General features: G+C 50.1%; 2 long non-coding RNA genes across 2 annotated transcripts; both read left to right on the top strand.

Moving 5' to 3' along the window:
• Positions 1–11,631: 11,631 nt before the first annotated feature.
• LOC130146542 (uncharacterized) lies at positions 11,632–19,831 on the top strand. The gene is made up of 2 exons (XR_008820950.1): positions 11,632–11,940; positions 12,053–19,831. It is a non-coding gene; the product is annotated as an uncharacterized LOC130146542 (long non-coding RNA).
• Positions 19,832–37,270: 17,439 nt separating this feature from the next.
• On the top strand, positions 37,271–50,853 carry LOC130146543 (uncharacterized). The gene is made up of 2 exons (XR_008820951.1): positions 37,271–37,596; positions 45,345–50,853. It is a non-coding gene; the product is annotated as an uncharacterized LOC130146543 (long non-coding RNA).
• The last annotated feature ends 13,806 nt before the right edge of the window (positions 50,854–64,659 follow it).

Raw genomic sequence — 64,659 nt, 5'->3', positions numbered from 1 at the left:
AGCAAAGGCTGCGCATGCAAGCAAAGCAGAAGGAGTTCATCCACCGCTCCCCTGGGCAGGCGGCCGCTCGGCCATCCCCGGGAAAGCAGGGCTCCGTCACGCCCAACAGGCACTTGGGAACACGGAGACCATCACTGTGATCATTCCCCTTTCCTCCTTCTTCCCCCAGTTTGTACACTGGGCATGGCGTTCTGTGGTCTGGCATATCCCTCTGGGCAGTTGGGGCTGGCTGTCCCAGCTGTGCCCCCTCCCAGCTCCTTGTGCCCCCCCAGCCCTCCCGCTGGCAGGGCCTCAGAAACCCAGAAGTCCATGGCTTAGTATAAACATCACTTAGCAACAACCAAAACCTTCAGTGTGTTATCAAGGTGATTCTCACACCAAATCCAGCGCACACACTGAACCAGCTGCTGAGAAGAAAATTAACTCTCTCCCAGCTGGAACCAGGGCACCAAGGCAGCACGTGCTGGGTGTTGATGCTCTCAGCTGTGTGTGACGAAGCCTGCGCTGCCCTTGGGCACAGCACTGCGCTGGGACCAGCAACAGCCCTCCCTCCCAGGAGGTCACCCCACAGTCCTGTGCCTCAGTTTCTGTGTAAGGTGGAGTCAAGGAGTCCGAGCCTTTTGGGCCAGTCCTTTGATATCTACAACGAAAAGGGCGCTGGAGCTCTGCATTTTCATTACTGACTCTGCTGGTCACTTGTGAGCCCGTGTGTCCCTGCCTGGTGTCACAGCCAGAGGGGATTTTAGCCTCATGCATGAGACTGGCCGGCCGGGGCCGAACCTGCGCGGGCTGGTGTCCTCCTTTCCCTCATGTCCATTGGAGTGGGATCTCCTACAGAAAGCCACCCGGGGTCTGCCAAAACCAGCTGCTGTTCGAGGTGTGACCGGCACTGACCGAGCTGCCTGGGCAGCCTGGCGCAGGTGCGCTCTGCAGGCTCCCGTGTTTGCAGCAAGACTCATGCAGTTTTCATGCATGGTGAGGTTGCAGACCTAGAATGAGACATTTTCCTTCGAAAAAATGAAGTTTACTTCTTTGAGGGATGCTGTGCTGGTGAGAGCTTTGCTGGACTCCTTCTTTCTGAGGAGAGAAACCAGATGGACCATCTGAAGCCTATGGGGTGTCCCCAGCTCCCCCAGCGTTCTGGGTTTCCAGCTTGTGCATTCTGGAGAGGCAAGGCCAGCTGCTGCGCAGCCTGTTACGGAGGCGTGCAAGGGCGAGAGGCAAGACTGTCAAGAGCTTCATCTCTACCTGCACGACTGAGCAGAATTTAATTACGTCTGCTCCCAGAAGAGCTGGCCGGTCCTTGTACATGAACCACGCGATATAGGCTTCCCAACAATCCACAGCACTGTGACGGGTCTGCTAGTCCTCTGGCCCAGTAAGTTGCCTCTAGCAGTGAGCAGGGAAAGCTGGTACAAGGACTTTGTAGCGAATCGTTCAAGAAAAATAACAGTATAGGGAAAAGAGTCTTGCTACTCCCAGGCAACATGTTGGTTGGATTTTGCCCTGAATCCTCTGCTTTTAATGGTTTTAGTCTGTCATATTTCCACAGTGTCATTTACATCTGCCTCTAATTCTGTGAGCTTGACTATCCGAGGGATTCCCCCGATGCCTCCCAGGCCAGCACCCAGATCCTCCTGCACTCAGCTGGGTTTGTGTTTGCATGATGCACATTTATCTGCTGTCAGGTAACACCTTCTGTTCTTACTGACCAAAGTGAGTCATTGCTCCCTTTCCTCTTAGTAGCAACAGGTAGCGATGTAAAATTATCTCACGGAGCTGCTCATCAGACACGGTCGTGGTAATGAATGAAGTTTTGAAGAAGAGGTTTGGTACAGGGAGGTGAAAGGGCTGGGTGAGGTAAAAGACCTGCAGGAACACTGGTGGAGGGGACCTCACCCTGGGATGCCGGGTGTGCCAGCAGGTTCCATGGGCAGACACCAGCCATCCTTGCTACTTGTGCATTTGTCAGTCACACTTGTCTTGCCTTTGTGACAGAGGAAAGCTTGTCTGTCCAGGTGTTTGATAAATGGGCAGAATTTGCTGTGATGGGACTTTCTGCATGGGGACGAGAAGGTCGATGCTAGCCACAGAACATGGGGGCTCGGTGCCAAGCAAGACAGTGCAACTGCTCTCTGAAGGGTGGGATTCAGAAAGCCTGAAGCATGATATGTACAGAGCAGGGCAGGAACGCTCGGCAAAGCAGCGAGGTGCCAGGAGGCAAAACAGGTTTTGGTCCCATCATTTGCAACGTACAATACATAGAGTGTGACCCAGGTTTATGTCAATGCCTGCTGGTTGCGCTAGCCAGGCATGCCCAGGCGTGGGGAGGCTGTGGGGCACTGCGCAGGCACACCTTCGGGTCACCTCTCACCAAACAATTCATATCTGCAACAGAACAGCCAGAGAAAAAAATAAGTGTGGTTCTCTGTACCATTTTTCTTTGAATTAATATATACACCAGGCTCATTGTTCCCCCAGCAGCTTTTTGGCTACCGCCATGTCTAAACCTTGATTCAAGAGGGACGTTGCCAGTATAGGCTTGCAGAAAGCATGTTTGTCCATGCTTTGACCGGGCTGCCACAAGCAAAAGCCATCGCTGCTGTGGAATTAGGTGGGACCGGTTCATAGGAGGCTTGTGTGTCAGAGGAAACACCGCGAGGAAACACCAGAACCGCAGAGGAGGTTTGGAGATGTGAAATTACAATTCCCTAATTCAGGATGCTTTTGTGGATGTGCCAAAGACCAGAATTTTATTTAAGTACTGATTGTCCACCACATCACTGCGTAAGTGTCCCAGCAGCTCACCGACCGCAGGAAACAACCCATCCAGAGCTAACGTAAAGCTCTGTTTACACGCTCCCTTATTTCTGTACCTGTCTTTAAACGTATACTGACAATATTTGCGTTGTAATGACTGAACTCTGCTTTCACCTCAAAATTTGCCTGGTAGCAAAAGTGATTTCTGGATAACTGGAGAACACTGAGCCTTCCCATTCCTCTGGGAATGGTCTCGCCTCCATGCAGGATTCAGCTCTATCCAAGGCATAAGGGAGCTGCTTTTTCCCCAACAGTGCAGGGGAAGGTTCAGAGCTGCAAGCAGCTGCTGAGGTGCAAGAAATACCTTTCAGGGTCCAGCATCAGCCAGGCAGCTCTGGGAGAAAGCTGGGTTCTCCCACAAGTTTGTGGGTGCCTCTTTGAAGAGGATGGTGATCGAAGGATGAAGGCACTCGGTGTTTTTGCTGAAGGTCACATGAGACTTCTGGCAGAGTTAAGGGGTGAGATCGGGTCTCCATGTTTCACTCCACAACATAAATCCTACAAGATCGTTCTCTGGTGCAGAGAACAGGTGACACAGCTTCTCACCCAGGGGTCACTTTCCCTCAGGTTCTTTTGCCTGTAAAAAAGGAGCATCCTCCTTCCATTTCAGGAGCAGAGCACGTGTGATCACCAGCAAGAGGGAGCATACCACTAGCACAGCAATGTGTCTGAGCTGTGGGACCCGACCTTGGCTAGAGGACAGCGAAGCACATGCAGAAGGAGCAACGCTGACAAAGTGCAAAGCAAACAGAGGAACTGGTGTGAGCGGACACCTGCACGAGCAGAGGGTGTGAGGATCAAATGAGCACATGGGCAGGCAGAAGAGTTTTCAGGCCAGCATGGCTGGCTGAAAAATACCAGGTCCCATGGTGAGACTCCTGTGAGGTTCTTCCTGGCAAGCTGGGCACAGACTGGAGAGCCGTAACGGTTCCAGAGAGTGACAGAAATTCAGCTTGACACTGAACCCTGAGACATGAAGACTGTCCTGGGAGCATTCTTGGGTGGACTTTTAGCAGAGGTGAAGCTGGGCTGGCAAGGAAACCTCACAGAAGCAGCTGAGCTCATGTTCTGCCCAAATCATCTGCAGGTCTGCCATCCCACAGCGAGTGATGGCCACTCCGCAGGCACATCCATGGGGTCACTGCCAGGTCTGCTATTTTTGGTCAGTGCCCAAGTCAAAGAAATCAAACATAGGCTTTGCCTCTAACCACCAGCCTCTCTCTCTGCAACAGGTGTCAGCAGAACTGGTGTGGTCATTTCAGGAGCTGGATGGGCTTTAAGCCACCCCATCTAACTCCTTCTTCATAAAACCCTGAGTCTCTGCACAACATTTGGTTATGTGAACAGCAGGTGTAGTACAACACGCATTATGACCGAGTAGAAGCTCCGCATGAAGAGCTTGTCACCATCAGTGACATCCCTGTATCCACCCTGATAACAGATCCACAATGCAGTCATTTGAGGGACACCCACCAGTCTAAAATGTCTTTCATTCTCTCACACTGACTTTTTTGGACTCCTACATCTTGAGCCTGACTCTGCAGGTGGCCTCTTCCTCCTTCTCTGCCATTTAAAGAGGCAAAAAAGTTGAGGGATTTCAATTCCTTTCTGAAGGCATACGTGCTAGCTTTGTTGGTTGGTAATGAGTGTATCACATAAACAGTGTGGGATCTCTCAGAATGGACTGCATGGAAAAGGACAAATCACTCATAGTTCACACAGTCTTCAAGGCAGCAAACCCCTGCTGTAAGTACTCTTTAAATTCTTACGTGATTGGATTATTCACCTTTATGAAATGTGTGAGAAATACAGCGACTTTCGGTTAATTCCATTGCAGGATAATTTGAACTTCTATTTAATTCAATCAAAACCCCCAATATAAAACCATTAGCATTCTTGAAACAAAATCATTTGCACGCTATTTCTACCAGGCTGATGTAGCTGTAATGGGTTTTTCATTGAGAGGCCACTGCACAGCTCATTTTTATGCTGTTTTTGCTTAACTGTCAATGAAGAAATATTCGCACACTTGTGCTACTAATTTCTGCCTAAATTTATAACATTTCCCTGCACAAAGTGAGTCATTACAGAAGAAACCCTTAAGTGCAGTCAAAGGATTTTGGTGCGCTTTCCTGCTGGGCTACTGTCAAGCTACTGCTTGCAGCTCATTTTGTTAAACATTCCCGCAAACCCCGCTCCACGCCTGCGGACAAGACAGGCTGCTAAGTACGAGCAGGTTATACACTCGGATCCATGCTGAGAAGAGGCCAACACTGTGAAAGACATGAAAGAATAAAGAGCTCGCAGGGAAGGAAGGTGTGAAAGGACAGGCAGCACGAGTGTGTTGGGCTGCCCGCGCCTGCGGTGCACGGGCTGGGTGCGCAGGGGCAGCGAGGTTTGGTGGTTTCAGTCAGGAGAAGCAGAAGACACTGGGTCAGGAGATGAGGAGAGCTCTGCACAAGCAAGCTGAGTCATTTTCAGATAGACATGAATGCTGTTCATCGCCTTTGTTCCAGGAGAAGGGGAAGAGCAAGCGGTCCTGCCAACGGCCGGCCAGGCGACAGGAGCACCGGGAGGGTAAACCCAGCAGTATTCACCCCAGGGTGAAAGAGTTGGCATTTTGATTTGATCTCTCCCTCTCGATCTCTCCAGCATAAGGCTGAGCGTGGTCTTAAGTGTCCCGTAGTGAGAAGGAGGTGTGCCACAACAGCAGGTCAGAGAGGCTTTTGTCCCTGCCTTCACCCCAGGGCTGCGGTCCTGCTGCATTTGCAGAGGGGCAATCTGGATGGGCCAGAGGAATTTTAATCCTGAATGATTTCCACATTCCTTCCAGCCTGGCAAAGGATTCTGCTGAGGCATCAACTGCCTTGTCCAGCTCAGCCTGTCCCACATCTGATAAGTTAATTGAGGATTTAATTGAGGAATTAATTGAGGCATTCTGCTGGTTACCACAACATAATCAGTCAGCTTCCCAGAGTCAGAGCTTTCCAGTCCATTTGGATTCAGTCCTGTAAACAACTAAATACCACCAACCTCCTCCGAAGTCCCTGGAGCAGCAGCTGCTGGGAACTGCAGAGGCTGGTATCCTTTCTGCGGGCCTTGGTGGGCTTTCCTGCCCTGCAGCGCTTGCGGTGCTGCCCGCGGCTCCAGGGAGAGAGGTCCCTTCGGAAGCAGAACTGCTGAAAACCCCTTGTTCCCTCCGTGCACTGGTCCTGCAGCTGCAGCCGATTGTGCTGTTCATTAGATCCGATTCTGGCATGTATCTTAGCATCCCAGGAAGACGTTTAGCTGTTGTTCTCAAAATGATACAATACCCAGAGAGATTTCTATCTTCATTCAGTGCATTTGTGCAAATTGCAGCTGTAATATGTAATGCAGCTGCAAGGTAATAACTGCACTTTGATTAAATTTGAGTTCCTGAACTATAACATGTAGAACCAAAGACTTGAAGGGTTCCTACTCAAATTGGTGCGAATGGCGATAAGGTAATGGGATAGTCATGGGACAAGGGGGTAGAAGCAGGTCTGCACTTTCTTCTCTTTATTAGACTTGTGCAGCCAGCTGCAGAATTTCAAAACAATTTTTAATTATTTTCCTTTTCTTTCCTCATTCCTAAATTATAGTGTACTCCAAGGAACCTGAAACAAGGAGCAGGCACTTGGAACTTACCAGGTCTCTGCCATGGTAACATGCCTCTTTAAGGCCAAGATTTCTACGTGCTGACACCATGGATGTTTTGTTAGCATTAGCATTAAACCCATGTCCTTGTAGACAGTACATTATTTAAGCTGCTAACAAGCTTTTCCGTACCTAAGGCTGTGTTGTCCTTCTAGCAGCACAAAGGTCTTGCTGCTCCCGCCACAGGTTCGGACACCATCCCAGCTACATGCATTCGCCCTGGGGGCACACAGCCTGCCTCGTTGTGGGCTTCCCCATGGGCTGCCAGGGAATCTCACCAGCCAGCGCTTGGTCTGTTGCTGATGACTGTTAAGTCCAGTGGTCTGGCCAGTTTTCAGCCACCCAAGTGTAGCTGTGCCCAGTCCACACTGTTGTAGAAGGCAATGAAGTTGCAAGAGCATGATTTGTCTTCAGTAAACCCATTCTGGCTCTTTCTGGTTGCTTCCTCATCCTTCACAGGTTCGGATAAGGGTTCCAGAAGGACACGCTCCAGGACCTACCTAGGCACTGACATGAGAATGACTGGCCCATAGTTCCCAGTTGTCTTCTTGCCCCAGCTGATGCAAAATCATCAGGGATGTAAACCCCTGACTAGCTCTCTGTCCCTAGGTATTCCTTCTGGCTTCAAATGATTAAGTAATGCCACAGGTGAATACAGGCAGAGTATGGCCCCACATCTGCACAGCTCCTCTGGGTCGGAGGTGCTTTTCAAACAGTCCTGTTGTTCTCATCTCTCATTCTCTTCAGCTGAGCAGCTGCTTCAGCTGTGCTTGTTCCAGATTGCAGCATGATGTTAATTTTCTGTCTATCGAGGAGGATTTCATTTCAGTTGGCAAAAGACAATGCACTGAAACAGCTACAGCCGAGACAAAGATGGAAATTAACATTTGTAAAGGGAGGAGGGGACAAAAGAAATGTTGGTGACAAGGAAGAAAGTGAAACAAAAATGAAATCATTGTCATTATCTGACTACAAAGGGGAAGGATGCTATTCCAGAGATGAAGACTCCTGCCATGTCAGCCTGCCAGAAGCAGTGTGTCCACATCCATCTAGGAGCAGGACAGGTCTGTGAGCACAGAGGGCTGAGTCACCCACCATCAGTCCTGGGCAAGTGGTTGCTTAAACGGTCCTTTCCCAGGGTATTCACCATCAGAGCCGTGCATACCCATTCGTTAGGTAGGTTGTTTTAAAATGTTCCCCCAAGAAGAGGGAGGATCCCCCAAACGACTGACCAAGTTGGGCTGCAAACTCCTGGCTGGTCCTTAATCTTCACTTGTTGCTGGAAGGTGGTGAGTTAGTCAGGAGCAGTCCCAACGCAGTGGCTGGGAGAATGTTACTCCTGCCTTGCAGTGCTGTCTGGTGAAAACACACATTCTTCCTCCTTTTCTTTCCAGGAACTCTGAGAGGGGACCATGGTCCCAGCTGGCGTCCCTACAGTCATATCCATGGCAGCCAGCCATGATGGCACACACACAAGGCACTCTGTTTGTCCTGGCCTGATGGATGCTCTCTTGCAGGTTGGCAGTTATGGCCCTGGTACTGGTGCAGCTCTGCCTGAAATCAGAAAACAGTCAGTTTGGGCAAGTTTTGGCAAAAATGCAGGTACCAAGCCTGGGAGCATGTGAGTCCCTACATGTACAGCCATCAGCTTGAGTGAACCCTGACTGTGGGTTGACAGTGAGCTAACATGTTGTCCTGACTGTGAAAGCTGCAGACACACACAACATGCTGGCTGAACACCTGCCCTGAAATGCAAATGATTTTTTGGAAGGATTTGACTGCTTCCTAAATGCTTGCACGGCTCAATTCTCACCCTCCCAGGGCAGATGCTGTCCTGTCTGCACACTCCCAGTGCCTGGCTGGCTCGGCTGGTGCCCTGCTGGTGCTGGGCATGCCCCATGTTCACACCTTCTGTAGGGTCCATTTGTTTGTATGGACCTTCCGTGAGGTGATTTGCTTCGCATTTATGCCTCAGACTTCACCTCTGTGAAGACTGAGATTAGCCCAGGGAACCTGATCCAAGGGGTCCTGCTTTGTACTGGTTTGTGCCTTGTGTACGATCACTCTGCAGTGTTAAAAATTGCCGTAAGGAGCATGTGCTCCTTACCCTAACTGCCTCATTCTCCAGAAAATTAAACTGCGGCACTCTGAGGGGGGCAGGACACCAGCCACTGTCACAGCTGGAGGGGTTGGTCCCAACTGCAGCTCTTGTGCAGGCAGCATCCTCCCCGGGGAGCAGGGAGGGGGGGGCCTGGGACCGAGCCCTAGGGACCAGGAGCAGCAGTGGGCTGGGACCTGCCCACAGCCACACGGCTTCCCAGGACAGGAGCTTGGGGCACATGAGTAGGCTGTGCCTGTCCTGCCACGGACGAGTCACACAGATCCAGCTTTGCTGTCCTGGGTGGCTGGAGCTTGCTGTACACGCAGTTCTGGAGCAGCTGCTTCATCTGTTCCAGGAGAAACACTCTGAAATTCGGGGGTTTCATTGCAAACTGTAGCAAAATTCATTTTTCCAGTCTGGGATGGTCATTCTCTGTCCATCTCAGGTGATAACAAATAATTGCTTTAGTTCACAGGTGATGCTTAAGCAGCGATCTTAAATGAGTGTTCCCAGAGGCATGCTGAGGGTGTCCTTGGGAGCTGGTGGTGTTTTGGTCAAGGAGAACTGTTCTTCTGGGCCAGGATCCACACCAGACACCAGTGGACTGCTGTGGAGATCGCAGTGAAGGGCAATTGCACCATCTGACTATAAGTCTTATTCCCATGGTCCCTGTCTGGAGATGACTTGTGGCCCTGCCCTGGAGCTGTTGCACAGTGGGAAACTCCCTTCACAGTCCTGAAATCAATAGAAACTTCGGGACCTCAAAAAAAATTTTAATAAGTCTCTTTTTGAAGAAGATGAAACAGTTCTTCAAATTGCAGCTCCTACCTGCAACTCGGCGACAGCTTCGCCAGTAGCAGGCACACGCGTTAGCGGCCAAGGCTCAGCCAAAGGGCAGAGCTGAGGATTTTTGTGTAGCTGGGAATCAGCTTTGCCAGGGAACCGCAGGGACTCATTTACAAGTAATGAATCATGAAACAGCAGGAAGCTAGCTAGCCAAGAGAAAGTGTGAGCTCTGCAATTAACTACGGAGCACTTAGGTGAATAACAAAGGGATGTGATACCAAGGCAGAAAGCAGGTCTGAGCAGCCAGAGCTGGGAGCCAGAGCTGGGAGCGTTGCAAGACTAATTTCTATAAGCCACAGTTTTTCCAAACAACTTTCAGTCAAAGAAATTCCTACTTTGTCTTGAACTGAAACAAATCCCACGTGCATGTAATTATCAGGCAAAACAGCTGACGGCTTTTAGCTCGTGTTTAAATTTATGGGTGACCCAGATCAGCAAAAACTAGGAAACCAGCTCCTTGAGCAGAGGTCCGCTCACAACTCCTGCTGCTGAGCCACAAGGCAGCGGGTGTGGGGTAAGGCCAGCGGGCAGGTGAAGGGAGGGTTTCCACTAGTAAGAGAAGGTTGTTGTGGGTTATCAGTTTACAATGCAGACGAGAGTGGGACAATTAATTATCCCCTAGATATGGGGAGGGGTTGGAGGTTCAGGTGAGAAGGTGAGAGTCACTGCACCACAGCCAGGACGCGCAGCTGGTGCAGGGGTGGTGTTTGCTGTTCCCAGCTCGGTTATGGGCACATGAGGTTACATGCTGTTCTGGGAAATGACAACTGCCTTTGTACGGAGCATGGAGATAGAGACGAAACTGCTATTTCAGGACAACTATCTATTATTAATGTCACCCAAGTCCCAGTAAATGCATCCTCCTCTTTGTCTGAGGCAGCGTGCCAGGAGCAGCTGTGTCACAGCAGCCAGCTCCCCTGCAATCCCAGGTGTAGCCATGGGGAAGTGAGGAAACTTTGTCAGAAAACATTGACTTCAGCCGATAGGCCTAATTTTTGTATCCTTCTATTTAATGTAACCCCAGAATCACTGGTTAGTAAAAGCCAAGTTGATACCTGTCCTGGGCAGGGGACTCTGTTACAGCTCAGTTTTACCAAAACTGTCTCTGGGAGGAGACACCAGAAACCATCACTCTGGACAAAGGGATGGAGACCAGGTGGGACCACACAGCCTCACTGGATCCAGTGAAGATCCTGAAAGTGCACCCCTGCCACCAGTCCAGACATTTTACCTGCTGTCCCTCTCCTCCTGGTCTGTATTCGTGAAGTTTGGGTCACCCTGGCCCTTCATGTGTCCTGCTCACCCTTTGCTGGCAAACATCAGAGGAGATGCTCTCCTTTCTTCTGTGCCTCTCAAGTGCAAGAACTGGAGCAGAAGCAGGGAGAGCAGAGACTTTCTTTTTGTGCTCCTGATGCAATATCACCTTTGAGAGACATCAGTTCACATGCGCAGCTCTGATATTTGCCCAGGCACTGTGAATAACCACGAATGCCACTTTGCTACAATAATTGCTTCCAAGCTTGCAAAGAAAGGAAGGTGCAGCCAGAGGCATGGCTGAAAACTTGGTAGAAGTACGCATTCGAGGGACCTGAGTGGAAACTCCGAGTGGACTTGGCACTCGTGGCCTTGGCTGTATGGGGAAAGCAGAGTTGTCACACTGTGTTCATCATGTTGGCTCTTTCACGGTCTGTCTGCCCCCACACTCACCCCTGTGTCCGCACTCACTCCTGATCCAGTGACTGTAGCTGCTACTGGATGAGCGTGGGGGTGGGAGATGCCTCTTCTCTTTCCTCTGGTTTCGGATCACTTCCAAAGTGACATTTACAGAAAGCAGTCATGTCCCATGTCTGGCGTACAGAGACCCTCTTGTTCCTTTGTGTTTGTTTTCTCAGCCTGCTTCTTCTCTGACCTTTTTTTGTTCTCTTTGCACCCTTTGCTGGTTTCCCAGGCCCATGAGGTGAGCAGATCAAACGGATGGATGCTCTGGACTTGTCTCCTGAGGGCTGGGAAAGCTGAGTTAGGCAGAGCGGGGAAGGTAGTGCCTGTCAGGGTAAGTCACCAAACCTCTGTGCAGATGCTGTCACTGAGAGGTAAAGCAGCGCTTGCTCCCTGGAGCTTAATCCTCTGACCTCAGACCTGTATCACTCCAGCCGGAGGAGTAATTCTTAGTGTTTACATGGGTCAGCAGCTAGACAAGGACTTGACTTAGATTTTCCCAGCGGGTCACACAGCTATTTGCTAATCAGCAGTAGCATAAACACTGCCAGGATCCTTATGGGTCACTTGCTAGGGACAGGCTAAACAAACCATCACCAGATGAAAAGCAGCATGGGTGAGTGGATGAGATTTGAAACAACTATACTGGAGTCCCGAGTCTGTGCCTGGAGGGGTTTCAGGACTTGTGCGATGGAGAGGTAGTTAGCTGGGAGGCTTGGAGCTCAGCCTCCGTCCCCGCACAGATGGGAGTGCACATGGGATGGACCCCGTGCCAGCACGTGAGTTTGAGCCCGCTGGGGAGCTGGGGGGGGGGGGGGACGACGACGGGGGGACGGGGGGGGACGACAGGGGGGTGAGCCTACCTTCCCTCCGGCTCATTGTGTCTTGCAGTGGGCTGTGGAGGTGTGCGACAGCTTCATTCCAACAGCTGATCTGGTTTCCCCCCGCGGTGTGTATCTGTTTACCTGGAGATATGAGCCCTCCATAGAAGCCCCAGCTCCGCTGCCCCCGCAGCGGGCAGCAGCTGCAGCCGTACAAACCCCACACAAGCAGCTCAGAGGGGGCCTGACCTCAGGTAATGCTCCTGGTTCTCCATCTACTGCTTCCGTCCATGCCCTCCTCAGCTACGGCGCAGCTAGCTGCTGGGTTGATCTGGCATGGAGCCACCACGTTGTGCAGAAAGCGTGACAGCTGTGGGGACGGGGTGACCCGACTGACCCATCCACTCTCCTGGTGATGGGCAGGACGGAGGGTGCAGCCTGGGGCTGGGGGAGTGCAAGGCTTCTTGCTAAAGGAGCTGGAAAGGTGAGACACCAGCAAAGTTTGTGTTGTCCATTCCAGCATAACGTGAGCAAGACTTTTATGAAATCAAAGTTTAAAACCGTTATTTGCACTTACTAATCAGCAGGATGAGGGGCTCTGGCTCCGTTAGCAATGTTGCCTCACTCAGTCAGCAGCTGCTCCGCTTGGAGGCAGGCACGCATGCCTGTATTTCTTCCTGTGGGATTCCTGGGGAGAAGTACTCACGGACCAAAATGAGGAGGCTTGGCCCCAAACTGTCCACAGCAAGAGCTGTGTAACAGTGTAATTAGGATCTGTGTTCTCCATGCAGCTAGCATGCAAGTTTCCAAGGAGATTTAGGAATACTGAAATCTCCATGGCACAATAAAAATAATTTTTTGCAGTACAGACTAGAGCAACAGCATCTATATTTTAGACCAGGATTTATTTTTAATAATCCAGCTGCCAAAAGCAGTGGCATGATTCTTCCTCAATTTTTGAAGACACTTTGCCATCATATTAAGTCCAGCTTTTTTCAAAACAAAAATGCTCACCAAGCTGTGGTGATTACAGCTCATAGCCAGAGATGGAAGCTGATGGCAACCGGAGCCATGGCCCTCTCCAGCTCACGGGGAGCTGGAGTCAACCAGCTCATCTGTGTTGGTTGGTACCGGGGGATTCACGACCAGCACAGGCCAGTGGGGCTGGTGGGGTGCTGCAGGGCTCCTTGCTGGAAACATCAAGGCCAGACAGGCCAGTGCTGGAGGGATCGGCAACCAGCTCTTTAGGCTTCTGTCTCATCCCTGCTCCCTCTCCCGCCACGCCAGGGCAGGAGCCCAGAGGAGGGAAGGGTGGAGAGAAGGTGGCAAAGGATTTCTTGCAATAGGGAGGTAGAAGGGAAGAGGGATGCTCCCTGCAGGGTGACTCACTGGGTATTGCTGGAAGAGAGACCTGTGGGTCCTGCCTGGAGCAAAGAGGGGAGAGGGCATCAGCGCGAGGCCCCAGGGAGCCAGCCTTTCCCAGGGGCACCCTGCCTGACCAGGAGGGAACCAGACTTGGGGCAGGACAGGGCAGCAAAGCTCTGGCACTCTCCTCCCCCAGAGGCTGAGTCCTGTGGGCTGTCCTGCAGGCTCTCTGTGGGCAGGAGCAGGGCAGCAGGGCAGTGAGTGAGAAACCTGCCTTCCCATCACCAATCCCTGCTGCCAGCCCAGAAAGGAGGAAATTCAGGATTCAAAAGTCCAGAGAGAGAGGGAGTAAAGATGAAAACCCCAGTGAAGAAAGGGCTCTCTGGTGAAGGGTAAGTCCTGCCTTTCCTCTCTTGCCTCTCCCTTTTTTTGGAAGGGGTAAGATGCTGTTGCCATTAGCCCCGGGGCAATGTGCAGTGTGGCAGAAAGTGAAAAGCAGAACCATGCGTGAAATTGTCCTGGAGGGGAGGGGTGGCGGAGATGGCATTGCACTATGATGCCACCTGCCATCACTTCAGGGTGACAGAGATGACAAGAGGACATGTGCTCCTGCCCAAACAGCAGTCAGCCTGACTGTGGGGTGAGCGGACATGGCTGGGTCCAAAAGGCTCCTGCCTTGCCCCCCGCAAGCTTTGACAGCAGCACCTGTACTGTTTCTTACCAGTGGCCGACACAACCAAGCTGGCTGGGAAGAAAACCAGCTTCTGACTCCCAAAGCAAGCACCTTTGATCTGGAAAAGTCAAAGGGATGCTGCCAGCTTCCCAGGATGTCATTTGCATGAGGATGCTGTGATGGTACCCGGCAAACCGGTAAAGGAGTGAGCCTCTTGCAGGAATTAACCCCCATTACTCCCCAGGTTAGGTGCCACAGGGGCTGACCTGATAAAGCAGGAGGTAATGACGGCACTGCCCAAACATAGCATGGGAGATGCTGAAGGGCTGACGTGTCTCTGCAGGAATAGCTGTCACACAGGAGGACCTTTCTGGTGCCACAAGGTGACCCACTTTACCAGCATCTGCTGAAATGAGAGGAAAGGATGCGGGGGGTGCACGCAAGCACGTGTGTGTGTGAGAGGGGCACAGAGAGGAGGCAGACGACTGGGATTCAGTCTCCACAGTGATTTATCTGGGTGGTATCAGCATTCGCTTCCTTTTCCCCCCATGAAAGCAGGATTGTGCTGCACTTGCCCAAGGGGTTGTCACCTTCTGGGTCATATAACTTCCTAAATGGGACTGCTTGGAGCTGCCTGTCTGTCATGAACCTGTCCCTCACCAAAACAGATCTGGGAGCTGCTGCCATCCTAATCGTTTAATATGATGCTATTATCGATGTAGGAACCAACGGATTTTATCAAACCTGTGTGCAGTGACTGACCAGCTCTGCACTGTGATCCGGAGGAGCCAAAAAGGACTTCACGGTGGTCACCCATGTAATAATCCCTGTAAGAAAGAATTTCCTCTCTTCTTCCTGCAGCAAGCTGCTTCATACCTTGGTACCCAAGGATCTGGGGTTTATGTTTGTATATTACTGTTCAGGATATGTTAGTCATATCTTGATTTTATCTTTTTCTTTCTGCAGAAGTGCTGGGACTGCTGGTGATGGGTGGAGGAGGATCTTTTGGCTCTCTCTTCCATGCTGACCACTTTCTGGCCTGGTTTTGCTGCATTTCTTGTCACGTTACTTTACTCTGTAGCTCAGTGGTTTACAAATGAGAGCAAACGCAGAAGCAAAATGCCCCAAAAGTTCAGGCTTTTGGAGCTGATCCCTAAGAACTTTCCCAGAATATTTGTGCTATGAAAGAAATACAGATCAGTGAAAAGCTTGTAAGTGAAAGACTGTGGCTTCACACAGCCCTGTAAGCTCTGGACACCGGTGGCGGTGAGGTGGGGAAAGCAGTCCCAGTTACATGCAGCGTTAGTTACACCTGGAAGCGGCTGCAGCGTGGGGTTTTAACACCGTATCTGTTTTGCCTTCCAGTCCATTTGCCAGCGCAGGGCTGAGGAAGGGGTGGTGGTGTTCTGCCATGAGGTTGGGGGTGAAAAGCCCTTTACATCAAGAAAGTATCAAAGGGCAGAGAGCACTGAGCTCCCTGCACAAAGCAGTGAGCTGGCTGTCCCAGCCCTGCAGTGCAGCCCACTCTCTCCCTGTCTGCCAGGACTCTGCGATCTGGAGTGAAGGCAGACCTCAGGTTTCCAGGCTGAATCTACAAGGGCAACATTGACCTAATTAGTCTCTGAAACAAATGGGAGAGAAAGACTTGGCACCGTATGTTACAGTAAGAAATCCTCTCCCTCTCCTTTCGCTCTCCTGGCCCCGGGGATTCATCCCGGGCAGGTGCTTCTTTGATTGCAGCAGGTTTTGAATCCTCTTCCCTCTCCTTGAGGGGATGCCACATGCTGTCTTCTGACCTCGTTAGCTTCTCCTCCTGTTCCACTTCCCTGTTCTGCACTCCCAGCCCCACCGATGTGCTAATTACTACAAAGCAATCTGCAGGAACGCGCTCCTCCGAGCGGGGTGAGGGGAGCAGGGAGAGGAGGGAGAGATGCTGTCAGAGCATCGTGGGGGATGGAGCAAATCAGGTGAGCAGGGAGCCTGGTTAAGCAATGCTGACGTTTGAGCTCACACCAGACTCTTTCCCTGACCAGGTCGGTGCCAAGTGTGGCACATGGGTGTGCAAGAGGTGAGCTGGTCTCCCATGGTGGGTCTGCAGAGCAGGCTGTGCTGCCTGCCCGCAGGGCCGGCTACCATGGGATCCCCACATCACCACAGTAGCTTGCGTGGTCATGGGACCTGGTGTGCCTCAGCTGCATCCAGGGCACTGGTGTGCTGTGCAGAAATAACACGAATCTCCAAGGGTGATCGTTGCCAGTTAACCATCCCCACTCAGCTCCGGGCTCCTCTTGCACTGGTCCGTGCAGGCAGGTCTGCACACCTGCCCACGGACAGGCCTCGTGAGAGGTCCCATTGCCCTGGACAGGGTGGACACTGCCGGCTCTGTAGGAGAGCTGTGGAGCCATGGCCAGTGCGTTGCTGCTCCCACCGTCGGGCTGTGATGGAAAGGCAAGGGGTTTGCTCCGAGGCTGCATCCCTCACAATTGCAGGTAATGGACTTTCAGCCTGCAGCTGACCTGTGCTCAAACAGGCAGAGCTCTCGGAGCACGGGCAGAGGTCCACACAGGGCTCCTCTCCTCCAGCACTGGTTGAAAATGAGGAAGCTGGAGGGGTCTGAAGTTTGGGTTAAATTTGTCTGGCTGAAATGACAAGATTTTCCTCTTCTTCCTTAATCAGTGAGAGACAATTGAAAATAGAGAAGGGAAAAACAATAATTAATGAAAGAGCCAGATCCTGAACCCTTTGCCTTGCTGTAAGTCTGAAGACAGCCCATTAAGGCTGCTGGGATTTTATTTTGATTGAGCTGGTGTGAGTGAAATTAATGTTAGTTTCACTAAACTAAAAGCAAGACAAAGGAGAGAAAAGCCAGTCCCTCTAACTTTAGCTGATTGGTAAATCAGGGAGAGGGACAGTAGGGTGACTCTCAGGAGGGACATTTTCCTTGTGAAGCCTGTTTGGGAGCGAGGGAAGCGATAAGGTGCCACCTCACCCAAGTGCAAGACCGTACTGCCGTTGACGAAGATGCCCTTGGGGTCTGGCCATCCTGCACATTCACACAACTTGCATGGTCTCAGCCGACACTCCCCTTCTCCCTGCTTTCAGATCAGGATCCGGGTTATAAGCAAGGCATGAAGTGCGTGAAGAGACCCAAAGGGCTCAGCTGAGGGCTCACGTTTTCCTGGTGCTCCCTGGGTTTTAATACTCATGTTGTGTTTTGAGTGCACAAGCTCTTGGATTAATCCATCCTCCCCTGCAGGTCCCCTCTGAATGCATCTGATGGCGCATGTTGATGCGCAGACTCCTCAGACATGGGGGTCTCTGTCTGGTTTTGGGATGGACCCACCTTTTGGTAGCATTTGAAGAAAGTGCCCTTTCTCTCTCCTATTACTCAGTATCTTTGTCTTTCAAAGCTTGCCATTGTGATCTCTCTTCCCTGTTGCTTCTATTTTAATTACGTGGTTAATGGGCCCCCTGCCAGCCTCTACCTTTCTTAGACCTTTCTCCATATCACACGTTATGTGAAAAGCAAAGGTTGCTCTATCTGCTGGCACGTACAGAGCAGCTGGGGAGGTGCACGGAGACCCACAGCCAGCGGTGCTGGTGCTGAGCAGAGCTGATCCAGGAAGCACAAGCCCCAGCTCTGGGACATCCCTGCAGCCTGACCCATCCCCCTGAAGAACAGCCAGGTAGAAACAACTTCTGGAGGGCTCAGTGGGTGCAAAATGCACTTAAGTGGAAGGTGTAAAAATGTCTCACTTTCTCGTGATGTTTGAGGAGGAGGTGCTGCTGCAACACGGGTATTTTTGGCGTGGTGTGGACTTCATCTTCTTTCCTACCAGCTCGTAATGACTCAGTTTTGAAGTCCACGCTGTTCTGTTCCTTTGTGGGTCTTACAGTTGCCCTGGCAGAGGAAGGGCAGTATGAGAGCTGCCCAAAGGGGTTTTGTGCTCTCCACTCTAAGGTAGTGGTTCAGGGTGGGATTGCACTGCCAGCGATCATCACCAGTCCATCCCGCAGCAGGGACAGCACCTGTCTCTCTCCTTACAGGCTCTGGAAAGGACCCAAACACTAAACTACGTCATCACTAGTTAGGTGGGACAAATGCCACCTACACCTTAGCTTTTCTCCTACCAAAATATTTACCTAACAGGCAGCTCTGGAGTTCTTTGACAGATATTTTGGTATTTGGATGCACGTGAATGGGAGATGAGTCAGCTTTTCCTCCCCAGCCTGTTTGCAAAGGGCACATCCATAGCGTGATGGAATTGTGTGTTGACAAGTTGACGATAAACCCCCCAGGCCTCTGCAAGATGTGATGCTTCTAAATGCTTCTACAGCTCAGCCACACGCCAGAGCGAGGGCAGGAGGCTTGTGAGTAGGTACCTGACCGAGCGAACTATCAAGTCTGAGTGGCAGATACCTTCAGGGGGACATTTGCACACTCTGCGAGAGAAAGGTCCACGTGGAGATGCTCTGTTAAATTTCTTTAATAAGAGTTCACATGGTGCTGTGTGTTGGATTTGTGACCAAAACAGTGTTGGTAACAGCCGAGCGCCTGCCTGCTGGTGGGGAGCGGTGAATGAACGCCCGGCTTTGCCTTGCACGTGCAGCTTTAGCTTTACCTGTTAAGCTGTCTGCATCGAAACCCATGAGTTTTCACATCTTTACCCTTTTGATGCTCTGCCCCATCGCACTGCAGGGTAAGCGAGTGGCTGGGGGCGCTCAGCTGCCTACGGGGACACGACAAAGTGGATTTTCTGCTCCCTCGAAGGGGCGCTGGATGTGCTGACTCACGGTGCAGTGACTACAGGATGCTGACAACGCCCTCCAATTCCTAGGTGCACACAACTTCATTTAAGCACATCTATTTTTCTTGTCTTCCCTTGTAGGTTTTTCTTTTCAAATATCCACTTGACCTTCCTTTTCTCTTCCTACCATCCTGTTTCAAGGCACGAATAAGTACCTTCGGGAGTAAGGCGCTCCCAAACGGGAGCCTGTCCCTGCCTTTTTGTCATTTGTCCCAGACCTGTGTGCAGAATGGAAAATGCTTACTTGCAAGACAGTGATGGAAGGGCATAAGGTCTGCTGAAAAATTTAGGATGTGAACTACAACATTATTTGCAACTGGTGAAGCTCTGTCTCGTTAGTCCTGGAAAATGGGAGCAAATGTTAGCTTTAGATCGCACAATGCATAGACACTGCAAAACACAAAGTTACAATTTATTTTGAATGTTTTGCAGTGTCATTTTTTCACCTGGTCTTCTTAATTTACCAAGCTTTTCAGACTTCCAGAATTTAGTTTTACAGATTTACATTTTTACAGATTTGCATTTAATTTTACAGATTTAATTTTTCAAATTTTAACATGTGGGAATGTCCACAGAAGATAGCTTTTCCTAGACTTTGATGTTGAAAGGCTCTTAAATTGGTTTCTCATTATTTTGGCATTGCTTTGTATTCACTGATGCTTGCCCCATCATTGTTGTGCTTTTTTAAAGGATAACAGAGGTGAGGATTGTGGAGTTTGGTTTTCAGGGAGCAATGTAGTTTTTCTTGTGCATGTTCCACTTCAAACTCCTGGTCTTCCCATTTCTTTTCACACAGGAAGCTTCTCATGTCCATTCTTATCTCTGTGAGCAGTGGCAATGACACTCCCTTGTCAGGGATGCAGACCTGCTCAGTGATGGTTCCAGAACACTGAGATACACAGCAGCCATGAACCCATCTGTACTGTGGAGGTCTATGAATTAGCTGAAAAATAAAGGTGTTGTGAAATGTGACAAAACTCACAATAAGGTGCATTTAAAGGAATACATCAAAGCCTGTCATAATTTAATTGTATTTTAGTCCAGTGGCAATATATAGTTGAGGGAAAACCATGTGCTGCATTAGGGATTTTTTTTCCTTGCCGCAATACCTTGTAGGGAGAAGCAGTAGCGCTTGCCCTCCTTGTGACTGTCACTTCTTTCCAAGGGATACTGAAAGGTACTTTGATTTTTTTTAGCAAATATTTTACTTCTGACACATTCCTGACCCAAAAGAGAAAATATCACCTCTAAAGAGCTAAGACTTATTTGCAAGCACTGGCTGTTTCAGGCACGGAGCAAATGCCAGGGCTGCCCTGGCAAGGGGAGTTGCTTGTCCAGCCATCCTTTGCAGGGTCACAGAGACATCAAGGTACGCCTGGCCTGTAGTTGCTCCTTTCTGCCTCTGCTTGGCACCAGGGTTTATCCAAGAAAACACTCAACTTTATTTCCACAGCACTTCTGTGACTGGCAGAGTTTCTCTGCTGCACGACACCTGCAAAAACTTCTGTTGAATCAGCAATATGCTGCTGACAAAACTGATCCCATCCCTTGATGGTCTTTGTAGGTATCAAAGGATGCTTTAACAGACAAAACCCTCTCTCATGGGCCCAGATGCAATGAAAGAAGTGGCAGAACTCTGTTCCCCAAGAGGAGGTTGTGCTCAATAGCTCATCATGGTCAGTGACTCATTAAACACTTCCAGCTCTTTCAGAGGATCCTGGTCCTCCCTCACTTATCCCCAGTCTCCCTGGTGGGATTTCTCCAACCTTCGCTGACATTCCTCCTCCTCCTTTCTACAGGTGCAATTTAAAGACACTGCCTTTGCCACAGCCCTTTGCAGCTAGCCGTGGCTGCTCCCCAGCTTTTCGTTCCAAGGCACCTGAGTCACCTTTGAAGGTGCAAGGCAAGCACCAGGCCCCCATGTAGCTTTGGAAATGCTCCTCCCAAAGTTTGTACAGATTGCAACATGCACTGTCCTGCTGTAGAAGGCCTGAATTCCACCCATCAGATGAACAGAAACAGCTTTGGGATGTGAACATCAGGAGGAGGAGGAGGAAGTGTCTAGATAGGGCAAAGGATCTTAGAGTACTGGGGAAAAGCAGCGCAGAAACTGGTGGGGTTCAAGCCTGACATCCTTGATGGGTAGCCCCATCTCTTGTCCCTGTGGCTTTCATCTAGCAGGCTGTAAGTTTTCTGTAGAACCTACTACAGGCTGCACATATCCATCGGGATGCCTGGGTTGCATGAGGACATTGATCCATGGGGGGGGCAGTCATTGCTGGTTGGCAGCAGCACTCAGAAACACCGTGTGCTCTGTCAGCGAGAACCCATCACAGGAGGACATGGGGCTGGAGCAGTCAGTGACACCTCTGATAAAAATCTTCCACACGAAATAATGCACCGAGCTGACAGGAAAAATCCACACCTTCTCTGCCAGGTGGGTGAGGCTCGACATGAACTGACGGCCTTTTCTCCCTCCAAAGCACACGGCGGTTGCTGTGCCCTTTCGCGCCCGTCATGGGCTCTGCCCCCGCATCCTGATGGGCTGCCCCTGAGGCTGAGCTCCATCGGCACTGGGTCAGTGTCTGTCCTCCCCGAGAGCCAGCACCGGGCTCAAATGCTGCAGCTGGGAGGTTAATCAGCAACTGCAGAGGGAGTGCTAAGGAAAAAACACATGTCCTTTTCAATTATGTTTGCTCAAATCCACTGCAATGAGCGGAGGGCCGTAACACTCAATTATTCCCAGCAATCAAATTAAATTTATGCTCGTCATTAAAGAGTCACTGTTTGCCCACGGCTGCCTCATTGGGAGCTCTGATCACCACTGTGTTATCATTGGGGGGTGGTGAATGAATTCTTGTGCATGCTTTATCCTCAGCCAATCTTTGGGGACGTCATTTGCTTGCTTTTTAAAGCTGTTCTCATCATAGGATTTGGAAAATAACCCCCAGTCTGATGTATTGTAAAAGCGACTTAGTGCATAATGTGATTTGCAGTCTAGAGGAGAAAAATCAAAGCACTCCAGCCCGTTTCCTCCTTTTAAAGCCAAAACTAGTAACTTCAAGGCTGAGCAGACTGCAGGCTGAGATGGCACCTCGCCGACCCCCAGGAGCTTGGAGGCAGTTCTTTGTGTGATGCTGCACGTGCTGCCAGGGCTGCGAAGTCAACACCTCCTGGGTCCTGAGCTGGGTGAAATGTTGAGCTGAAACCTTGAGAAAGAAAACACAGGCTCAGTGACACAAATTGTGGATTTCTCTTATTTTTGCCAAGTTCATGTTCATATTTTAAAAATTATAACCCAAATGACCCAAGGAGGTGATATCACGCAGTAGCATTCTACCTCTGCCCCTTGTCTGTCTTCATACAGTAACAGGCTAACATCGATCACATTATGTAAAGAAATTGAGGTCCAAAACATGAAATTCTTGTATATTTCATGAAAGTTAGTATCTGAAAGAGCACCCCACAGTACTCCTCCAGCACAGGTTACAGATCAAACAGACATTCATTAACACTTTAAATTACTGCAACAGTTAATTGTCCATTTCCTTCTGTTGTCCAGTGCAATTCACCCAGAAGTTATAGCAAGTACTTCAAAATTTGCAAAATGCCTATTATTCATGCAAAACACCAATTGAACCACCAGCCAACAGACTGTAGGACAAAAGAGTTAGAGATGGTAACTCAGCACCTGAGAGGAGCTTGTGCAGAACATCTTCCCTGGCTGCAGGAGGAGGCGAGTTCTGCTCCACGTCACCATTGCCTGGGTGGCACCACGCCGCGAAGGAGCAGCTGATACCCTTGGGCTGCTGATCAGGGGGACATGGGCAAGCTGGTGGGATTAGCCACATGAAGTTCAGTAAGAAATATGAACTCCTGGAGCTGAGTGACGTCTTGCATGGGTTCAGGCTGGGGGCTGAGTGACTGGGGAGCAGCTCTGCAGAGGAGGGTCTGGGGATTGTGGCCAACAAGCTGAACATGGGAAGCCGTGTGCCTGGGCTGTGTTGAAGCCAACCAGAGACTGGGCTGTATGAACAAAAGTGTAGCCAGCGAGGCAAGGGAAGATTATTCTCCTCTCCAGCACTTGTGAGACCATATCTGGAGTATTGTGACCATGTCAGGCTCCTCCAGTGTAAGAATGATACTGATGAAAAGTGTGGGAGCCACCAAAATGAAAGAACAGCAGGCAACAGGCCCAGACCGCAGCGGGGGAAACCCCATGTAGGCGTAAGGGGAGAATAATTCTTCTCCGCAAGGGTGGCTGAGCCAAGCGGTGGTGGAGTGTCCATCCTTGGAGGTTTTCAAAACTTGACTAGACAAGACCTTGAGCAACCTGCTCCAGCTTTGACGCCAGCCCTGCTTGGAGCAGAAGGTTGGACTAGATAACTTCCAAAGGCCTCTGTCAACCTTTTATGGTTGGTTTTACATTCAACCCATGATTCTCTCAAGCATGAGATCTGGCCACAAATCCATCTTGTTGCGCGCCCAGTCTCCCAGGACATTTAATGTAGCGCTGTAAATGGGTGCATTTGACAGCGGATGGTGGCTTCATCTGGGACCCACCCCCTGCAACCTTCTGATGCTGTTGCTCATGGTGTCCTCGGACAGCAGCCTCCATCCCCTGGGAGGATCTGGGCTCTGGCTGATCCTGTCTCCCAGGGATCGTGTGTCCCTGTGGCACCATGGACAGTTTTGAATCAGGAATGCTGAATCATTCCATGACCAAAACCACCTCCAGCCAGGGCAGAGGCAGCTACTTGCACTGCCTATGCAGCACCCAGGACATTGCAGTGGCAGCTGAGGGACCAGTCCACGCTTGCACCATTTTATTGATTATTATTAGCAAATGCTCATCATTAACCACCATGAACATAACTGCACATGGCAAAGTCTTGCTCTCTGTTGAAGCCAGTGGGACAAAGAGAATGACGTGTCTAACTCCTGCATTTCCTCGGTGATACAGGAATTAAGTAGCTTTAACAATTTCCTTACATGAGACCCTAAGCTTTCTGCGGCTATCGCTGTGGTGACACTGTGTTTTCAGCAGAGAGAAAGCCCAGACTGACCGTGCAACTGCAGGGCTTGGGGGGTGGCGTGTCTGGGTGATAAATGGGGTTGAACAGGAGGATTTATGCATTTATGCATTAATGTTATTGCTACTGCTTGGCTGCAAAAGATTATCTTCTTGTGTCTGGACTAGTCTAATGCTGGCCTGATCCTGTTAACCAGCTACCACAGATGTTTAGACAAACACACCCATAATCTCAAAATGAAAAATTAAAGAAATCTAAATAGGTTTTCAAAGATGACTTGAGCATAACTGAAGACAGGCACAGGAAACCAGGCTAGTGCCTTCTGTTTGGATTTCTTCTTAATGTCTTTTTGGTTTCTGTTCATACAAAGTGGTTATGTTCACACAGACAGGTCGTGTGCCACTTTTTAATATATGTTAGGTCACCTGGTGTGCAGAAAAAGAAATCTTTAGCACATTAAAATTAGAGCTCAACTTCTGCCTCACCTGGGAGGCAGGACCACTATTTGATCCAGAGCCCTGGCCCACCACATCTGGCGAAATGGCAGGATGGGGGTCAGGCCCTGGGCGAGAGCAGGGGCTGATGGCAGGGTGGGGGCTGGGTGCGGGGCCCTCGCTACTGCACCTTTACTCACGCTCGGAAAAGGTCTGAACTGCCCCGAATCTTTCTGAACTCTGCTAACCTCTGACATTTTTCCACCTGCCTTCTCCCTTTATCACTGGAGGCGCCCAGCCGCCCCATGGCTGATGGAGCATGGAGCAGAGCACGTTTTTAGCACAAGAGCCAAGAATCTGCTAGTTTTGCGAGGAACTTTTGTTCTTCAAATATTCTTGAACTTCTACAGCCCGGTGACCCACTTAGGGCTGAGGGACAGGCAGCGGGTGTCTGCCTGGGCCCTTGCACCATCTCCTGCAACGTTCTGGGGACGCCGGCTGCATGTGTCTGGGACAGGTGCCGGCTTCGCTGGGTAGGCAGCTGGCTGGGCGCCCGAGACCAGAGTGTGGTGGTGAATGGAGTGGGCAAATATATTTGCATAAATATGCAGATGAGAATATTTGCACGAGTAATTAGGACATGTTTGTTTTTCACAAGGGTTTATTTGGAAGGAAGTGTTTTTCTACCAAATATTCATGAATAAAAGAGGCCACGAATGCAAACAAAATGTTTCACGGGGATTTTTCTGCAGGATTTCTCTGTAATATTTCTGCTCACCTCTGGTTGGTATGTATCCAGCCATCTGCAGAACCTGATGAGATCTGACAAGGTCTTTCCAAGTACGCAGGATCGTCTGGCACACTGATGGAGGCATTACTATAGGTTCCCTAAACCACTGAGCTTCAGCCAGTAATTAACAATAATAAGAAATAATAAAATTAATTATAATAAAATAATCCTTGCTCGGCGTGAGACCCTGAGTCTGGGCTGACACCTGTTCTTTATCCCCAAGATGCCATTCCCAGTTAATGCTGCCTGAGCCCACCAAACTGAATCCAAAGGACACGCTATTGTGTTTCTTATGAACCCCGGGGACTTGCTGCAAAAATGCTGCTTAAGTCTTGTCTTCCACTTAAGAGCATGCCTTGACTACAGTGCTTCTTGACGTGCTTCTCCCACTTCAGGAGCGCAACCCGGTCTCCATGGCACGGCACTGGCTCCAGGGTGGCCACAGCACTGCGCGCTCCCACCCACGCACTGGAGGTCTTGTGTGCAGCGTCAGGGCATCATTGGGGCTCTGCTGTGCTGATTCCAGCCTCTTCCAGATGAAAGAGGTCATTTTCACACTCGTTTTCTTCTTCCTTCAAGGCAATAAGGAAAAGCATGAAAGGATCTTTGCCTTCTACCACCATGGGTTTTTAACTCGTGCAGGTTGGCTTTCCAAAGCAGATCAAAGGCAAACAGTGACCAGGTATCCGTGGGAGCTGGGCTCCACAGTCCTCTGCGGTCTTTCAAGAACCCAAAGTAAAGCCAGAACTGCCACATATTAGTGCCGTAGGTTTGACCCTTTAAGCCTGCACGAGACCAGCATTGACTCCCCCTGGCTTCTCCCCCAGGAGCCGCAATTCCACTGGAGCTGCTCAGTATCGGCACTGCCATGGCGCCTTACTCCAACAATCACAAGGAGCAATTAGCGATGACACGAGGATCTCCAGCATGCAGAGAAGATCCAGCATGGGTCCTGCAGCTGGAAGGTGTGAAGAAGGAACAGGAGAGCCCGACCTGAGGATGAACTGAGGACTAATGTAGCGCACAGGTATCCCGGCACTGCCCTGCACCAAGCAAAGTGGTTTGGATGAGGACTGGGGAAGGGGCTTTTGCTTCGGTGGCTGAAGGAGAGATCGGAGCTGGGTCCTGTGGGACCACAGTTTTCTGGCAGCAGTTGGCGGAGAGCTCAAATGGGAGAGACCACCACAACGGTAGCTTCCCAAGAAGGGGAATATCAGCTATTTTTGACTCTGACGATCTCAATGGAAGTCTTACCAGGCACTGGCTTCGAATGGAAAGTGTCCAATTAAGGTTTTCTAGAGTGATCCAAGGCCCAGGAAAGCTGTCTTACAGTGGTGTTACAACTGCTCAACCAAATAATTTTAATAAAGAAATGAGAAATATACACCTCATAACAAATGTAGGTGGATAAATGGCAAATTGATTTCTGCTGATTCATTAATCTAGTGGTAAAATACGTAACAGGATCCAATGAATGGGAGCTGCAGCAAGGCAAATTCAACCCAGAAATATCTGTTAAAGCAACTAACCACTGGCAAATTTATCATGTCCGAGCTCAGTCTCACGACGTGGCTCTCAAATCTGTTTTGACATCTCTTTCCCAGATATCTCATTGGATACAAAGGGAACAGAGGTTTCCCACAGGAGCTGTTTGAGTTCACTGCTCCTGCTATACAGGTGCTCAGATGGGCCAGGAAAAGCTTTGCTGGTGCAGGTAAAAGCATCCCTGTGGCCATCTAATTCACAGAGTTTGGACTTCATAATGCAGGGCTATTTCTAGGGCAAAATAGGACACTCTGGGAAAAGCAAGTTAATGCTAACATCGATGTTTCTATGCCAAGGTGCAGAATATTTTGCTGGTGCAGAAATATTCCTAAAGCACCGCAGCCTTGGCATACCAGAGAAGCTCCCAGTATGGCTGTGGTCTCTCTGTTCCTTCCCAGCACCCCCTGGCCCTGGCATTCATGGGTCAGTGGATACTACAGCCCCCCCATCCCCCGGCTGTGCCACCTCCACACACGGCCACTCTCCTGAGTCACCCGGAGCAGCTCACCCTGGTAGAAATCACAGGCGATCAACTGCAATGGCAACCTCAAATGAAAGAAACCTCAGCTAGCATGCCATGCCTGATGGCCAGGGGAGACGGAAGCAGCCTGGCGTGACCTGCGCCTGCTGTCGCCCCCACTGCCCCTTCCCAAGGAGCTTGGCTGGTGCACCAAATAATCCTCCTAAGAGGCAAAGTCCTCGTGCCGTTCCTGCAGCCCAAGGTCATGGATTAATGGGAGTTCCTACAGTTTGCTTGCTGTGGTGCCTGTTTCCAAAGTACACCTCGCCTGCACAACGGGAAGGTGGGGGTTTGGGGCCATTACTGGTTTTGGGAATCGCCAGTGTTCTCTGCTGATGCCATCAGCATCTGACAGCTCCTGCAAAAGCAGCTCCAGGAGAATGATCTGAGCTCAGGCAGGGTGATCTGGAGATCTGTGCCCTACTTAGCTGGCGTATATATTTGTCAGTAAGTGGGACACTCAATAACCTGAGATCTGACAGTTTTCAGATCCTGTATGGAGAGATGTCAATCACTCTGGCTTACATTAAACATCTTCCCAGGCATCTGGGCCATATTATAATATCCCATCAGTGCCAAATTACAAACGTGAACCACACATGCTAATCTCTTGATCCTGTCTTATTTCCCTCTTGGACAGTCCCTGAAGGGAGGAACAAAATGTCTTTTGTGAGCATAAGAAAATGATAAGCCATTGAGGGAGGCTGGAGTGAGCAGTCATCATCCTGTGTCTCTCCCAAGCCAACTATGGATTTTTGCAATGGATTTGAGAGTGTGTTTATGGTCATTTTCACTCTCTGACCCAGTAATAATTGTAATGGAGACATCCAGTAACTGGTAAGTGGAATTACTATAGAAAAAGTCCTTTGACGTTTTGTGTGCTTCTCAGTTTGCACTATGACATAGCCCCACCTCCCCAGGTGAAGTGGGACTGAGCTGAACCTCTGGGGAACCACTGGGTAGCTCAGATCAACTAACAGGTGAATTTTACATCTTAGAGTAGCTTATGGTTTCGTGCAGGTGAAGGACACTTTCCCGACATCCCTGGGGATGGGATTCTTTGCATGCAAAACTTGCTGGCGCAGCTCACCCTATTTGCCTGAGCAGCTCTCCTCTGCAGCCAGCAGCTCAGCTCTGTGCAGAAGTAGGATCCTACCTGGAGGTACCCACAGCTCCATCTCTTCTAGGCACGGGCACAGTTACCTGAGCCAGGAAGGCAACAGGAAGCTTCTTGTACATCTTACGGACACGGAGATGGAAGAGCTTTGCAGCACTTTCTGAGAGGTGTTCAGCTCCCGGAGGCTTGGGGAAACCCAACCATCTCTTTGGGAAACTCCTCCAAGGAGCTGCTGCTGTCTCCTGGAGCACCAGAAGTTGCACACTGTGGACCACAGGACCTTCTCAGTCTAGGTGGGACCCAACAGGAGAGCTGGGCAGGCCCTTCTCGAGCAGAATTTTAGAAAATCAGCAAATGTTTGAGCACTGCTACTTCTCCCTTGCCACAATGACCTTCAGGTGACCTTGCTTCCCAGTGTGAGAGTAGCAGCAGAAGTGGTTTCAGTCCACTGCAACTGGAATGGACTGGGCAGTTTGCCAAGTGAATATCTGCTGGGTTAATCACTGTGCAAATCTAATCAGGAACTGGAATGTGCCAGGCTCATTACTGAAATTAAATTCACCTCCAATTAAAGAGAGAGCTACAAGCTTCCATCGTGTAGAGGTGCCCCCAGGCTGCCCCTCCCAAAAACAACATAAAATCCAGTCCTGCTGAACTGCAGGTTTGCTGAACACTGGAGGGATTTCCAGGTGTGAGGAAGTGAATTTCTGCTCGTGCTTTCCCCCAAGGCTGTGTAAGGACTTTGCTGACGCCCTTAATAAGTCACCTTGCAAGTCACAAGTAACTTCAATGGTAGGATTTCCAAGGAGCACTTGCCAAGAGAAATGTGGGGGCACAGTTACTGGAACATCTCCCGCGGCAGGTTTTTTGTGGACACCTTTACAAATTCTCACCTTCACATGCTGAATCTTTCCTTGGGACCTACGTGCCTTGTGTCTATATTTCAGAGACCGAATTAAAAAATTAACTTTGCAATGAGAACAGCAAGGCTGCAAAGCCAAGCGGGTAAAAATGCAGAGATGCTGGCTTACAAGGTGCTCAAGATTCATTCACCCCTTTGGCTTCTATGATCAGACTTGCACTGCCTAATCGCATCATCACCACCCTCGACAACATCTCTTCCTCCATCTGTGCCTCACCTGAGCATGATCTGATTTCAGGGAAGAACTTTTAACATCTTAGGTCAAAATATGTGTCTGTAACTGAGATCTAACTCTAGAGACCTGGCAAGACTGCAAATGTAATTCCTGGCCTCCTCCTCCTCTAATATTCGAAGAAGAAACAATCCACAAAGATTTGGGATTGGCTTTCACTTGGAGATGACCAACACAGATGGAAACCTTGGAGGCTTTCAGTACACGTCCTTGTTCCTCTCACACCTTTCACTGCCTACTCTAAAATCACAATATTCCCACAAACCCAGCTGGGGTCTGAGCTCTTCCTGCCTCACGGCCAGGAGCCAGGACCGGGTAACACTGAGGAAGGGGCCATGCTGGGATGGCTGCGCATCCCTGAGCAGCCCCGGGCTGGGATGGCTGAGCGTCCCTGAGCAGCCCTGGGCTGTCGCCCTAGGACAAATCGTCTGCCCTGGGGGCTGCAGCAGGATCCCCCACTGTGTGCACTTGGGTCTGTGCCTCACACGGTGACAATACCTCCTCAATGCAAGCGATGGACCAAGTGGTCCGTTCAGTGAATGTTCAGCAGCTGAGGAGCGGAGGACCCGGCATGGGGCACGGCCAGCCTGGCAAAAGCTCTGCCGCGTGCTGTGATCCCGGCTGGATGGTGGGAGCTGGAGCTGAAGCAGAACAGAGCACTTGCTCCAAAATAATACCCCAGCAGAGGCTTTGAGTAACCCATTTACAACAAAAGCAAAGGAAATTTCCACGTGAAGGCTTGCGTTCAACAGGGCAAGAGGTGCCACTGCAGCACGGTGGCAGCACAGCTGGGATGGGGGGTTCTGCCTGCGCTGCTGTACATCCCCTGCTTCAGACTGGGGACCCCAGGGCTCTCAGGAGGGTGCTCTGCCCTCCTCCATCCTCTGTTCCTCCCACTTGCACAAAAAGCAATTAAAAATGATTTAGGCTTCTGGTGCCCCCTCTGCTAGGTGAGTGCCCAGTGGGGGAGTGGGGGGCACGGCTGCCCAGCGCACCCCGCCCTCCTTGGGCACCACGTCCTCCAGAGACAGCTGTCCTGGCTCCAGACCCCTGTGCTAAAGCAAGCAGGAAAGTTGTTCAAGCTGACATCTCCCACATTTTGACTGAGCTGAGGGGATTGAGGAGAGAATTACCTCTCTGTTTGTTTTATAAATAATAGTTATAAATTTGTCTCCAAAGAGAAAAAAGGCCTTTTATAAATTATCAAAATGAAACATTTCTATTTTGTCTGAATTTTATATGCATTTATGGGACCATCAGGTCTATCTATAGGAGTTCTTTAGAATTAAAATGATAGGGTTTTTTGCTGCCAGAGACTGATGAACCACCAAATTCAACGTGGGTCTGCCCCAAGCCATAGCCTGACTTAACCAGATGGGGAGTTTATAGCCCTGCCAAGGTCAGGGTCAGTAAATCAGTTGCTGTTCTGTGTTCTCAAAGTGCTGGGCAAGAACCCGATTTATTTTTTTTTTTTCGCTTGGATTAGTGAGACATTGAGAAACAATGTTTTATTTGTTTTAAGTATATAGGAAATTAAATCTGTATATTAAAGAAAATATTGAATTTGCCAGCAAAAGGATTTCATATGTTGCCATTTCAAACTGGGGTATTGAAGCATTGATTTTAGAAATACAGACAAAAAATATTGTCCATTTTGAGGATTTTTGTTATATAAACAACTTGGTAAATACTACACATCTGCAGTGGGAGCGGTTCAGCCTGAAGGCACGTTTTCTCCGTGCCCAAAGCATCATCCTCCTGGATGCCTGGGCACTCCGGATCCCTGCCAAAGGCGCAGGTGCTGAGCAGAGCTCAATGCCGGCAGGAGAAGACTTTATCTTTCAGCAAATCCTGTTTCGCTGCCTCACAGGCTCGTGGGCCCCAGGGTGGTTGTGTCCAAACGGCCTGCCCAGTGCTCAGGCGCTGGGTGGGTGTGCAGGGGGTCTGTCCTTGCCATGGTGTGGAGGGGCAGGGACAGGGCTCCTGCCTGACCTGCTCCCCTACAGGAAGTGGGGGAAGCCAGAGGGGTTGTTGTGCCATCTTGCTGCAGGTCTTTCTAGACCACTGTCATTGCTTTGGCATTGTCATCTCCATCTGATCTAGCAAGGTATGTCGTGCCTGTGATTTACATGTGCCTGGTGCAATAGACCCTGTACAGCAAGGCAGAAGGTGCTTGTTGCTGGCAGCGTTTTGATAATGAAATCTTTGAGTCAGCCTCGAACCTTGGTTCCTTGAGGAACGGGCTCAACCTCAGGTGCAGCCAGCATCTCTGGATCAGCTTCCAGACGGCCGAGGAAATGTATTTGTCTGCCCAGAGGGGAGTTGGTGGCAGGCTGGACCCCGAGTCCTGTTCCCTTCTCATGACGTGTTTTCCTCGTTGCTCCTCACACCATTTCAAGAGTTAAGGGGAAGAGATGGCAAAAGGCTGCCAGGCAGATTCCCATCTGGGGTCGCAACCACCTCCCTGCCTGCTGCACCTCTCGTTCTGCAGTGAATAAAACTGGTGAGGAATATTCTGGAGGACTTGTATGCCATGTTCCGCAGGAAATTGCACCCATGATGGACCACACAGCACGTGATTGTTCTCAGCATCTCTTGCTCCTAGTTTGTGTTGTCTTCATCCTGCTCTCAGCCCAGGCCCATGCCTCAACCTCCCAAAATGTGGGCTTTATTTCACCTGCTTTGGAATGCTGATGCTGATTTCATGTATGAAGTCTGAAGAAAACGTTTTCCGATGCCTTTGAAGGTTCCTGCAGAGTCCCTCCTTCCCTCCGTCTCTCCTTCTTTCCCTTGCAGAGGGTGCTCCTAGGTGACTCTGGCATGAGGTTGGACCTCAGGCCAAAATTTCTTCTCTGACCTGTGTCCCTGCAGGAATACTGCTAGGAGCCATGCTGTGCCACCTGCAGCCACCCTTCACTCTCCAGAGGATCATCCCAGAGAGATGCCGGTTCTGAGGCTGCAGGAGCTCCTGAGATCCACCTGCCACATGAAACACCTTCCCCATCACCTCCAGCCGGCTGCCGGGGGTCAGAGGCTGCTCCCGTTTCCTGCTGAAGGGACAGCCCTGCCTGCCGCAGGCATGCCTGTACCCTGCTCCTGACAGGGTGCTTGCACTAACAATGTGACACGAAATTTCTGCAGACTTTGGAACTATTCAGGAACTGCAAGTACAAAGAGGAGCAACCAGGGCTCAGGTGAACTCCTTCTGCAGGTTGGCGATAACCATTCAAAGAGCACTGCTTGCCAGCCCTGCTCCAGGGCTGGAGGGGAGCCTGGAGTGCAGGGATGAGGCAGAGCCCGAAGAGCCTTTCAGCGGGCTGCGAGGGATGTGAAGACCTTGTTACCTTGTTACGGAGCAGAGAGCTCAGCGCTGCCCCAAGGGTTAATTAGCAGCATCCTTTGCCTTTGGAGGTGTTCATCTAAGTGCTTCCTCGCTGAGGGACATCCGTCTTTGTTGCCTAGATACAGCCTTGCCCGGGGCTTTGAGAAAGGTACCTGGAGCTTCATTAGAAGAGGATGTTAGTGGGATTTTCAGATTTAGCTGCACTATGTAAATTATTACCCAGGGCAGCCCTGAGGCAAAGCGGCTGCCCTTTACTATCAGCCACACATCACATCCAAGGGCTGACAAGACAAATAAAGGTAATTGTGTCTCTCCCCTTAATCAGGGGAATGTGATTAGCTGGAGGAGGCCTCAGCCAGGTGCTCAGCAGCATTACCTGGCTCAGCACAGTGAGCATCCCTGTGGGCAGAGGCTGGGGAGCAAGGACCAGTCAGGTCCAACACCCTTCTGATGTTGGAAGTGAGCAGCAGGCAAGCGGCCATCTTTCATGGCTTGGAGGAAGGTGGCAGGGAGGTATAATCTTTAGCAAATAAAGAAGATCTGAGGAAATGGTGGTTTGTCTGGGATATTTACCTGGAAATTATGGGACTTGTAAGCACTGATTTAATAAGAATTATATCCATCATTTGAAAATGGTTTGATTTAGATTTAGAAATGGAGTATCTTGGTGCAAGATTTAACATTTTGAAATTTGTTTCTTTTCTTTTGTTGCAATGTATTTCATTAAGTAGCACAAGTTCTCCAAACTCCTGAACACTTGTGCTCATTTACATCTCAGTCACTGGCTTCACTTGAATATTCTGATGAAGTTAGAGGTCTTAGCTGTGTTTCTTTTCACCTGGAAAGAACTTAACACAGGGTCATCCCTAGCAAAATGACTAGGCAGCTCATTGTGGTTTCAGCAGACACTGATGCTGCAAGTCATCCTTCATAGATGCAGTTTATGGTCCCATCTGCAGCTTCCAGCCACTGCTTCCTTCCACCTATTGCCCTGAAGGTGTTTTGACCTCTTGCACTAAAGCTTGTGCAAGAGATTTGTGGTTTTTTTCTTATGTATTAAAGTGGATAACTGCAGCTGTCTCCTCCATGCTGTGAGCAGAGGGTTTTTTATTTTTTGGAGTGATGTGTTTTGTAAGGTGACTTGTCCTGACACCTTCCTTGCTCTTGTTTACAGACACCATTTTTTAGTAGGTTCTTGAACTCCTGAATCAGCGGTGTCAGACTCATGAGCCAGGCAAGCCAGCTTGCACCAGGATTGACAATAAAGTTACTGCTCCCTAGGCGTCCTCTCACCTGCTGCATATAAATCAGTTTATTTCATTTTGCCTTAAAATGTAACTGTACAATGCATATAACGTATGATGCACTGACTCACCACCAGCCCAGCCATCCACATGCTGGGAGTGCAGCTGAGCAGTAACCCTGCCCATCCCCCCATGAAGGCCAGGCCACCTCGGATCTGGAGCCTGGAAACAGACTGCTTCATCAGTGGACCCGAGTGCAACACACTTAACTGAATTCTTATTAATTCTTCTCAAAATCCCACCCTGCAGTCAGTGACGCTGGCCTGCATGGCTTTCTGATTCTAGGAAAGATTTCAGAGTTGGTAGAGACGAAACATGAAAACAAAAAGAGCGAGCCCAGGAAAGCAGCAGGTCGGAGGGCTGGCTGGGTGAAGGTGACCTTCCTCCCTTTAATTTTTGCAGCCTGGCACAGCAGCACACAGCACCTTTCAGCACCTGCTGGGAACGGCTGTGGTTAGCTCCCTGCGGTGACCAGGACTCTTCCAGTCCTGGACATCCCAGCCTTGCAGCAGCTGAGCTGGGAGATACAAGACGAAGCCTGCAGCCCCTGGCACTCACAGCACTGCCCACCCTGCCCCAGCACCCATCCCCTTGCTCGTCCCCTCCGCCAGCACCAGGGCGGTGGCACCCTGAGTTTGATGACTTGTGAATGGGACGAGCCCCCTTTCCCCCCTCCCTGAGGCTCTGCGCCAGCCCCTGGTGCTGCGGCGGACCCGTGGCGCAGTCCCAGGTGGCATCAGGACACAGGTGTCACCTCGACGCTGACACATGGGATTGTGTCGGGGCGGTGGCTGCAGGGATGATGTGCAGCAGCAGTTTCATTAATCGCCTCCCTCTTGTGGCAGCTGCGTGGCTTTGTAAGGTCACACGTGCTTCAAACACGGATGGATTTTGCATGCTTGGTCTTCCATGTAGCATCAGAGGAGGAGAGCAGTGACCCTGGGCAGGTGGAAATCCCAGGAGCTGTTGCTGATGAATAGCGTAAGTCCTTCAGTGATCCCCGCTCTGCTGATACCGTGGACAGAAGGACTAAACCCCAGCTGGAACAAGAAGGTGAGAGGAGCTGAGCTTAAAATCTGACAGCAAAAATAGAGATGAGAGGAAAATAAAATAGATTGGAGATGAAACGTGCAACTTTGGGGTGATGATGTCCTCCAGAAGTCAAAGAAGACTGAGTCTGAACATCACCTCCAGCTGCAGATCCTTGTGGAAATGCAGGAGCCATTAAATAACAAGGCAAAGGCAGATACACCAAGAACAAGATGCTGACCCCTCTGACAGGGACTGCACCGAGTGCAGCGACGGGTAAGGGTGCTCTTCAGAGGAGGTCACAGACCAAGGCAAGCAAAACTGGCAAAGTTCGGCAAAAAAATCAAGCCAGAGCTGGACTGTATTAAGCGTGGAGCTGAATGTCCCCGAAATGTGCCCTGCAAACTGGGAATTCTGCAACAACTGCCACAGAAGGGAGCATTATGCAAATATATGCGAAGTTATCAAGGCATATGTAATCACAGAAAGTGACAATCAGGACAGCAGGTGGATTGTTCACTGTAACAATGTCCTAAACAAAGGAAAGAAAACAGTGGAGGAATTAAACGGAGACCCACACGCTGCTGAACTCAATCAAGGTGCTCAGGTGATGTGTGGGCAGAGTGAGGCAACCCAGGAAAGTGAGAAGGCAAGTCAGAGAGTAAAACAGAACCCTGAAAAACAAAGTCAGAGGGAAAACAAAGAGAGAAGTTACCAGTGACAGGGATGTTGCCTGCAAAAGGTGTGTTTACAAAGGGTGGTCCCACTTGGATGCAGGTTACCTTTGGGGATTGCAAAGATTTAAAGCCAACCAACTCTGAGACATTTGTTTAATCAATGAGGCAGCTGGTTGTGCCCCACCCTTTTGCACCAAAGAGATCAGGTTTTGCAGGAACTAAAAGGCAGAGGGGACTGCACTGGTCCAGAAAATGGCTGCTTTATGGTGGCAGGATACATGCAGCGATGGTGTCAGGAGAGGGCTGTGTCCCTCAAGAGCAACCCTTGCAGGGATCAAAAGATGCCAACTCTGGAAGCACTAAGTCTGGAAATAGCTGCAGAGCAGCATCTCAACGCTTCAGGTATCCAGAAAATATCCTTTACCAAAGTACCGATAACCCTGCCATAATGGGCTTCACATCCTGAAAAGGCTCCCAGTGTGTCCCATTCACCTGTGCTTCAAAACAAGCACCTGAGATGTCTTCAAGAAGTAAGAATACATTGGAAAGAGCTGGAAAAGTAGCAAAGAGCAGTTCAGCAGATGTGCAGAGTTTAGCCAGGAGCAGTACGCTGATGTGATGAAGCAGCAATGTCATGAAGGACCTAGCTGCCACCTCAGGCAGCACCTTGTGATTACCCTGTTTGAGGCACGTTGGTCCATCTGTTTCATCCAGCCAATCTGACCATTTCCTTGAGTATAACACAGTGAACTGGGGCCAGATCAAACTGGACAGGTTTTGCCTGTGTCCAGGCACTCCTCAGAGATAGGGACTGCTTGCTCACTTGTCAGCTACCACAGCAGCCAGGTCCAGGAGTCTCAAAGAGATGATGAAGAGTAGGGATTGTTGCAATACTTGTTGGCAATGAGGCCATGGTCACGACAGACCGTTTCAAGTACATGTCTACCACAACTGGAAAGCTCTTCCATAGAGGACTCAGCAATGACACCATGGATTGTGGATGTGACTTCTTGGACACCTCCCGTGAAAACACTGGGCACATTTCAGGCACCTTCCTGTAAGGCTGATTTCGAGCCGTCAAGAATGACTTCACGTACATAGTTCCTAGATGTGTTGTAAGGACCAGGAAACTTTCATCAGGAGTAATAACAGAGCATCCTTTCAAAGCAGCCTCTATGGAAGGAGCACTCATATTTGTGAGTCAAAACAATTTGAACCATAGAGGCAGCTGCGCCAGGGGCCAGCCCCGCTGCTTTCAGCTGGAGCACACACCAGACTGGGACTGGGGCAGTCATTTCACAACTTGTTCAGTGAAGATAGGCAAGTTAGGGAGAAGTTTCTCTACAAAAACTTCATCTGGAGGTGGAATGACGATCTCACGTTCTTAGCACCAGCCAGCGCAGTGCGTCAGCATTGGCATTCAGTTATCCTGGCTTGTAAACAAGTGTGTAATCACAGCCCTCTGCTGCAGCATTCACGGGAACACACCTGGAAAGGTAGGCTTGTTTTTAAAGAGAAATCCAACAATTAGCTTTTAGTCTGGCAGATTTTGATTGCACCTCCACAGATGTAATTTCTGAATGCCTTGATTTCATTAACCGTAATGAGTGGTCCCTAACCCATTTGTCCATAGTGTCACTCAATGGACGGCGTGGTGCTCGCACAGCAACAGGTCCCTGTGTCCCACCTGGCAGCGCGTGACTCAGAATGGCTCCAGTGCCACGAAGTGATGCAAACTCTGTTATCTCTTTTCACCCAGATGAATGAACCCTGAATCAGATGTCGATAGCTGCTTGACATTCTTGGAGATCTCTGCCTGCTGGTGAGTTTATCTCCATACAGTTTCCCTGTTGAGAGAGTAACAAAGGGCTCAAGCGCCTGCAATAGGAAGCTGTGGAAGGGGTTGAGCAATCCAAGGAATGCTTGAAACACCCACTTGAGTTTTGGCTTTGGAGCCTTGTGTTTTGCCTGTGTTTTTTTCTGTGTTCTCTTGGGTAGATGTCTCAGTTTCTCAATTCCTGCCACGTGGGCTCAGTTTTTGGTAGGATCTTCCTCTCATTGCCAGAAGCCAAGCACTGTGTTTGTGGAGCAGAGTGCACGGGATAGAAGCAGAGGAACAAGCAGGGAAATGCACATGAATACATCACCAGCTCTTGCTACAGCAGGAGAAAGGCAGGGAGGGGGATAGCCATGGTATGAAGTTGTCAGGACAAACAGAACAACATCCTTTGCATGACACAGTGTCTTGGGTCAGCATTTGCATCGTTCAAATCTTTTATCTGCACAGCTCACTTTTCATTTCTGCTGAGCCCTTAAGAACCATGCGCAGAGTTGTCTCATTACTGTATTTAGCTCATGAGTAGCTTCCTCAGCTCACCCTGAGCTCTGGCAGCTGCATACCGTGACAGTTACCAGGTGGTAAGCATCTCACTGTTTGCAACCATGATCTCTGTGGAAATCATCGCTTTAGGTATCTAAGCAGCTCCTTCCTCCAGCCTGCCATGGGGAGCGAGCTCTCCAGCCGGGCTGTGTGTGCAACTCTGGATGCCGCAGAACCCCCACGTGCAAAGACTACACCTGCAGGTGGAATTCAGTGGGGGGGCAGAGGGAGGCAGTGGTTTGCAGTGATTCATGTCATTGCCACCCTGCGGTACCCACACCAACACGTCTTTCAGTGGGAAATGGGCAAGTGGTGAGATACAGCCCTGTGATGGCTCCCAACAGTTGAATTTTGAAATCCACATGTCAGACCCTAACCTGAAACTTCATGCGTCTTGTGCTTTTCTGCTTTTCTAAACCGTGGCCTCAGCATCGAACCACAGATGGGGGAGGGCTGCATGGCACTGGCTGCAGCCACCTCTTGCCAGCCCTGTGCATGGGCAGGATGCTCTGTGTTGTGCTGTGTCTGTCACAACTCTGTCTTCGGTGTTGCGAAAAGGGGACTCGTTCCTGCTGGACACACAGGAGGGGAAGTGTCTGGTGCTATAATTCCACCTGGGAGGTTTGTGAAGTCCTTTCTACCAGTGTCTGGTGGAAGTTGAGCTATTGCTGCTAAGTCCTGTACATCCTTCCTCCCATGCTGCTTTGCCAGACGAGCATATTTGACTGCCTGTGACCAGACCATGACCACAGCTGGCACCTGCGGTGGTTGAAACACCATCCACAGAGGGAACGGGAGAGTCAGCCCTGTGCAGGCTCTGCCCTTGGAGAAGGCTGGAAGTGATAGAAGCGTACTGTGAGCTCCAGGATCATTTTGCTGCTTCCCAAGCAGAGAATATCTCTAGCTCCTCTTTTGGATGAGGCGGAGGAGCTTTGTGCCCCTTCCTCACCTGCCTGTGAACTAAAGGAGCCATGACCGTCACTGTATTCCTGATCTGACCAGCCTGGAGGAAACCCAGCCCTGCATCTCCCTTCACACTGAGTCTCTGCCCTTGGAGAGAGCACCCCTGGGAACTGGCAGAGATGGGGACCCTTGCATGGACATGCACCACAGGCAGAAAACCCTTCACAAGAGCACATTTTGCAGCACAAATGACTTCTTCTCTCCAGGAGCTCTGCAGGGGCTATCTCCAGCGTGCTGGGTGCCTGCAGCCTCTCCACGTTTCCTGTTTTCATTCCAGTATCTGCAGTGCTAACTTACCGCATGCCTCGAATTCCAGCCCTGATGCACCAGGAAAAGGGGCCAAGGGCAGATTCATGGGAGTCTTGCAGCCTTCCGTGCCCTTTCCCCAGCCAGGCTGAGGATACTGATAGCTCCCTGACTCCTTCCTTCATCCTTTTTCTTCCTTTCTCTCTTGTAATTCCTGGAGTTGCTGTGTTATCTCTCAGCATTTTAGTGCTGCAGATTCTGTCAGAGAAGGGCACCGATTTGCCCTGCTTTACCGAGAGCAGCAGTTGGGAAGAGCTCCCACACTGACTCAATGCCGTTAGTCTAGTGAGAAAGTGTGTACAAAAACCTGCTCTGAAGTCCAAGAGCTTTTGCAAAAATGTGGCAGAGCCAACATAACACCATTTCCCCATTGCAGTGATAACTTTCTAATTCCTCCCTCCTAATGGTATAAATCAGGAGTAAAACCCTTAAGCCAGTGGAAGGATTGTCTTGACAAATATTTAATAACACTGCCTTGACTGCAGTGTCAGCCAGACCCGTGCCTTCTGTGCCTTCCTTCAGCTCCCAGCCAGCAGTGATGCACAGTACCCAAGACGCACGAAACATGCAGACCTGGCAATTCACAACCTCAGGGACAAATTCTGCTCCTTCCCATTCTGGTGGTTGCCTGAGGACAGATGTCACAGCACAATCAGTAAGCTGTGGCCAATCCAAACCCCAGCCACACGCAGCAGCCCAGGGAAGTGTTTCCATCCCTGTGTGGGGGGATGGAAAGATTCTGCTCTTGGCAGAACCCGCTCCCGTCCCACCTGCTGCTGGCACCCGTGGCAGATCGTGTCTAAGCCAAGGCTGTGCCTGCAGATGAGCAGGACACACACTTGCAACTACAAGGACTGAAGGCAGGACTCACGTTAGTTCTTCCAAAAGCTGTGCTGTCCTGCAGGTAGCTGCCCCCCTGCCAAGGAAGGTGGCAGGGGTGCCAGGGCAAGCAGTGGAGAAGCAGCGAATTTCTGCCCCAGGTGGAGCTTTCTCCAACACCCTTCTCCAGCCCTGCCCTTGGCTTTGAGCTTGCAGGTCTTGTGGCCCAAAAGAAAGCACCTCCACAATGTTACATACCTACTGCCCACTCCTGAGCCCCCGCCTGCCCCCTCTCCCAGCATGGGGAGGAGCCGGGTGGGCAGAGGAGGGGAAGGGCAGCTCCAGTCTGGTGAGCACAGCCTGGGAGGGAGGGTGACCTCCATGTGGCCCAAGCGGGGGGCAGAGGAGCAGAGCAGTAGCTGGACAGGGCTCCAGCTGGCCAGCAGACCTCAGCTCAGCCCACAGCATTTAGAATCCCAGCCTGGGATCAGCTGGCATCCAAGGGTGACTTCTAAGGTGTCCCTGCAAGATAATCCACGGCAGCAGCTTCAGCTCCGGGCAAAGCACACACCTCCTGCAAGGGCCTGAAGGGTGTGAGAGCTGCAGACCTCCCTGTGGCAGGTACCTCCGCATCAGGGGGGAGATGCTGCAGCCGCTGTCCATCCCCTGGGGACAGTCCTGCACACGGTGGGTTCACCCACATTTCTCTGAGCATTTCAGAGCCCATTTTAACTGCGCTTCTGCGGTGGATTCCTTTGCTTTGGGCTTCTGCTGAAAATTCCTGATTTTCTTTGTTTTAAAATCATATTCTCTTCCCACTGAAACAGCAGCTTGAACTGAGAGGTCTAAAAGACAAACACCATCTCTTACCACATTTTAATTATTTGTCTTACTTGCTTAGAGACACAGGTAGTTTAAAGTGAACACGATTGTTTAAAATGGAAAGTGTTACTTTTTCAGGAAGCATTATATTTTTAAAATGTTGGGTTTAGTAATCTCTTTTTTACTCCCTTCACTTTCCCCCCTCCTTATTTTTTACCTTTAATGCACCCTAGACACACATTTCTCTTGTAAGAAAAACGGGACGGATTTTGAAAAATACAAAACTGTGTGAGAGACAAGAAAAGACAATCAAATTGGCTATTTTTTCTAGGTTGAAAGCACAGAATCACTGTGCAAAGTTCTCCAGCATTCTTGCAGGGCTCTAGGAAAGAGGCTTGTTCTGAAAAGGCTGTTCTGATGAAATCACATTTTCCATGACAAAAAAAAGTCTTTGTCAAAGACGTCTTGACAGCTTGCTCTTGGCTTTGCCTGCTGGCTGGAGATGGGGCTCTTTCAGTTATTTATGTAAATGTTGTCAGGGAATGAAGTGAAGTGTGGGAAGGGGGGCTGCTCCTGCGCCTCGCTGAGCTGTTAGCCTGGTTGGCAACCAGGTTCTCCCAGGCTGTAATACCAGTAATACCAGACAGGACAAAGTGGTGCCTATAAGCATCCCAGCCAGCAGGGACCTGAAGCCTCTGCAGCCCTGGAGAGCAGTCTCTCTCTAGATGAAGCTTCTCTGGTGCAAGAGACGCATGGGCACAAGCTGTATGCTTGCAGCCTGTTGAACTGGGATAATCCGGGGATCTGTGAGGTCCATCCACCCTTCTCACAGCCTGGAAATGCAGCCACAGCTGGAGGAGCAAAGGTCAGTTGGAGGTCACCAGCTTTTCTTGCTGCACATCCCTCAGCCTTGTCTAAGGCTGATCCACCTGCGTGCCAGAGGCAATTTGTAAATCGTGTGCTGGTGGCTAAGCCCAGCTTGGCAATGTCTTCATGCAGAAAAGAGGAACAAGTGGTGCAGGGTTTTAAATAGATCCTTTGATGCTGCCTTTGTGTGTGTCTTTCCAAGTGACCTTTCCCACCTCATTTTTACTATCACTCACAAGAGTCAGGTCTTGCATTTTCTTGCCTGATCATGGGAAAGGTCCCATCCTGAGAAGTTTTGTTCTTAATTCTGATCTTCTGCGATTTTCTGGAAGCCATTAAAAAATCCCATCTCCTTCTGAATTTTACTTAGTCTTTGAGGACAAGAATTTAGGAAGATTCATAAAAGGAGGTGAACATCTTTGCGCACAGGAGGAATACCCTGCTGTCACAATAGACAGCAATGAGAAATACAGAAGAGGTGTTCAGGGTTTAAGTCAATCTTGTTTAAGCTGATCTTCAGAGATTGGATTGAGGCTTAACATAGAAAGAAATGCCCTGCATCTGCTACCACAGGGTTATTGCACCTTCTGACTGTTGTCAGAAGGAGCCAGGGCCATGTGCACGGCTCACTGTGAGCAGACACAGTGTCCTTGCAGCCCTAAGGGAAAGGCTTAGGGACTGCACGACCCCATTTCCTCGATGCACTGGTGCTTGTTGACCAGGACCATGGTTTTAATAGCACAGCATGGCCAGAGAACTGAAATGATTAGGTGGCTCTCTAACCCAGCTGTGCTGCAGCCCCTGCAGTTGTTCCCTGCAGGATCTAGCTCCCACGGGCAGCTCCTTGCCCTGCTGGCACGCTCACCATGCTGCCATCACTCCTCAGCTGAGGGAGTCCCTAAGCATAAGCAAACACAGGGATGAGTCCCCAGGTGGGTATGGGACATGCTCAGCTGCTGAGCACGCGCTCCCTCTACACATGTCTGTGTGCCAAGTGGCAGGGTTGTAGTGTGCAGCACCTTCAGGAAGTTTTCTTCCACAACAGTTCACCATGCACTGTGGCTTTCCTGGCATTTTAAGCAGGGCAGGCACTGCTGTGAGCCACTGCTCCCCTTAGGGCCATAAAGCTCCCTCCATCCCAGCCTTGGTCTGGCATGGTCCTGCCCTCACACAGCTGCCTATCCTGCAGGCCAGAATCAGTGTCCTGGGGAGGAAGGTGGGTAGCGCTGCAGTTTGTAAGCAAAATAAATCAGCAGCCCGGAGCTCCTGAACCATCTGTCCCTCCCTGAGAACTGTGCAAGGCAGAATCCAACCATCCTATTAGCCCCTCTGCTGCTGGCAGGACTCCCAGATCCCTCCATTTGTGACCAGCCAACATGCCCTTCATTTTTTCCTCTCAACCTTCATTTAATGTGTTTGGGAGTCCAATGTGAGCACTGCTTCCAGATAAAAGCATCTGCTCCAGATAAAAGCATCAGCTGGAGGCATCAATGTGATTTCTAAGTACATGAAAAACAGAAGGCACCCTCAGAGCGGACCCGACCTTCCCAGGCAGGAGCCGACGGAACCATCAGAGGGGATGGTGTGGGGCAAGGCTAGAGGAGGGGGCTGGTGGAAGAACAGGAGGCAAAGGGGCCTTCCCTTCTGTCCACCTGGGTCTGCCAGGCTTTGAGAGGGCTTGCTGAGGACCAGGTCACCAGAGCAGCGTGGGGGTGAGGAGCACAAAGCAAGAGGAGGGAGGAGGTGAAGGGGATGAGGCAGGGAAAGGCCGGTCAGGTGTGTGATATGCCAGCTTTGGCAGTCAGTGATGAACGTGGAGGTAGAGGAGGGGAGGAAGGCTTCTGCTGACTTCCCATCGACATTGTGGACATGTCCAACCACGGTGACTCCGATGGAAATGAAGAGTTCCCAGCCCTGGGGCACCCTTTTTGTGTAGCCTTGAGAAAGAAGTGCTGCTTGGCTCTTCCTCAGTTTCCCTATCTATAAAACAGGACCTCCACTGAGACCCTGCCAGCCTGCCACACCGTGAGCTCCATGGAGAGAGCAGCATCAGGTGTGATCCCTGTTCCCATAGCTGGATGGTGCTGTGCACCGAGCACGGCTGGCTAGAGTTTACTCCTCAACAGCCCATCTCTAGGGCCAGCTCTCAGCCTTTCGGGGTCAGTAAAGGAAAGAATGATGCTGCACAATGGGCTTTGTCACTTAGATGTGAGAAGGTGCCAATTCCCTGGTACCTGCTGGTGCATCACAGCAATGAGACTTAGCCCTGCCTCTTGCTTTTAGCAGCACCAGGGTCGTGCAGCAGAGGACTGGGATGGGGGCAGCTGTTTTTGTTGGGTTTTTTTTGCTTTAGCTCTTTCAAATCGATCCCACCCCTCTGCTTCTCTCCCAGAACTATGCAAAGTCATTTCAGGGAGCAAAAAGCAAAATCCAGATTCCCTCTCCTGGGACACAGCCTCTTTAAAAGTTCAGAGACTTTGCTGGGATTCAGGTGGTGGCAGCTGAGAAGGGACAGGTCTCCCAAAGTGACAGTGCTGGCCATCACACCAGACACTGCTGCTCTGTGGAGGAGGCTGGACACTGGCCCAGGCTGGTGATACAGACTGGCTGGACTGGGATCTCTCGCTCAGTGCTGACCATGGGCTGACCCTAGAAAGTGGAGGGAAACAGCAGGTAATAGAGCAAGGAAATGCCACCGCAGGTGCGTGAATGTGAGTCATCCCCATGCTCACATTTTCTTCTGCGTTATTATCCTTTTTAAAAATTAAAGATGGTAATAGGTTACTGTAGTTGAAAGTGAGATAATGGGAGACTTTAGGGAGATAAAATTATAACGGTATCCAGGGAGAGAAGGGGATGGGGAGAGAAAATTGAAAGGGATTCATTATGAACTTATCCACACTTACAAATATTCCCCCAGGTTAGGACCTTATGGTGTTAATAATTAACCAGAATCTTATGAAAGCTAAAATAACTACAACGCACACGAAGATCATTGCTTCAGTATTCACCATGTGCACAAACCTTGCCCGCCACTCGTTTCAGTTACTGTGGCAACAGTACATCTGCTTTCCACAATATCCTTCATTAATCATTTACACCCAGGGGAAAAAAAAAAGACTTGGAGAAATGATACCACAGAAGCTATTTCTGCTTGCCTCCCGCCAGCGAGTGGGACCAGCTCCGAACGCAGCCTTTCAGCCAGACCCCTGCACAATATGAGGTAGGGGCTGGGTGCTCTTAGCCCCTCTGCAGCCTCGGTGGGTCTGGGCTATTCCCTCAGTTCGGTGATGAGAGCGGTGGTGCCCCTGGCAGGGGGAACAGGGTCCTCAGAGGGAAGGGTAACTGGAGGAGGGATGCACTTCCAAAAAGTTTACTTTTCTGGTGCTATTTCTTTTTCTTGCCCACTGCAGGAATGGAGCTTTTGGGAGGTACCTCACACTCAGGCAGCACCCTTGGAGAGGCTGGGTGGGTAGGAGAAGGACTTGTTCCCTTCCCCTGTCTCTGCCCCATCTCATCCTTTAGGAGTCGGGGTGAGATGCAGCACATCCAGCTGAGCTGCAGCTCACCCGCAGATGCCTCCCACTCCCAGCAAGAGGAAGGAAGCACCACCAGTGTTTGCACTAGGAGACCACTCAGCAGCGGCGATGGTGAGGCAAGCATCTCCCAGCAGAGCGGGACAAGCCTCTTCCAGCTGTGTCCATTCCTTGTCCTGAACAGACTTCCAGCAAATTCCTGTGGCAATTGCAGTGCAATGGCCCTACGCGATGTCCCTGCCATAAAGGCAGTGGAGCACTTGCCATTGACCAGAAGGTGAAGTGTGGTGTGCACTGGGAGGTGCTGGGACACCCTTCGGAGCAGCCTGCCGCTGAGACCTGCCGAGGAGCCTCTCCTTACAGCAGTGCCTGCGGCTGGAGTAACGGCTGGTAGTGTGAAACAAAGTGACAGCAGGTGCCTCCCCAAAGGGTTACTCCTTAACCACGTCGTGGCACAGATCTAACTGGAGGAGATGATGGAGTGGGATGGTGGACTGTGGGGTTGTGGCTATCCCTGGCCCCACAGAATGAGTCCTGCGGGTCCCACCAGCATCTCCTGAGTGCACAGCAAGGACATCATCCAGGACCAGTGCAGCATCGCAGCACCTCTCCAGTGTCCCCATCAGCCTCTAGCAGCAAAGACAGAACCCCTTTCCCCCATGGACTTCTGTGCTCGATGCCCTGGACAACACTGAGGTGGATAAAGGGAATCCTCCCAAAACTTCCTAATAAACGGGATGCGCCTCTGGATTTCTTAGCCCCGGGAAGAGTGAACCTGTCTCTGCAGCCAAGTGCAGAAGGTGTCAGTACTGAGTCACTTCTTTGCTCACAAATTCTGTGCCATGGGGAAGTGGGATGAAGAGGGGTTGCTGCAGAGGACAGAGCAAAAGACAGATACCTGCACCTTGCTGGATATCTCCAGAAGGTTTTCCATCCTCAGCTGCATGAGGAGAGGGGAGATTGTCAGGAACTGGGTGTTTAACTCTGGGAGCCACCAACTTCAATGCTCCTCCTGGAGACCCAAGGCTGCTGAGAGCTGCTGCAGAGGTGCCAGGGACAAGGCAGCAGCACACTGCCATTTCAGGAAAGCCTCAGCTTCCCAGGAGCATCACAGAGGTATCATTCAGCTGTGCATACCCAGATCCCAGCAGGGAGTTCCAGAGCCACTGGGGACTGTGGGTGGAGTGGTTCAGGGTTTCTCTGCAGCAGCAGCAGAGCCAGCCCTTCATCTTCCTTCTTGTTCCTGTCCTGTGGATGACAGCTCAGCCACAGAACAGGTTAAGGGGAGAAGGTGTTCAGGGCTACCTGTCCCGCATCCCAGCAGGGTCACATGCTGGTTGCTACAGGCAAATGATCTTCCCAAAATTTTGGAAGTGCTTCAGCAACCAGCCCAGAGGAACCCCTTCTCTGTCACGGCCACGAGCACAGGGAGCGTTGGTCCCAGCTCTGGAGGCATCACCCTGGGCTGAGGGAGGCGAGGACAGGCACACAGGGAGCACAGCGGGCTCTTGCAGCGTCACCCAGCCCCTGGCAAGGATAACAGCAAAGCAGACCTCTTCAAATAACCAGGACCTCTTCAAGACAGAGAGTAAGATCCTCAGACGGCCTGATCTCTGCTTAATCCCTGCAAACAGACACCTCTGATTAGGAGGATTGGTTTCTTCGGGGAGGGGGGAGCTGACTGGGGGCTTTGCCTGGCAGAAGCGAAGAAGTGACATCTGGTGCTGTGTTCCTAAACCCAGACAGCCCCTGACTTCTGTCCCCAAACTAATTCTCAGCCTTCTCACTTTTCCTCCTCATCCTGGCACCAAACCTCCTTCATCAGCATCTGACCTGGAGTATCCACGTCTCTCCATGGATAAGCTGATATCGTGCCTGGGACCAGAGAGGAGCCCTGAGCCCCTGGAAGGCGCAGGCGAGGTGGGCAAAGGTGGGCAGGAGTTGCCCTCGAGGATGCGACGACAGCTTTGTCTGCAAGAGCTGGGTGGGCAGCGGTGCTCAGCACCCCCTGCACCACTGACACAAATTAGAGGCGCCACATCAGTGCCACAGAGGTCTCAGTTAATGAGCAGGGGCACTAATGAATCTGTATGTTATTTCAATGTATCCTCTGCCTCTAGGACAGCCCTGGGGCGCTTCAAGCAAACAAATGAAGGAAATGTGTCTATTAGGGCTGGCCATGCACCTGGGCCACCCCTGCCACCGGGAGCTGCCTGGGTTCAGGGCAACTGTACATTCACAGAAGTGATTTATACAGGCTCACAACAAATATTTTTGCTGAAGATTTTCTGCAAGATTTGCCAGGGGTTTTGTCAAAACAAAAAATGACATTTGTCTTATTGAGCTGGGGATTTTTCAGGCTCATTTTCTTAATGAGATTCTGAAATTTCGACCCTCCCCCAAGTTATACACTGTTTTCTGTGTTGATGACGATCAGTTTTGGCTGAAAATAATTTTGATGCAAAATGTTCAGCTGTGTCTCCAGCAGGGTAAAGCTCTAACGGAGCCCTGCGATGCAGAAGTGCTGGCATGACTGAATGCCTTTGCTTTAAGAGGCAGCAAAGAGAATAGCCCCCGGCAAGGAGAGAAGAGCCCTTTCCATCCCAGCTGCATTCTTGGAGCAGCCTCAGAGAGGTAGGAGACCGACTGAAGTATCTCAAAGTACCAGCCTGCTGTGGTGAGGAGCCCATGGTTTTATGGCTGTTTTCTTCCCACCCTAACCCAGTGGGATGGCTCTGAAGGCACACTGCAGACTGGGCAGCAGAGGAGAGAAATGCAGGGGCAGAGGGGAGGATCCTGGTGATGCTCAGGGCTGAGCTGGTACCGAGATTTTTGGCATCTGAGCAGGCTTGGCTGGACATCTAGGCATTCAGATGTGCCCAAGGAGAAAGGAGGGGCATCAGGGGTCTACATTTTGCTAACCCAAGCCTAGGGTGACAGTTTTGTAATGGTTCAGCCTCAAGAGGTTTTATGGATAGCAGTAGCCCCAAAGTAGGGTGCCACCAGGGAATTACACCACTGACAGGGAGTGTGAGTGGGATGCTGGACCCCCGTGCGAGGGAGTCTGCAGAGGAGGTGATGTGACGTGTGTGCTGGAGCTGCCACAGCTCCCTGCAGGAAGAGACCTCCTAAAGGTGCTGGGGAGGTCTCACCACCCTGAACTCTTGTCATCTGGAGAGGACCAAGAGGTGAGAATTACGGCTCCTGGAAGTGTGAGAGCATCATACAGGGCAGCACTGGCAGAGCAGCACACCTGTAGGAACCAAAGGTGGAAGAGCAGTGGAGCAAGAACAGGATGTTTTTGTGGGAAACCCTGGTCTGAAGCAACTGCAGGCATAGGGTGCAATCTGCCAACAGGCAGGATGCCACAAATGCCAACATCACCTCAGGCCTACGTCTGAACAGTGAATTAAATAGGTCTGGAAATATGCCCGGGCACTGGGACCAACCAGCATGAGCACCCCACACTATCTTCTGAACTTGCCTGGTCCCTGCAGCAGGATGGATGCATCCAAAACAGTCCCAGGAGCACTCCAGCTGCTGACCACATCCAGAAATCGCTTGGGAGAGAGCTGTCTGGCACAGTCCAAACCCAGGGCCCTTTCTGACAATTTAGCAGTGCAGATAATGGCTTTTCTAACCCTGGCAAGCACTGCCAGGCTCCATTCAATGCATCTGCCATGGTCTGGTGCTCTGTAGTAGAAATGAGGACTGAGGGTTTGGCACCTGGCATTGGTTCATCCCAGAGAAAAAGCAACAACTCATTTTCTGTCATTAGATCCTGTAAGAATACTTCTAAAATGAGAGTTATGGGTTAAAATATCCTTTCTGCATGGAGTGGGTAGACAGATCAATTAATCAATCAACAGACTGCTTAGATATACAAGCAGACCATTGTTACCCAAGGCTGAGTGGAGATCAGTGGCATGCACTGTTGTAACAATTTCCCATTTGCTGCCATGCCATGGGGCTCTCATTTGCCATTTTTATGATTATTTATGCCACATTTGTCCATTTGTTGGCATCACATTCAGTAGTGTTATCAGCTGGTTGAAGTAAGTTTGAACACAGTTCAATAAAAATAAATCATATGTGTCCCAGGGTCACAGAGCCCCCACAGGAACACTTGCTCCCTCAGCCCTAGGCATGGCACAGCTGGATGAGACCTCTCATGTGTCCCACCAGGGAAGGAAAGACACCAGGACAGGACAGCAAGAGTCCCTGCAGTGACAGGCTGCGGACAAATGCTGCTGCAACACATGGCAGCACCAAGAAGCCGGTGGAGATGTCTTCCCTCTGGGTAATGCCCTAGACCTCTTCCCTTGGAGCATCACCCTTGTTGTCACAGAGTATGGAGGTGGATTTGGGCCCCAGGCTGGACCCACAGTCCATCTCCCCAGCCCGTTCTCAGGGGGACAGGGCTGCAGACACACACCCCCCCAGCCCTTCCACCGCCGGCCAGTCATCCCAGTCAGCCTAGGAAAGGATTTACAGGGCCTGGACTCAACACTCAGGAGTCTTTCCCAGGTCTGGGTTGCTAAATAGAGCCCTGTCAAACTCTAACACCTTCTAAGTGGAAAGAGACACCTGCTTTGTCCACTCGTGTGTCCAGCACACCAGGTAATAAGGTGGACAGATTTTAGCAATCAGGAATCCCAACATGTGGGTTATTTTATTATACTTTTCTCAGAATTTTTGCTTCAGGACAGTTGAACTCAATGGCACATTAGGGAGTATAAAGCAAGCAAGCTAATTCAGTCCAAGCAACTTGGAATTGTTGAACAAGGGAGTGCAGCCCCTCACCTGCGTCTCGGGCACGCTGAAGCTTCACCCATGGTAAGGGCAGCCAGGTTTGCCCCAGGTTCCGCCATGAGCCCATCACCTGCCCCCGAGGCCAGCAGCTCTCCGAGAAAAGGGGACAGTACTGCCTAAGTGTCCCAAAGCACATGGGTTGTGGAGGAGAAACAGAGCAGCCCGTCCAACTCCAGCTGCTCCCCAGCTAGGGAAGGGTCCGTGACCCTCATCCAGGCTGGATGGTCCTGTAACCTGGGGTCTGGTCTCGGACCATGGCAGGCACAGGCACTGCTCTCTGGGGCAGTGGGCAGGCTCAGCCGTGCCTTCAGCGCGGGGCTGGCTTAGCACCAGGCTCCCACTGGGCTTCCACCCCGTGCCCGAGCCGGGGGACAAGTCGGGGCAAGTGGGGGCTCAGGGCTGGAGCGTGCCCACCTGGCTCCGGAGCGATGCCGCTGCCTCCAACCCAATGCACCCAGCTGTCAGGAGCGGGAGGGAGGAGGGAACTGTCGGTTTGTATATTTTGCACTGTAACCTTCTGGGGTGGAAAATAGCTCTAAGCACCAAAGAGGAGAATTAAAGCACATTTTAATGATATGTGTCTTATGTCTGAATGAGCATCTCAAATTACAATATTATTTAGGTCCATGTGATGAAATCCAGCCGGTGACAAATCTCTCATCATCTCCTTCTACATTAATACACATATTTACGTTTTAGAGCTTAAATTTAACTGTTATGTTCTTTCAAAAGTAATTAAACTAGGCTTCAAATGAGGAAATAACCTCATGTACTCTCTGCCCGCCAACCACACATGAATATTAAAGAAAGTGGTCAGAAACAGATCTATTTGTGAAAAAAAATTATAAATTAATTAAATGCAGTTTTCCTTCCCTGCAGCTTCATTCAACCTTTATATCAAAACCGACATGAAATGCATCTGTGTTCATTTGTTCAAAAAAAATCCTTTGAACACATCTCCATCTCCATTTAAATTAAAAAATGACTTAGCACAGAGAATAACAAAAAGCCTTCTGTGCAAGAATACAATGAGTAATAAACTTCAAATCATATCTGCATGAAGGATTGTCAAGTTGGATATTTTTTTTCCATATGACCTGTTTTTTTTCTAATTGTTGTATCTTTCCTGGCTCTGATTTTATAAACAGTGGCACCTCTCCTCTTAGCTGGCTTTAAAAGAGGTTTGTTTAATCTTTGACATTTCTTATTCCACAGGCTTCTTTGCAAGTGTCACACAATACAGCCTTGTTGGTCTCAGTTTAATTAAACACAATTACTTTGATTTAAGTAGCAGAGGCAGTGACACTTTAAAAAGTTCCTTTTCTGCTTGAAAAATAATACAGTGTCAGTGAATAATTAAAACATACAAATCATCAGAATTAATTAGCATCTTAACACTTTCAAATGCTTAAGAGTCTTTATTTCTGGACGTTCCGTTTGAAATGCTTTGCAGGTACTGTTGGGATTCGCAGGCAGCTTTTTGGTGATACTCTTCGGGGCCATGGGCAGGGACCTTCACCTTTCCCAGCAGCCAGGCGAGGAGCTGCGCCTGCCACAGGGTCACCTGCGATATGAAATCCTCCTCCCCGTCTCCTCTGAATATGCAAAGCCGACTCCTGCGCCAGCACAGCCCCCCCACGCAGGGTGCTCAGCCCCGTCTCCCCGACCAAGTCCTGTAGGAACCAACCTCATTTCAGTGCAATCCAGAGCCGTGCTGCTTTCCTGGTTTCTTTGTGAAAAAACCCAAAAGGTGAGCATCCATCGCCGAACGGCGCTGTCTCAGCCACGGCCGGGAAGGCCCAGAGAAAATCCCATCACCCCACCTCCCCCGCAGGACCCGGCACCCCCAGAAGCACCCCTGTGACGGCTCCGCAGCGCATCGTGCTCCTGGTCACTTATTTCTATGCAGTTCACATGCACTGTATAGTAATCTGCCAATATTCAGTCCGGTCATTCCCATACGCCACTCCATCAATATTTATTGCAGTAATTTCCACTCATCTGAATAATAGAAACTGCAGATGAAAAAGCCGGTCAGCGGCGGCAACGAGAGGGAAATTGGGTGTCGCAGTTCTCAGCCGAGTGCCTGGAAGAGGCTGCTCTCGGCTTGAAATGTAGCTTTGTGCCTTTCATCCCGTTACACCTACTTGCTCCAAAGCAGTTCTTTTCCCTCTTTCATGAGTACACTTTTCAAATTATAATGGGCTGGTGTCATGACCTTGCTGAAGCAGAGGCTGCCGTGCTAAAAATATTAACGCTTTTCATCTTTGCTTCTGAGTCCCAAACGGTTTTGCTGATTTTCTCTGAACATTTCAAATGTATTGATATATTGATATAGAAATGAACTTGCCCCTTTCTGGCTAAATATGATAATCCGCTGCATATGCATGCAGATTTTGGTTTCATAACTGTTTTGGCCGCATGGCACCCGGGCAGCCCCTCCCTGCCCATCACACCAGTGCAGCATGTCACAGCCAAGTGGCTTACTCAGGACCTCATGGCAGAGCCAGGAACAGAGCTCTGGTCTTCGACACACTCGCTTTCACTGAACATGTGGATGTAGAAATTGCAGCTTGTTTCCTACTCCTGTCCAAGCTAGACCTCCTTATTCCACTGCACTGGCCAGTTGAGTCCTATCATACCTACGATACTCCCTTTGGAGATCTTCCAGGGGCAGGAGCATGGTGCTTGGCCAGCCCCAGGCATCCTCTGCACTCTGGGGCTATTCAGGACGAGAAACCTGGATGTTTGAGACCACCTGAGGAACCCAAACATATATAAGTCTATGGGACCTGATGAGATGCATCCCAGAGTCCTGAGGGAATTAGCTGATGTAGTTGCCAAGCCACTCTCCATGATATCTGAGCCGTCACAGCAGTCAGGTGAAGTCCTCAGTGACTGCAAAAAGGGAAACATTGCACCCATTTTTAAACGAGGAACCCTGGCAACTACTGACCTGTCAGCCTCACCTCTGTGCCTGTGAAGATGATGGAACAGGTCCTCCTCAAAGCTATGCTAAGGCACATGGAGGACAGGGAATCACCTGCCCACGCCTCATGTCAGGGCTGTCCATCCCATGCCTGCCTGACAGACAGGAGACACCCTTCCCGGGCCAACCATGTCACCAGCCCCACTGTGGTTGATGGCAACATGGGCCATCACCAGTGTTTTCCCACTGTGACCTGGATGCGAGGGCTGGTGCCAAGAGCTCTTGTGCCGCTCAGCCCTTGGCTACCGGGGGAAAAAGGGTGCATGGCTCTGCCACAGCTTCAGGGAGCTCCCAGTGGCCCGTAAGCCCATAATGGGGTTGGGGCTATCGTACGTGTCCTGCAGCATGCTGGCAGCTCTCTGGCTGAGCATGTGAGGGGGAACAGGACAGGAATGTGCCAGTCTGGTCACATCTCTATCCAGGCATCCAGCTGTAATAGACAGGAGAAGGAATGAAGGAGGAGCAGCAACCCTCCAACACCACGGGCAGCCCTGCCCATCCCACCCTGCCCTCTCCTCTCAGCCCTTGCTCACCAGGTTACCTGTCTGCCAGTCTGCTCTGGTGTACCCCTTTTTATACCCATCCTGGGCCACCCAGGTCACCAACACCTCCTCCGCGACACAGCCACCACCAACGTTCTGTCTGCTTTCACAGGGCTGGGGCTGGGAGCTGGTGGCTGCCTGCTGCGACCAAGCTATGGCATCGCCAGGGCTGGCATGCAGCATTAGCGTTGCATTGTTGTGACATGGCTATTATCTTTCACCATTCAGGCAAGATGAAATAATTGAATAATAAAAATATATTTACATAAACAAACAAAAAAATAAATAAAGTAACAGCTGGCAATAAAATAAAAATGTCCAGGGACCTGGACAAGTGCAAAACGTGAGCCTGTGTGAACCTCATGTGGTTCAACAAGGCCAGATACCTCTGTAAGGGCTAATACAACAGCAGGGGTTGCAGCCTGCCAACCTCGACTACCCAGCCATGAGCTGACAGTGATGTTACTTGGACTGGCCAGTGCCACCCAAGCGTGGACCCACTGGTAGCTCCTGTCACCACTGCCCTCCAAAGCCAGCACATCTTTGCTTGGTCCCTTGTGGTGCTTACAGATGTGTCACAGCTGGACTGGGGTATCAGCCAGGCAGTGCCCAATGGCCAGCAGCACACGGGTCGTGCTCTGTGTGGGAGCTCGAGCTGTGTCATGGTGCTGTGCGGCAAAGCTCTCCCAACCTACAAAAGCTCTGCAGACCTGCCTTCAAGGCATGTCCAGCTCTGACCTCTGAACAGGTTTTCCAGGAAGACTTCATCCCTTGGGATGACGACAGCAGTCTTGCTGTTAGAGGTAATCACAGCGAGGTCCTTTTTGTGGTACTTTGGGAAAATCTCAGCTTTTTGGAGGGGAAAGATGAACATCAGTGTCTCAGTCATGCAGGGTAACACTGCTGATACAGAACCAACAATAAAGTTCTTGTCTATTGTGGGCCCCAGCAAAAAGCTTCGAAAAGTAGTTGATGTTTTCCTTAGATAACTGATAATGGTCTAGGTATAATGTGCAGCCAATTTAATACTTCGCAGCTTTATGCCTATAGCAGGTGTTTGTTTAAGAGAGATTTCACAGTACGGAGAGAGGTAAATAGCAGATTTCTTCCTTTAATGGGCCTCAGGCTCATTAAACAACATTTCGCTCTCTCATGTACAAAGTTCTTATTCATTAAAGGGATTCACTCTGTTTCCAAGGGTGTGCTTTTCTCCTTTACTGACAATTCACCTAATGTGCTGCAAGATGCACGGCTGGAGGCCGGGCAGCGGCTGTGTGGGGCACAAGCTCCTCTCACACTGGAAAGATGCAGCTTGACAAACCTCATGTTTTCCGGAGTCATTCTTTTCTGAAAGACAAATCTGGCAATGGGATTTGAAAGTAAATAAATACTAGAGGATTCTAGAATCACAGAGTGTGATGGTGTCATCACTTCTGGTGGATGCTCTGCTCTTTCCCACCAAATGACAGGGTTTCCCAGGCTCAGATTTCCTGCACTGAAGAGATTTTGCAGGTCCTTTGTGATAGGAAAAAATAATAAAAGTTTGTCCCATTCTTTCTTCCTGAAGAAGAAAGGCCTGGGGAAAAAAAAAAAGCTTTGTAAGAATGAAATCAAAAGGCAAAAATTAAGAGGATGGCTGACTTAGCTTTTCCATCTAAAGCACTTTCTCATTTGAACACATTGAGTTTTTTCTTTTTTTTCCTATAAAGCCAAATAGCAACAGAAAAAGAAAAAGTTAATTATTTTTTGGAGTCAAATAAACCATTTCTTTCCATTCACCCCTGAGACTCTCAGTTTTGTGTTAAGCAGTTGACAGTGACTCCAAACTGAGAAATATTTATCTCACAACAACGTGCTCAATTTTATATTTTTTTTAAACACAGAAAACACCACAAACCCTGGGCTAGCCTCTCCTTCACTCCCTTCTGCGACTTCTTGCTGATACTTGGCCACCACCCACCCATTAGGAAGCCCCAGGGGCTGAGCGCACCCAGCACCAGCCTCTCCAGCAGGACCAATCTCAGGGTCTCCACCACTTGTAAATTCTGGGCTCCTGGAAAGGATGGAGCACACCAAGCACATGCCTGCAAATACCAAGTTGATTCATGATCCCATGAAAAATCATGGGAAAACTCAAGACAATATAAACTTTTGCTATTTTTTAAATTGAACACTTCCACTTTTTTTTTTTTTTTGCTTTATTTTTGGCTTTTTTCTTTCATATTCACTCAAAGCAAAATTATTTTGCCAAGTTTTGTAGCTCAGCCAAGCGAATGAATTCATAAAGCTCTAATTATTTGCATCTCACAAAAAAGTCTTTGATCCAGAGCAGTGACCTCGAGCTGGTGGATGCACAGGGAGTCAGTGATCTTCTACTCTCAAGACAGTTCCTGAGGAATCCCCCTGGTCCACTGTGATGCCCTCATGTGTCAAAGGACCTTCTCATCATTGCCCAACCCAAGCACTGGGAAACACACATGTCTTTATGGAGGAAACCAAGAGAGGTAGGAGCCCTCTGCTTTGGAGATGCAAAGCCAGTCATGATGCTGAACTCCCTCCGTCAGGAGTCAGGGCTGTGGTAGGTCATAGCGTCTTCAGGACCAGCAGTGGTTGTGGCAGCTTCAGACCTTCAGAATCAGAAATATAGCGGCAAAATCATGACATGGATTGTAAATTCCCTCTGTATTTTCCCATGCCTGTGCATACTAACATCTCTGAGTGCAGAAAGCACCATGAGGCTTTGGTTACATTGAGGAAATGCCCACACCTACAGTATGGTGACACAGGCCAGGCAGCAGTGTCACACTGGGAAGGCTGTTACTTCATTTGGAAGTTCCTCTATATTGGAAGGATGTTACTTCACAGCTTCTTAGGAAGTTAGAGTCTTCCTCTGAGTTTAAAAGACAAAATACATGAATAATCAGGAACCAGAACTTTAAATAGACACGAAATGTCTGAAGTGATGAAATCACAGGGAGAAACACAAAGTCATTGACTCTGACCGGTGCTCCTGCACCCTCAGCCTGAGTCAGAAGACTCAAGGGACCGAAGTGACTTCTTGGTCATGCCATGCTCAGAGCAGCGGGCGTCTGTGCCAGGGAAGCGTTTTTGCACTTCTCTTTGAGTTGCTGCTGCTGACACAGGAAAAGGCTGTGCCATGGCATTGGGTATCTCCCTTTATTTTTAACGTCAGCAGAGACATTTGCAGGATGCGCATGGCTTTCTCTTAATCTTAGGTACTTACAGACTCAAGGCTAAAAGAGACTGCCTTGGCCAACTAGCCTGCCGCCTGCCGACACAAGTTCACAGCACTGTCCTGGATCTATTTCTGATAATCTAGAGAACTGTCCACATTTGATTTATAACTAAGGACCAGAGGTTCAGGGGCCAGCTGTTCTGGTTAACAACTCTGAGTCTCAATGGATGTGAATCAGATGCAAAACCTACTGCTGTCTGCAGCAGCCATACAAACAGCTAAAACCAGACGTGCGTTTCACAACTCTGAGATATTTTAGCCAAAACATGGCATTCCCAGTGATATGTCAGGATCCTAAACCTGCCTGGTATTTAATTTCAAAAGGGTTGTATTAATATTTTGTGAATCAGCTTGTACTCCTGCAAAAGGCTGCTGCCTCTGTGCTGTGCATACCTGCCTCAACCAAATGGTCAGGAGCTGGGGGAGCACAGCCAACTGCACACCACAGCTGTCACCTCAGTAATCTGCATTTTATAGACCATCTGATTAGCTGTCTGTGGGGTCTGCTAGCCTGCCACACCATGTATTTGCTTCTTTTTTTGGGGGAAAAAAAAATTGAAGTGCAAACGATGCCTTAAGAGCCTATGTCATGCCTTTTCACGGAAGTAAAGCAATCTTCACAGTCTGACACAAAGAGATGAAGGTAGGCTTTTCGCTCTGCCACAGACTCTGCAGGATGCCCAAATCCCAGAGCGCTGCCCGCGCAGGGGCGTTTCACCCAGTAACAGCATCAGCGGGAAAGGTCAGTCAGGGCACTAATCCCAGGACAAACAGTGGCAAAATGTGTCCTGGGCTGGTGAGTGCAGCTTATCTGTGTTTGTGAAGAGGCGTCACCTTGCCAGTCAGGGTGTGTATCTACAGTGAATACTAGATGTGTTCGATGTGTTTCCCTCCTTCCTCTTCCCTGTTCACAAACACATTGGTTAACGCACGGGGCAAATGTCTCCCTCTGCAAAGCTGCCCCTGTAACAGATGCCAGAGACTTGCAGAGCCTTTCCCGGCCATGCCAGCTCTCCAGCAAGGGATCTCCTGGCCCTGCAAGCCCAGGCTGCTGCGTGCTCACACCAGCATGTTCCCAGACCTGGGCTGGGAATGCCTCCCCACTGCCAGTCTGCCCTGCAGGAAAAAAGCTCACTGCCATCTTCCCTGCACCTACCAGCCTGTCAGCTGGAGAGAAACAGAAACCGAGCCTCTGGGTGCTGGGCTGGGCTCTGCAGAAAGCTGACACATCCCATGAGGAGACTGATCCAAATGGAAAAGTTGGACACAGAGGACCTCTCCCCAGAAAAGGGAGATCATGCATACCAGCCTGGGCCTGGTCCATACCCATGTGGTATGAGTTGGAGTCACTGTGCAGTGACCGGGGGCTGGACAAGTTCTTGTAAGCAGGAGGGTTCAGCTGGCCACCAAAGGTAAACTTTGGGTAGGTTTTAAATGTTCGCTTTAGTCGATCAGGATTAAATTTGGCTGAATTTCAAGAATCAAAATCTGAATGACCAACGTTTGTTTAAAAATCCAAATTGTAAGACCTTTTGGTGGCTAAAAAGGGCTTGCGCAAGCCCAGAAAAACTGGCCACAAAATCACGTGTAAAATCGAAGTCCTTGGATTCCTGCCTTATCAGAAACAATCCCAGCTGACTGCTGGCATTCAGCCTGGATATTGGTAACACCTTATGGGTGTGGGAAACATAGTGAGGACAGGAAATAAAATCCATTATAAGAATGCGTTCAGCAGAGTACAAAACAAATGAAGATCGAATAGCCACAAGGATAAGAACGAAGACATGGAATTGCTGAAGTATATCTGAAGCAAACACACAGACTGAAGATCTCACAGGTCCTTTGCTAGATGGAGATCAGGCTGTCACGAGCGGCTACTGGGCTTAACACAGCTCCAAGGGATTCAGTAAACTGCTCTGCTAATATCTGGAAAGATAGCGGGAGAGGCTTTCCCACCAAGCTGAGGTAACACCAAAGTGTCTGCTCCACCCCTAAGAGAAGGAGGGTGTTAAACTGCAATTGAGAAAAACAAAGTTTAACTGATTACTTAAAAACTTCAAAGTTAAACAGCTGCAATAACCTGCAACCAAGGGTCTAGAAGGGGGTGCTTTCATAGGATGATACTTTTAATAAACCTAGGGATGTCATGAAAGATTTACGAGGCTGGGAGAAAGCAAATGCTGTGGCAGCCTTCTCGTAAGATCAGCAGGGAGGCACGAGGCAATTAGAGGGCTGTTACCCTGCTATAAACACTGGGGAAACTCAAGGAATGGCAGCTCAGGGAACTGGAAAATACCGGTTCACAAAGCCCCACATTTCTCCTTGGGAATGCCTCGGTCTGGGGGAAGCTGTCCAGTTCGCCTGCGGAGCCGGGCTTCCAGAGCTGCAGGTCTGGTGGGCAGCGGCCGGCCAGCTCAGCCCCAGTACAACCAGCCAGCTGGGTCACCTCTGACTGGGCACACTGGGACTCCTCCAGGTACTGAGGAACTGGGCTTGGGCAGGTGATGCTGACTGACAACTGTCAGTCTTGCAGCCCTAGAAACATCTGGAGCATTCCCCATTCAAAGGAAATGTAGAAAAGTTTCAGTTTCAGCCTGGTTCAGACTAAACCAGAATTCAACTACCCTAAATATTCATTTTCTTGGAAATGACACTTCCCAACCAAGTTTCGTTTCCTTTTCTTACGAGGTGCCTAAAGCTGTGGGGTTTGTCCTGTCCATGGTCACTGGCCAGCAGACCAGTTCCCCCCATGGCCAGTGCCGCCCGTGGGAGCACCCTGGAGTGGCCACCCCTGGGATTCCTGAGCAGGTGGTCTTCGGAGATATGTTCAGGCTCCTACAAGCAAGAAACAAAACATTTGCATAAAAAGCACTTCCCCTACACCTGTGTTATTGCTGCCCTGAGTGGTGAAATGTTCAATCAAAATGCCTAAAGAAATGGCAGAGGAGCGCTGGGGACTCTGAACACTTGTGACAGCACTGACGGGCCAGCAGCACGGCTGAACCCTCAAGGCTCTCAGCAGAGAAGCTAAGAGTTTTTCTATATATATTCATTTCTGTTATTCCTTATATCTTTTGCTGCATTTCTCCATCGTGAGGACAGAGCTCTTAATCTTATTAAATCTTAAAATGAGAATCTAAAATCCTACTTCTGGGCGAAAAAATAAATAAATTGCAAAATCATGAGGCATTTAGTAACTGCATGGGCTCCCTTCTTATGTTATTAAAGCTCCAGGCTAAAATTGTTTTCAGGATCACGTGACAAATACATAAGAAGAGAAGGAGAAGAACTCAGGTGAAATCCATTGTCACTAAAGCCACACAGCTGCTTGTAACTGCAGAGTAACTGCTCCAATCCATGATTTTGGAACTTTTATTTTATTATATGTTGTGTTATTTTATTAGCTATTGTAGCAGGCCTCAGATCAGTGGAGATACACTCAGCTGTGAACTTCAGGAGTGGGCTCGAGAGCTGTCCTCGCTTCTTCTGCCTGCGCTTGGTTTGGTTTATCACCAGAGGTTTCTCTGCCTGGGCTGCTGCTGGCTCCCAAACAGCTTTTCATTTTCTCCCCTTCTTTCTTGTCTGCCCTCCCCAGCCCTGCAGCTGGACACCTTTGGGTGCTACGTCAGGGATAAGAGTGCCAAATTAGCATTTTCAGATGGGCAAAGTAATGTCAGTGACAGAATGGTTGCGTTCAAGAAAAAAACCCACAACCAACCACAAGAGCAACAGGAGGCATGACAGGGTGTGCAGAAACGGTTTCAGTTCAGCTGTTAATGTGCAACATGAACTTCCACTTTCCAAGAGGCTGGAAAATGTCACTGTATTGCCCCTCTACAAAGGCATTAAAATGATGTTTCACCTCCTGAAGACCCTGTTTCCCTGGTTCTGAATTGTCCTCATCCTAAAAATGTGAGAAACTGAGTACATGAGGAACAATAGGAAAGAAAGCAGCACTTTGCTCTAGCTGCTGCACAGTATGGTCCTGGCCAGTCCTGCAGATTGCCAGCAAAATATGAATTAAATGCATCCACCGCCACTCCTGCAGCTGGGCAGAGGAGCTGGCAAACAGGTCCACCTGCTGCAGTGCTCCTCTGCCCCTGCTAATGCAGCAGGCCCCTCAGAAAGGCTCTATGCTTGCAGGCACACCCAGGGGCACCGTGGGTGACAGGTGGCATCAGCACAGCTCGGCCATCGCTACATCGTCTGCAGTGGAGACCTTGGCAGAGCTACGGCAGCTCCTGGGGGAGCTGCAGACCAGGGCATGACCGGCATGGCAGGTACCAGCGTGGCAGGTATCGGTGTTGCAGGTACCAGCGTGGCACCCACTGGCGTGGCAGGTACTGGCATGGCAGGTACCAGTGTGGCATCCACTGGCGTGGCAGGTACCAGCATGGCACACACTGGTGCGGCAGGTACTGGTGTGGCACACAACCATTGTGCATGGACCAGCTCTGCCTGCCTGCACAGCAGTGACACACAGGCACCGGGGGCGAGGGGGAACCTGCTCCCTGCAGCAGGGGACACCCAGGTAACAAGCAGGGAAAGGTCACGGAGTTCCCAGATGTCAGGGCTGAAAGATGCCTGACGCTGACTCTGGGCCTTACCGATCTTCCTACTCCTACACAATGCTCCGACCGTGCATGTTGGGGCTGTATTTGGGCCTGAGCACCCAGAAAAGATGGGGATTGGTCAGACCGCAGGGGCAGGAGGCAGAATGGTGCAGAGCCCCCCGGTCAGGACACAGAAGACACCAAGAGGGACCCTGGAGCGGGAGGTGACAAAAGGTGCTGGCAAAGGTGACAAGCACCCAAAGCACAGCAGGGCGGTCAGCCTGCACCCCTGGGACAGGGGTGCTGTGTGACAGTGTGAGGGGGTGTGCGGGCTGTGCTGCCACACGGCAGCACAAGGGGACACAGCTAAGGCTGCACGTGCTGCTGGGGCTGCAGCCCGCACGCTTCGCATCCACCCTTGCTGCCGAAGCCAGGCAGCACAGCATTTTTCCTTACAATTATCTTTCCACCTTATCTCTCTGACATCCCAGCTGAACATGTACTCTTGCTTTAACAGCTCTGTTAACAGAGTCCATCACAGTCTTTGTGAATGTCTTCCAAGGTCTAATTACCTTTGTTATTAGATGGTGCCTCACTTTCGGTCTCAGAGTGTCTGATTCCCACTTTCCATTGTTGAACTTTGCTGATTTATTATATATTACATGGATTCCTGGTACCTCCTGGGTCTGCTGGACTTTTTCTGTGTATTCAGCCTGTTTTGAGCATGGAGGGCAGGACAAGTCCTACAGCACTCCCTTACCAGTGTGACCAGTCCTCCACCATCAGGTTATTCCTTTCCTTCTGGCATAAAGGCAGCATCAGCAGAGCTGCTTGGGAGCACTCTTTCATTTTGGTGCAGGTTAATGAAAGGTGAGAATTGTTTGAGGACATCTGTGATACCCTTCACAAGTACATGAGAGCATTCCCCTCATCCCAGATAGATGTGAGGCATCCTTTATGGCACATCACATGCTCATGCTAGCCCCAGGGCCTGAGCGGGGTAATACTGGTCCTGTTGGGTCCTGGGCTGAAGTTTGGGTGAAAATCCCTTGCAAGCAGTTTGCAGCAGGTCTGTTGCACCCTCCTTTACCAGGTACCTTTGCTCTCCAAGTCTGATGGACACAGCTCCAGCTCATAGCTCCAATCTCTGGAAAGAAAACGTGCCACTATTGTGCCACCTGGGAATGTCATGGTGGGGAAGGATGGTGGGATGTGTAGCTTTCCTTAGGAGAAGGGCACTGAACTAGTTCACAAGGCACCCGACATTGGCCACACATTCCCTGCAACCTATTAGGACACGTTGATCTGCATTTTGTTGAGGGAAAACAAATGTGTTTGGCAAAACTTGGGGCAAATGCGTATTATGCCCACAGTAATGTGGCTTTATGCAACCAAGCCCCACTCCAGAGCACTTCAGTAGATTTCTGAATAAATACATGAGGAAAAATGTTTATCTATCAGGGACAACCCTTCTGTGAGACACATACACCACACCTAATTCAGCCCCTAGCATGCACCCTCCTCGGGTCCTTGTAGCACCAGGCACAAGCCAGGGCCACCAGGCAGCCCTGAGTGTGCAGGTATCCTCAAAGCAGTTCAACCTCCCTCATCCCCTCCCTTTCCTTCCTTCTAACTAATCAATTTAAGAAATTTTTGGTATTTCCAGCTTGGCTCCAATGTCTTGTTTGTGAGAATGCAAATGAAAGGTTGTTGAAGCATGTTGGGTGCTGGAATACACAAAGCCTTTGTGATGTGCTGATGTCTCACACCAGGCTCACCCTCCTGCCAGGCGGCTGATGGAGTTGCCACCTTCCTACTACTCTTTTCCCAGGCAGATGCAGGGTGTGGTGCCACCAACATTTTTTCAGTGGCAATGCCAGTTTAAGAAATTGCTGCCCGCACCCCTTCAGCTGTGTAAATACAGCTGGCTGGGAAGCTGTGTGGCAATCTGCATGGCTTACACGGTCACATAAAAAGAATGTTTGGGATAAGTATTTTTATACACCTGGCTGACCACAGACTGGTCGGGGTTGGAAGGGACCTCGGGAGATCATCCAGTCCAACTCCTGCTAGAGCAGGTTCTAGAGCAGGTTGCACAGAGTGCTGTCCAGGTGGGTTTTGACTGTATCTCTGACTTCACTGTAGGTGACAGCAAGCCACATTTCATAGCTTGTGGTCAGGCAGCCAAGCGCTTGGACCCTAGAGCTAGCAAGGTACTGAGTCCACCCTGCCCCACCTGAGCAGTTGCCCCCTCTTCTCATCCATTCCCCCTCCTCCCTGCCCAGCTGGCCAGAGTCTTGGGAAGAGTCCTGAGTCTCCAAGCATTTCTCAGCCTTGAGCACTCATCCAGCAGGTGTCTGTGTCAGGGGCCCTGCTAACCCACATGGAAATCATGTGAAAGCAATAGTAAACAAAGGGAACAAGAAGAGCAGAACAGTAGTTATCAACAGTGATGTTTGGGAAACATGGACTACTGTTGACCAAGTTTGAGCAAGAGGCTGGACTAGAGATCCCCAGAGGTCCCTCCCAACCACCCCTGCCCTCTTTTCTGAGGCACGGCATCATCTGAGCCTGGTCTCAAGGACTCTACCAAAAAAAGGTGAATGTGTTAGTTCTCTCAAAAAGTGGCCTCAGTACAAAGAATGAAGTTCCATCACCAGTCCAGGAGCAAGCCAGTAAAATAAACCTCAGACCCTGCCACCAGTGGTGTAACCTCGAGCTGAAACCATGAGAACTGTATGGATGCACAGGAGGAATTCCCTGGTGCCCTGGAAATAACTGGTCCACAGCTGTCAGAGAAATATGGGGAATGAGAAAGATAAAATCACCAGCCTGGGGAACAGCAGTGGCTTCATGAGCAGACAAGATGGCCAAGAGACTCAGGCCTGGTGAGACCACTGGCCAGCACAGCAGCTGAGTCTTGTAGACTTTGTAAAAAATGTGCTTGTGTTAAATTCTTGCTAAGAAATGCAGTTCTGCGAGAAAAACACAGTGAGTTAGGTTGGGTTGCCCATACCTGAGACAGGGCTGTGACTCTAGG

Source organism: Falco biarmicus, chromosome 3, assembly GCF_023638135.1.
Source record: "Falco biarmicus isolate bFalBia1 chromosome 3, bFalBia1.pri, whole genome shotgun sequence".
NCBI classification, from domain to species: Eukaryota; Metazoa; Chordata; class Aves; order Falconiformes; family Falconidae; genus Falco; species Falco biarmicus.
The sequence above is the reverse complement of the archived record's forward strand: the minus strand, read 5'-3'. Positions and strand labels throughout refer to the sequence as shown.